The 60,948-nt window shown below is 38.1% G+C and overlaps 2 protein-coding genes across 4 annotated transcripts; one reads left to right on the top strand and one right to left on the bottom strand.

The window, feature by feature from the left end:
* Nucleotides 1-11,012: 11,012 nt before the first annotated feature.
* Rpp30 (ribonuclease P/MRP subunit p30) lies at nt 11,013-40,090 on the top strand. 3 transcript variants are annotated; one of them, XM_020184952.2, is made up of 11 exons: nt 11,013-11,151; nt 14,271-14,326; nt 15,564-15,620; nt 16,001-16,075; nt 18,058-18,129; nt 24,029-24,118; nt 34,252-34,368; nt 34,928-34,957; nt 36,196-36,233; nt 36,611-36,690; nt 39,903-40,090. In XM_020184952.2, the coding sequence occupies exons 1-11, from the start codon at nt 11,070-11,072 to the stop codon at nt 40,010-40,012; spliced, it is 807 nt and encodes a 268-aa protein (XP_020040541.1). In that variant the 5' UTR covers nt 11,013-11,069; the 3' UTR covers nt 40,013-40,090. The 3 variants fall into 3 exon arrangements, with proteins under 3 accessions (XP_020040541.1, XP_073934890.1, XP_073934891.1); XM_074078789.1 differs by lacking the exon at nt 24,029-24,118; XM_074078790.1 differs by lacking the exon at nt 36,196-36,233 and having other exon boundaries at nt 34,252-34,378.
* A 6,188-nt stretch (nt 40,091-46,278) lies between these two features.
* On the bottom strand, nt 46,279-55,282 carry Ankrd1 (ankyrin repeat domain 1). Its single transcript, XM_020184951.2, has 9 exons — nt 55,102-55,282; nt 54,268-54,447; nt 53,274-53,411; nt 53,034-53,141; nt 51,691-51,789; nt 50,373-50,471; nt 50,076-50,174; nt 49,842-49,940; nt 46,279-47,121 (listed from the first exon to the last, which is right to left on the bottom strand). The coding sequence occupies exons 1-9, from the start codon at nt 55,123-55,125 to the stop codon at nt 47,011-47,013; spliced, it is 957 nt and encodes a 318-aa protein (XP_020040540.1). The 5' UTR covers nt 55,126-55,282; the 3' UTR covers nt 46,279-47,010.
* Between the last annotated feature and the right edge of the window lie 5,666 nt (nt 55,283-60,948).

Genomic DNA, 60,948 nt, shown 5'->3' with positions numbered 1-60,948 from the left:
TTTCACATGACTTTCCTCTTCATTAGACTGTGAACTTCTCAAAGACAGGGATAGTTTCTTATTCCTGTAGCATATGAGATGTTCAATAAACATTTTTCAAATGAATTGAGTGTAGAATAATGCCTATAAACAAGAATCATTCATGTTTTAAAATAATGTCTCTGCCTGCATTGCAAGTTTGGATTTAATTTAGACATGTGAGAGTAGTCATGCTACTCATTTATTTACCTTACCCCTTAATACTAAAAATTGTACTTTTTTCTTTGTTTCCTTCCATTTAGAAATTTTTCATTCTCTTTACAAAATAAGCATAACCTTTAAAAATTTTCCTCCACATAAGATGAATAGAAAATCAGAGAACAGATACATTCCAGACAGTACTTATTTATTTTTACTAATTACTCAATTTATTTCTTACCAGGACTGTTTTTGATATATAAATGATGTGTTCACACCCTCTAGTGGAGAATCCATTCAGCAATGCAAATTTCTCAAAGAGAACTTCCATGGAAAGTCATGGAAGGACCACGTATCAAGAAATAAATTGAACGTTGTCAGGCTCCATAGTCCCAAACTCAGACTTGTAATGAAAAGAGAAATTAAGTTCTTCTACTTGTAGAAAAAGAGATAAAAGTTAAAATCACTCATTGATAGAGTCAGCATTAATTATTGAGTGTTAGATGAACACCTGGTATTGTTTTAGGAATTCTTTTTTTTAAAGGATGCATTCAATTTGACATCCTATTGAATCTCCAGATAGAGAAGTAACCTAGGCAGATACAAGTTCAAGAGAAGGTATTTCAAGAAAAGCAAGATAGAGAAGAGACCTGAGGATTTAACCCTATGATATTCAAATATCCTGAGGTCAGAGAGAGGGAAAAAACTGAGGGGAGCCCAATGAGTGAGGAAAACTAAGAGAAACTGAATGCCTAAAGTCAAAGGAAGAACTTGTTTTAGGGAGGAGAGAAAATGTCAAATAAGGCAAAAACTATTTTAGTGGGATGGCACGGATACAAGCAAATTGGAACAAATTCAAGAGATTGCAAGAAAGAAAATGGCAACTTGGAGGGCAAACAACTTTGGAGTCAATTTAGTCAAAAGGGTAGCCAGAAATCTGTGCAGAAGCTAAAAGAATGTGTGGTGAAGATAAAGTAGAAAGAAGAAAGACTTTCACTGAAGAATAAAGATGTATCTTTTTGTTGTTTTTTTTTTTTTCATTTGTTATTTAAGACAGCATCTCAATATTTAACCAAGGCTGGCCTGGAGCTCACTATGAAGCCCAGGCTGTCCTTGTCATCCTCCTACCTCAGCCTCTGGGGTAGTAGCTTTACCATACCAAGATGTCTTATTCAACTTTTTTGGATTTTGGATCTCCTTCTATATTCCTCAAAATCATATTTGAAATGAAATTGCTAGGCTGGGGGTGTAATTCAGTGGTAGAGCATGTGCTTAGCATGCACAAGTCCCTGGGTTCACTCTTTAGCACCAAAAAACAAACAAAAAAAACAGCTTGAATGCTTATGTTACCATTTCCAGAGAAAACTATGCCAAGTGCTAGGGGTGGACAAATAAGGCAGGTTCTTGGCTCTGCAGTTGTGAACTGCCTGGTGGATGAAGCAGAGAAGTAAATAATTACAGTGCAATATAAAAAGCTTCTTAATATAGGTATAAATAAACCGATATTCCAGCCCAGAGAGAAGAGACATTATCACTGCCTGTTGAGACCAAAGAATTCACAGAGCTAACATTTCAGCTCAAGCTGAAAGTTTTGTCAGAAGACTGGAGAAGAAGGGGAAATACAAACACATGGAAGATTTATCATACTTGTGTATTGAAAAATGGTAAGGGTAGAGTTGTTGAGGTAGATCATAAACCTGTGTGCCATGCAAGAAATGTCACATTATTTTCTAAAATCAAATTAAATAAGGCCCTAATTCCCCATCCTGTTTATCTGATAGCAAATTCACATGTAGTCATTAGTGTGGTTTCCTCTGCCCCTACTGCTCACCCCTAGGTTGCTGATGGACATAGAAGTAGAATATTCCAGAAAGCTCTTCTGTTCCTTCTTGTTGTCAAGCCTATGTAGTCTCACAGAGCAGCACTTTGGCTCCTCTGCCCTTCAGGAGCATAGGAACCTTGGCTGAGGCGGGACATTCAGTTTAAGGCCCTGTTTCCCTACATACCTGGAGTATCCTCTCTCCATTTAGTTTGCTCACTTCCCCAAAGGTCCCTCCTACCTGAAGAAAGCCAAACCAGACTTTTCCCATAGTCAGAAATTTCTCCTTTCCCTTCTTACCTGGCTTTCTGAAACATCTCTCAAAAAAGAGGGGGAAAAATCACCAGTACACTGCCCCTACAATTACCTCACATGAGCACTTTGATATTGCTGGCCTAGAAGTTTGCCCTCCAGGGCACATTTAGGGATGTCTAGAAACATCTTCAGTTACTACAGGGACACTACTGTCATCTAGGGGTTGCTATGTTGTCTAAGCTGGACTTGAGCTCACAATTCTCCCGCCTCAGCCTGCCAAGTGCTGGAATTAATGCTCTAGAATTAAGTTGGCACCACACCCAACTGGTCCTTGACTTTTGACAGTTTTACTATAATCTATTTCAGTATGATTTTCATTGAAACTATCCTGCTGGAGAGCTATTTACAATAACCAAGCTTTGGAGGTAGCTTATATGCCCCATAATTGATGGATGGATTAAAAAAATATGGTATGTATATACAATGGAGTTTTATTGCATCATAAACAAGAATGAAATTATGTTGTTTGCAGATAAATGGATGGAACTAGAGAACTTCAGGTTAAGTGAAGTAAGCCAGGCTCAAAAAGTCAAAAGTCACACATTTTATGTGAAAGCTAGACCTATAAGTTAAATAAGTACATAGATGCATGCATGATCATACACACATACACATACACACACACACACACACACACACATATATAGTGAAAGAGAGAACAAAATTGTATTAGTGAGTCTATCTGAGGGGACTGCAGGAGGCCAGAGAAGTAAATAAAGTGTTAGAGAATCAAAAATATTGAAACAACCCATCTGTATATGAATATAATATCATACACTATACTGCAAGTTGTTGAATATTTGGGGAGTATGGTGATAGATAATGAGTAATTGGGGGAGTTAATTTGATTAACCAAGGTGAAACCCCCATGTTCTATCAATATACACTTTAAAAAATTGAAGGGCAGGAAGGAAAAATAGGTCTTTTCCTGGGATGAGTACCAGTGGGAGGTGGGTGGGCACAGAGAAGGGGAGAATGAAGTGAATTTGGTGGATGTATTTTGTATTCACATATAAAAATAGAAGAATGAAACCTGTTGAAGTTGTTCTAAGTGGGGAGTGGAAAGAAAGAGAAGGTTGGAGGGGTGAATCTAACTAAGATATAGTGTAAACACATGTAAATGCCATGGTATATCCCCCTGTACAACTATTATATGCTAATAAAAAATGAAACTATCCTGCTTGAAGTTTTTGAGCTTCTTGAATGTATAGATTCATAACTGTCATCAAATCTGGGATTCTTTGGGCAATATTTTTTTCTTATTTTTCTAGTCCTTTTCTCTCTCTCTTCTCATTTTAGGACTGCCATTATGTACATGTTCATCCATTTGATGATATCCCACTGATCTCTTAAGCTATATTAATTTTCTTTTTTTTTCCTCAAACCAATTTATCTCAATTGACCTGTCTTCATCTTGACAGTCATTTGCCTGCTCATATCTGCAGTTGGGCCCTTCTAGTGATTTTTTTTCTCTTCAGTTATTATTGTTCTCAGCCCTAGAGTTTCTATTTGTTTCTTTTTTCTAATTTCTTTTTATTGATAGTCTCTCTTTAGCATAGCAGTGCCCTTGTGGTTTCCTAAATTCTTATGGAGTTGTATCATTTAGCTTTTTGAATACATTTAAAAGAACTCATTTAAAGTCTTTCTGTAGTAAGTCCAATGTCTGGATCTTCTCACAGACAGTTTCTATTAACTCCTCCATTTTTTGGCCATGCTTTCTTGTTTCCTTCCATACTACATAATTTTTGTTGAAAACTGAACATCTAAAATATTATAATGGGGCGATTCTGAAAACTGGAATCTCTCTGCTCAGTGGGATTTGTTGTTACTGTTACAGTGAGGTTCAAGTTGCTATTGCTTACTTAGTGACTCTTCTGAGCTAATTTTATTTATAAGTCTGTGTTCTTTGTTGTGTGTGGCCACTGAACTCTGTTCCATTAGGTTCTTGGTCAGCTAGTGAATTGACAGAGACTTTCTTAAATGCCTACATCCAAAAGATTTTACAGACTTAGATAAGTCTTTACATTTGGGTTCTATGTGTATGTTGACTCATGATTTAAAAAGTCATCCAGATTATTTACACGTCTGCATTAGCCTCTACTTCTTACTTTGCCTCAAGCCTGAATGGCAGTCAGAGGTGAGAGCTTAGGGACTTTTCAGGTCTTTCTTGAGCATGTACACAGCTCTGAGCATGTACATAACTTTTGTATTACCAAGAATATATTGGAGCTTTTCAAAGCTTTTATTTCCCAAAACATCTCATTTCCTCTCCTTCGCCTTTTTGTTAGTCTATTGTTTTCCAAGACTATTATCCCTTGTCCCAACAGTACTAATTCATTTACGGTAAATATTTTCCACATAGTGCCTCAACACTGGGGGTAAGTCAGGTGAGGCAAGCTCTTCCAAGGTAGCCATCTGATGGGTTGCAATCACAACTCTTTATGAATGAGGTCCATTCTGCTCCTGCTGGTACTAGTACCTGAACTGGGAATGTAGGTTGGGCTTTGTTTGTTTTTCCAGTGCCACTAGCAAGCTGAAGGCAGGATATGAGACCAGGGTAAATTAAAATGTTACAAAATTTCCTGTTCTTGCCAAGAGTCAGCTGGTTTTTCTTGATAAAACATTCTCCTGGGCTATGCACAATGACAAATGCCTGTAATCTGAGCACTCAAGAGGTTGAGGCAGGAGGATTCGCTCTAGCAAGAGACCCTGTCTTAAAAAATAATCTCTTGATTCCTATGGGCTTTGGGCTAGTTTCCAGAGTTCAGAAAAAATTGATTCTGATAATTTATGACAGATTATTCTTTGCCTTCCTTATTCCACCATTTTCACTGATGTTCAGTATATGATTTTCATTAAAAACATTTATAATTTGGAAAGCATTTATAGAATTCTATTAGATCCATTTTTTAGTTTTTACTCTTTGGGGTGATACTGGGGTTTGAACTCAGGACTTCACGATTGCAAGACAGGCACTCTACAGCTTGATCCACACCTCTGGTTATTTTGCTCTGGTTATTTTGGAGATAGGGTCATGGTTTTACCCAGGTCAGCCTGGACCCTGTTCCTCCTGTTTTAGGCTTCCCACTGAAGCTGGGATGACGGGTATGTACTACTACATCCAGCTTTCTTTTTTTTATTAAAATTGAGTCTCACAAACTTTTTTTGCCTGTGTTGTCCTGGAACTACAATCCTCCTGATCTTAGCCTCCCATGTAGCGGGGATGACAAGCACATGCCACCATGCCCAGCTATTGGTTGAGATGGGGTTTCCCAAACTTTTTGCCTGGGCAAAAGTTTACCTATGATTCTCCCAAACTCAGCCTCCTAAGCCTCCCAAATAGCTAGGAATATAGGTGTGTGAGCCACTGGTGCCCAGGTTCTCTCTCCCCTCCTCTTCCCTCCCCTCCTGTCCCCTCCCCTCCTCTCCTCTTCTCTCTTCTCTCTCTCTCTCTCTCTCTCTCTCTCTCTCTTGAACGCAGGGTCTTATGACTACTAGATAGGTGCTCTACAACTTGAGCCATGCTTCTAGCCCTAGACATTTCTCTTGATGTTTTCAATTTAACATGTCAATTGGCAACTAGCCACACCCAATATAATGTCAGGTAGAAATTTGGAAGTTTCTCAATTGTACAATTAAATGGATTATGAACAATGGAAATGTTCTTTGCATGTAGCTGAAACCCCACCTCCCAAAAACAGAAAACATTGCTGGAGCTTTTGCTTCAGCTAAGAAAATATAATATTTGCAAATCTTTGCAGGGATGAAAATTCTACTTCTTATTTTAACTTTAACAGCACAAGAAGTATACATTGATATTACTTGTGGTTCAAATCACTTGGTTGTCACTGAAATGATTTTATTGTAGTATAAGTTTAACAACTATGCATTATTTTTCCTTGTAATTTTTATGTTGCATGCATTATGCATAAAAGTTATTTCTAAAGTCATTTAGTGTTTGAGAATAATGGTTGAAGGTGGCTGTTCTCATTCTGAAAAAGTTCAATCTTCACTCTTAGCTCAAAAAAGCACAATGTAACTTTACTTCTGCTAAGCCACTGAACTTCTATGTGGTAGAGCAATCAGGATTTTTGTACTGCTCCTATTTCTGATAAAAATTTATGAGAGTGATAGTGGTTAAGACTATAAGAATGAATTAGTTCATGATTGACATTAATACATTGTTGAATTACAATGACATTGCTGAATAACACATTTAATTTTTTCAACCATTTAAAAATATAAGAATGATTATTGGCCTAAAGACTATAGAAAAACAAATGGTAAACTGGATTTTGTCCATAGGCCATAGCTGGCTAACCTCCAATTTAGAATAACTACATGCAAGATATTTGTAAAATTTTAGTGTGCAATATTATCACTTTTATACACTGCAGTTCAAAACTTCCCTTTGAAACTTTCATTTACACTAATAGTAGTAAATGACAAAGCAAAAATAAGCAATATGATCACAAAACTGAAAGGTATAAATCAGAGTATTTTTAGACCATAGTCTTCAACTGCAGAGTTTTGTGCTGCAATATGAAGTTAGTTCATAATTTTTATATCTGGAAACCAATTGCAGTACAGAAAATGGATAGGTTTTCCAAAGATACAATATTGCTACCTATGAAGAAATCGGTGCATACAGTTTTTTGAAAGGGAAGGTATTTGAAATATTTAAAAGGGTTATATGTCATCAACCAAAAGAACCAAGTCTTTGATGCAGTCTTTGGTGGAAAGCTGCGATGATGCTTCTATCCTGGATGACATTTGTAAGTAAATTTTCCTCAGCATCCACTACAGCTATTTGGAGCATGAACTGTGTGGGGGCCATGATTAATGCCTTCACTCTTATTTGTGTAGTTTTTAAATTTAGAGCTCAAAGTGGTTTCTGGTCAGTGGTAAAATAAATTGGCTTAAATTTTGTGTCTTGATAAAATCTTGTCACATAGTGCTTATGTTTCATAAATGCGATGTGAACACTGACCCCTGCAGGAATTCCATCTGTAGTCATGGTTACCAATTCTGAGGAGTCTACTTTTAAATTCTCAAAAATCCTTTCTCTACACAAAAATAAGCCATTTCTAATCTTGTGCTTTTTTGGAGCACCATTTCCAAATGATTTTGTAGTCATGTAAAAATTCTCAACAGCACACTTATCAGCTATAATTTTAAAATGCCAGAAATAAATTAGTTTTTTCATAATTAGCTTATCCTGCAGAGAGAGCCATATTACATTTTGAGCAATAGAACTTTCAGGTATTGCATTTTAAAATGCTAGTTTCTATTTAGAACCTGTTCTTTCTTTTGTCTTCAATAAACATTCTTTGTAAACTTGCTTGCAATGTGGAGTTTTGTTGGTGAGCATTATTTTCACTTTTTATGTGGCAGCATCACTTTGATGGTTGATTTTGTCAATTTGATTGGTCCATTTGGGACAGGCCATATATTTAGTCAAACGTTATTCTAGGTATGATGGAAAGTGCATTTCAGGATAAGATTAGCATTTATTTGTTTGTCTGGCAGTACTAGAGTTTAAACTCAGGGCCTTACACTTACTAGGCAGGTGCACTAACATTTGAGCCAAGCCCCCAGCCTGAGATTAGCATATTAATAAGTAGACTAAGTAAAGAAGATTGCCCTCCTCTAAAGTTTGTCAGGTTTATCCTATGAGTTGGAGGTGACTATAATGAAAAGGCTGACCTCTCTCAGGTAAGGAGAATTCCTCCTGCTTTACTGCCATCAAGCTGAGACATCAGCTTTTCTCTGCCTATAGATTCAAACTTGAAATGTTGGCTCTTGAGTCTGCCTGCTTTTGGGCTCTAATTGGAACTTGCACATCAACTCTCGTGGATCTCCAGCTTGCTGACTGCAAATCTTGGGACTTGTTAGCCTCTATAATCACTTAAGCCAATGCCTTGTAATAAACCTCTTTATAGATATAGATATACAGAGACATAGCCTATTGGTTATGCTTCTCTGGAGAACCCTAATACAATCTCAGTTTATTTGTATTAAGAAATCACCCTTGGGGCTGGAGGTATGACTCAAGAGGTAAAATACCTGCTTGGCAAGTACAAGGCCCTGAGTTCAAATCCCAGTACCTCCAAAAAGAAAAAAGAAGCCAACCCTCTTGAAATTTCAGACCTTTTCATTCCATTTATTATGTTTATCAACATGCCTCTTTTCCATATACCAATCAGTAACAGTTACTCTTGATTATTTTCATAGTGGCCTCTTAGGTTGTGTTTTTTTATCCACAAGAGGACAGGGGTCCGAGGAATGTTTCTTGGCTCACCTAGGAAAAATGAACCAAGTAAAAGAATGATGAAGCCAAAGACTAAGCACAAACCAACATGTATGGACTAGTCCAACAAAGTGAGAGGTCTTTGGGAAGATGGGAAGAGCTCCAAAAGTTGCTTTGGATGCAAAAGCCCACTTTCTAAGTTCCCTGTGGAAGAGGAAATGACCTAATAGCCATCTTTTCTGAGCACAGGACTCTTCCTTGACATCACAGGAATACCAACTTCTCTGGCATGTTATAAAGACTAAATCAGGTAATGGGTAAAAAATAGTTTAGTAGTCACACAATACTGTTATGTTCAATTCAGAAATTACCAGGGTCTTCTTCAAACTCCAGATCCTTGCTGCCTCAGCCAGAATTCTCCAAATTCTGATCCCTGTTCTCTGCTCAACTCTTCTATCACATCCTCTTCCCTGTTCCCACTGCCTCCCTCCCTTTTACCTCCTTCTTTTTCTTCCCTCTCCTTCCTTGCTTCCCTTTTTCTCTCTTCTTCTCTCTCCCCTAATTCTCTCCTCTTGTTCTTTTCCTCTTCTCTCTTTCACAGTTCTCCTCTCTGCTTGCTTTACTCAGGAGACAGTACACTGGGCAAGAACTGAACTAGACTTCTTTAATCCATATGTAGTCCCACCACTATTACCTAAGCTTTAGATTTCTCAGATGTAAAAAGTGGATGTTGATTTTTAAATGTAGTAATTAATGCCTAGCTTCTTTGAAAATTATTGAGATACATACATAAGTACTTAGCAGATTGGCTGGCCCTCAATATAGTGCTCCACGGTTCTTATCTATTCATTTTATTTCTGCCCTTTCTCTCCTCTTCATTGAAACTCAGGTTGTAAAGGAAAAAGAATTCTAAAAGTTATAGTCAGTTTGACTGTCAAATCAGCCCACTTTTAGTCTAACGCTAACATCAAATAATTGTCATCCTCATCACATTCACTACACGGTCATATTCTGACCAATCTGGATTTTGTGGTCATAGGTAAAGATGCTGCTCCTGAAAAAAACTGACACTAGATTTTCTGATTAAAAAAAAAAAAAAGGACTGGGTTTGTTTTGTATGTGGTTGTTTTATTTCCAAATGTATGTGCTTGTCCTGTTTCCAAATGTAAAATTTTTGTTTCTTTGTTTTTAATTAGGAAACATCAAATATTGGAAAAGGCCAAATATTTTTTCTTTACAAAAGTTAACCAAAGCCAGGTGTGGTAGTACAAGCCTGTAATCCCAGCACTTAGGAGGCTGAAACAAAAGGATCTCCAGTTTGAAGCCAGCCTGGACTACATGGCAAAACTCTGTCTCACTTCTGAAATCGAAAATCAAGACCAATTGACAGGAGACCATGTGCATTTCTGAGATCAGTAAATACAGAAATTGAAAACGCTTAGAAATGTTAGAGCACTTGGGATTTTCACCATATACAAGCTCCTGATCAGTGGAATCTTCTTATTGGGCCAGGTATGGGACAATTCACATGGTGGGTAGCATGGGGCTGAAGCTGCTTATTGGTAATGCATGAAGCACCACCTGCCGTCCAGCTAAGAAATGCTGGGGCTGGGGATGGAGGGTGAGGGGACTGGATCTTCTTAGCAGGTAGTTTGAGAAGCACTGACATTAATGACAGAGTAGTTCCACAATTTTGTGTTGTCAGATAATTGATCTAGCCATCTTCAAGAATAAAAGTGGGACATACATCACCCTGTACATTTCTCAGATGAACTGTAAAACATTTCAGTTTTTCACTTATCAAACCTCTTTGACTAAAGCAGTGTTGTAGCTAACCGCTAATCTTCGAGGGAGCCCTGCCATCTTGTGGTTCAAGGCGCCGGCTGTGGCAGACACTGCGCTGCACCGGCCTTGGCCAAAAGCCGAGGAGCTCTTGGCGGGAACAGAGAATGGCGGGCTTGCACAAGGCCAGTTCAAGATGGGCAAAAAGACCCTTTTTTTAGGGCAGTCCTCGGTTGAGGTATTAGGGTCGGCTACCCACACACACCCCATCCTATTTTAAACAACATCACGGACTTTGGAAAAAGAAAAAATAGCGCTTCCTGTCGTTAGAAACGTTCGGTTCATGATAGGCGCTTCGTAGATGCTCTTAGGCGTGCGTTTCGAATGAACCACTTTTACATTACTTTATAGGACGGATCCTAGGAGATTTGAACCCCTCCAGAGGCAACCAAACTGTCTCATTCAGGAGACAAAAGACTAAAATGAAAATGCAGATCTGAACACACTAATTTTGGCAGGCTCTTGAAGGCAAGCAAAAGTCCCAGCGTTTCGAGAAAGTCAACTGCAGTAAGGGGTAGAAATGGCAAGTAAACCACAACTCCCAGCATGCCGTGGGGGCGGCCTGCGGCTGTGCAGGTAAACTATAACTCCCAGCATGCCCAAGGGGCGGGGCTGCGGCTGCGCAGACCAGCGCGCGCGGGCGTTCCTGGGACTTGGGACTTCAGCATGGCGGTGTTTGCGGATCTGGACCTAAAAGCAGGTTCAGACCTAAAGGCCCTGCGCGGACTCGTGGAGACCGCTGCTCACCGTGAGTCTGTTTGGCTTTGTGGGTCACAGCGCTTGCCCCTCGCAACCCCCAAACCATGGGGCGTCGTTCGATAGTTCTGCCAGGTTTTTCTGTGTTCAGGTTTTTCCTGGGGTCTCCAAGATGTCCCTGGAGACTGATGACAGCCCTTGGTTACTGACGGGGAAAGATTCCGGAGAGCTGTTATTCCTGCATAGTTTTTCCTGCACGGTAGAGAACAGGCCCAACGAGAGGCAGGGATTCGCGTAGAATCCCGCAGCTGATGTACGGCAGAAGTCCGGCAGGACTGGACTCATTTAAGCCAGTGCTTTTAATCAGTCCTTCCCGATTCTCACGACAATATCTGAGCAAATGGGGCACAGGCAGGGAGAGATGTGGGGGCTTGGAGAATGCGGAGGACGTGGGGAATGTGAGTAGTGGGACAACAGTATTGTGGGGGCAGAGGACATAGGACCAGAGGGAGTGGGCAGCGTGTCCAGAATGTTGAGAGTTACTCATGCTGGAGTCATAGGGAAGTGAAGTGAAGGTTCTGAGAGATGAGATTGTGTTAATTATTAAAGTTAATCGTGGTTTTTGTCTTCCTTAGGCTGTAAAATGTGGGATAGAGGGGATAAAAGAATAAAGGGATTGGGTACAGCAACATCCATTTCTGAGAGACAGTCTCAACTCATGGTGAGAAAAAGACTAATGATAATTTTCAGAGGTGGTGCTAGAAACAACCACTTCCTGCAAAGTGAACTACCATTTCTTCTTGTCCCCTCTATGAAGGAATCTTCCCTCAGTACCCACGGGGATTGATTCCAGGACCTTCCCACCCCCTCCATACCCAAATCCACAGATGCTGAAGTCTCATATAAATGGGTAGTATTTGCACTTAACCTACAAGCTTACTCCATTATACTATCGTGCCTATAACACCTAGCAGAATGTAAATGCTATAAATCGGTGTTATATAATGCATGGCACATGTATTATTTAAATAATAAAGACAGGGAAAAAAAGTTTGCACATGTTTAGTACGGATACACTTGGCCTCTTCCCCCAATACTTTCTGCCCACGGTTAGTTAAATCCACATGTGCAGGACTGACTGTATGCACAGGAAAAAGACTATCTCTGATCATTTTAAACACTTACTAGCATGGTCTCTTTGAGATATGCTTTCCTTATCAGTAGAATGATCTGGTTCATTAAGCACTAATATTTTTTGACAGTTCCCATAAAAATTAATTTTCCTGGGTGTAACTCATTGCAAGTATTAACTTCCTCAGTAATACTTCCTGATGCCATCCCCTTATTGGATACATGAGCTTTGTAGAAAGGGTCTACATACTGTTCTGTTTCTTTGGGGGGGGTGGAGCGGGTGGGACTGGGGTTTGAAATCAAGCACTCTACCTCTTGAGCCACACCTCCAGTCCTCTGTTCCTTTATTATTCCCAGTACAGTTACTCAGCAAGCAGAGTTACTCAGTTAATGCTTATTGAATAAATAAAAGAATAACTTTTAAAAAAAACTTAAAAAGTTACAATTATTTATTTAGAGAATCGCCCCCAATTTAAGGACAGAGGAAAAAATAAATGCTTGAAAGAGATGTGGTAAAGTATGTACATTGTTAGCTAGTCTTTATTTCACTTAAAAATAAAATGAAATTCATGACATGACAAAAAGTCACTCAACTTACAAGACAAAAACCAAAAGACTGCCTTTTGACAAGTAGAAATTTTCAAAGAACAAAGGAGACTAATCCCTTTTTCTTATTTAGGATGCGGCATAAGGAACCAATGATAAGCTTCAAATAAATGCTATATATACTTAAAAAAAATGCACCAGAGACTGATTGGGGAAGTACTTCTAAGTGACAAGTGAGAAGTACTTCAGGGAAAAGTTTTGTAAAAGATGATTTACTTGGTCATTGTTCAGTAGACAAAATGGTATCTCAAATGGTTATAATAAAAATGCGTAGCCTTGCGAGTGATAAAGAAGAATAGAGAAGATATGTAGAGACTGTGTAAGAGGTGAAGCCCCAAATATGGGTGTTTTTCCCTTTTATCTTCTGTTTTGTTTTTACAAATCACTTTCTCTAAGAAGTCTTCTCTGACCCTGTACAACCAGATTTCATTCTTTGTGCTTCTGTAGAATCTTTCCTTATCAAAAAATTATTTATAAATAACAACTTGTTTAATTGCCCTACTTTTCTAATATATCATAAACTCCTTGAGGGTGAGAATTATTTTATTTACGTGTATGCTCTGCACCTGGCAATGGGCTGGTCAAGTATTGGATTCTCAATAAATACTTGAGGAAGGAATGAAGGAAGTTGTTGTTGGACAAACTGATGAGAGGGAGGACCACTGTTTTGGCATTGCCTTGCATTATCTTTTAAAATTAATACCCTGTTAACCCATTGTGTTTAGATAACTTAAGGATATGATTTAGATGTATTTTTGGTAGGTCATATGTCCAGAACGATGCTGTGATGATGATGATAAAATAATCCCTTGGCCTCAAAGAGTTCCCGGTCTGTTTATGGAGGGTAGCTCAAAAGAAATGGGCAGTGTTTTGGGGAGTCATCATCAATTTTTTATTAGGAAAGGGAGGAAATAAAAAGTGTAAAAGGCAAAGGAATGATAATAAAAGTAGCAGTAAAGAGGTACGAACCTGTTGGGATACAAATGGGCAAAGGGACATGATTGGAAAGCAGAAGCACAAAGTTAAGAGTCCTTAGCATCATGCTAATAATACATCACAGCCTGACTGTGTTCTTGGCATTGTTGTAAAACACCTTACATGTATTATTTAATTTTCATGTCTGAAAATTAATGTTCATGACTTAATCATCACCATTTGACAGAAAAAGAACCTAAAACCTAAATTTAAATAATTTTGTAAATGGTAATACTTAAGACTTGAAAACAGAGTTCCCACCTATAACTTCTCTGCTAAATTGCCTCCTAGTCTTTTATTTCCTTAACTAGGGATCAAACCCAGGACCTGTGTGTGCTAGGCAAGCACTCAACCACTGAGCTACACCCCCAGTCTCATATCTTAATCTTAACATCTAGACTCAGGATGGGCTGTCTGTATAGGAAGAAGAGAATAATTAACAAGAATTTTTTTTTTCAGTTGGATATTCAGTTGTTGCGATCAATCATGTTATTGACTTTAAGGAAAAGAAACAGGTAAAATAAAAATTTCTTAGTAAATATTAAGTATTTATAATTTTCTGTGTTTAAATACAAGCAATATTATGAAAAACAGGTTATGTTAAGGGGAGACCACTAATGGGAGAGGGAAGATAAAAGAAGGAAGTTACGGAGGTGAATATGGTTGATGTACTTTTTATATAAGAATGAATATAGAATTTTTAAACTTGTTGAAATCACCATAAGAGGGGGTTAAGGAAGAAAGGAGAAAAATAGAGGGGATGAACCAATTTGGGTATTATATATATATATATATAAATGTCCCAATGAAACACTTTGTCTAACTATCTTAAACAAACAAAATTGTCTTTTTTTTTTTTCAAAAACAGAACAGTAAGGCAAAACAAGTCCTGTTTGGGGAGGTTGGTTCCAGTGGAATGGGGGAGGATGTAAGGAAAGGGTGTAGGAGTGGAAATGTGGTGGAAATATTATGTGCTCGTGTATGTAAATGAAAAACAAATCTTTTGAAACTATTCCAGGACTGGGGGGAGGAGAGATAAAAGAGAACGATGGAAGAGGTGAATTCAACTATGATGTATTGTAAGAACTTTTGTAAATGTCACAGTGTATCCCCAGTACAACAGTAATATAATTAAAAAAAAAACAAGAAAATAATTATCTGTGTTTATATTGGGAATATGGAAGCTACAACAAGTGTATCTCTTAAATATACTCTCTTTGTGCCCTATTATTTTATGTTAAAAATTGAGCTGGTACACAATTATGCAAATGATTAAGGTTTTTGTGAAGTGTTCTGACAATAGTGTAAGGATTCCTTATGTTGAACTGGTGTTCAGTAAATTATTTTCAATAATGTTTAGAAGTACATTGTTACTAACTGAACTGTAACCACAATATTTTGTGGGGGGTGGGGGTGGGTGTTTTTTTGGTCATGGACTGTGATTTTTCTCTTAGGCTAGTAAATACATATATATCTCATGAGGCCAAAAACTGTATCATATACATTATTTCTTTATAAAAATTAGTTTTTATCCTTTTAATTCATTTACGTTCTTAGCTACTTCTCTGCTCTTCGGTTTCCTTAAAAAAAAAAAAAATCCAAGGAAAAGGAGAAGTTTACTTAGTCCTTTCAGTACCAGGAATTAGCTTTCTTTCTTTGAAAAATAACTTTTCCTGATCACCCCTTATTTTCTATTATGCTTCATGTCTTTAATATATATAGTCTATGATAACTGTTCATCATTTGTTGTAGGAAATTGAAAAACCAGTAGCTGTTTCTGAGCTCTTCACAACTTTGCCAGTTGTACAGGTAGGTGTTTTGTTGTTAGGAAGCATAATATCTATTTATTCAGTTCAAGCATTCCCAGTTTTGTGTGCTGTTCCCTAACCTGAACTGCACCTCCCACTACCTATCAGTCGTAGCTTTCCATCAAGGCTCAGCTCTTCATGAAATATTCTTTTAATACCAATTCAGTACTTGTTTGATTACAACTTTTAAGTGATCTCTTTATGTAGTTTAATATACATACATCATTTTTTCTCTAGCCATATTATAAATTCCTGAAGAACAAGAAGTAGCCTTCATTATCCCTTGTAGCTAGTACCTTTTAATGAGTGCTTTGCATGGCTAAAGAGAAAATTAATCAGTTGTGTTTTATGCTTTTTTGATGGCATTTTTTTTATTTACAGGGAAAATCAAAACCAATCAAGATTTTAACTAGATTGACAATTATAGTTACAGATCCATCTCACTGCAATGTTTTGGTAAGTTGTTTTTCTTCTTTCCTTTTGGCCTTGTAAGGTATATTGTTTAAAATTGTTGCATTTCATCTAACTCCATCCTAACAACTGGGACACCCTCATAATCTATGACACCCACCTGCTATTCCTATCTGTAGAAGTCACATTGTGTAACTATGTCTTTTCTGTTTGTGGCACATGTATAGTGATGCCATAATTAAAGAATCTCTTCTTAACTGTTTTTCATTGAAAACAGATTCCAATAGAGCCTATCAAATGGACAGTGGGAAATAAGGTGTTTAAAGATAGCTGTTTCGGTCACCTACAGAGAGTAATAAAAATCATGAGAATAGATGAGACTCCCTGCTGGGAGTGCCTTGTGGCAAGAGGAGATATAGGACAGTCCAGAGAAAGTTCACCATTTAATGGTAGACAGGATGAGCAAGGGTTGGAGACTAAGGAGGGATGGCCCTAGAAGGCCAATAAGAAAGAATATGGGAAAGAGGCAGGAAAAGTCAGCAGCATCAATATATCTGAGTGGTCAAGCATGAGAAGCATTCAGAAAAAAAAAAAAAAAAGAAGCGTTGGATTTATTGATGAGAAAATCATTAGCTGCCTGAGCAAAAGTCATTTCCACAGATATGATAGAAATGAGTGAAAACACAGATGGTGCATACTACTAACTTTGCTTGAGAAGTTTGACCCATAGGAGAACCGAAAGCACCAGGTATCAATATACCCCCATCCATTACAACAATTAAAAAAAAAATTTTTTTTTTTAAGGAAAGCACCAGTTAGTTGGTGGATGAAAGCTTGCTATGTGAAGAGATTTCATTTGTTAATTGAGAGCGATTTGAGTGTGGCTAATGATAGGAAAAATCAAGTGGGCTAGATAAAAAGTGAGATCCCTGATTTATCTTTATCTAAAATGAACATCTGTTGTGAAACAGGGGTGATCAAGGAAAGACTGGCCCACTTCATGATAATTAGCATTGATGAAGAGCTTGTGAAAAGTAAAAGTTTAGCCTTTTATATAGATACAAAACAACATTTTGATTATTTTGGTCCAGGTAAGCATAAATGGAGCTAAAAGAATTGCAAACTACTCTGTAACAGCACGGATGTGCACAATACACTCTTTTACTGCTTAAGCAAGGCAACTACTGCTTCTTTTAAACATGCCTTGTCTTTTAATGAAATAAGTCATAAAAATTTTGATGGTACCAACAAGCAAAGAAGAAATATCACATGTTATCTTAGCTTTCCGGGATTGAACATTTGAATATATATTTCCTGGTCTTCATATACAGACTCACGTATTAGAGGTTTGAGATTTACTTTCTTAAACACTAAATTTTTATCTTTTACCAGTGTGTTTTTCTCCTGCCCTAGGACTCTCAGGTATATTCCTGCATATCTGGCATTTTAATTTGTGTTTAACAGTATTCTCTTTGTGAATTTAATTGAATCACACTTAACCATTGCACAGAATACATGACATATAGTCTTGTAAATATTTTTATGCATAAAAAAAAACAAACAGCGAATTCCATTGAGGACAGATGCATGCCTTCGTGACATTGTATCCCCAATGCCCAGCATATAGCAAGTGCTGATAAGCTCTTCCACTAGTTTGTAATTAAAGGTCAGCCAGGCAGAGTAGTGCACACCTGTAATCTCAGTACTCAAGAGGCTCTAGCAGGGGAACGATTTTGAGTTCAAGGCCAGAGTGAACTATATAGGGAGACCCTGTCTCAAACAAACAAAAAGGTCAAGGACTGTCTTTGATTTTGACATCTCAAACACAATGTTTGGTACACACTTAAGAAGTGTAGAATGGAAGAAGGAGGAGATACTGTTATCTGAGTTTTCATGTTCTTTCTGCCGCATACAAAGTTAAACAGAAACACTAGAAGTGGCCTATGATTGAAGTGTTAAGTGTAGCTAGATTACTAGGCAGAATTTGAAGTTTTGTTACTATATAATAACATGTTTTTTGTTACTAGAGAGCAACTTCTTCAAGAGTACGGCTGTATGACATTGTTGCAGTTTTTCCAAAGACAGAAAAACTTTTTCATGTAAGTAACAGATAAGTTAAAGAGAAGAGTTACTCTTTTATGTAAGTCTGATATTGTGCTTTTGTGGGTGAGCTGTTTCATCCTGTCTGAAAACTTTTAGGACTTGCATTTACACCTAGAGTTCTGGAATTTCATAGGGTATATTTAAGTGGCATGTGGTTTTGGTTTTTTTATTCAAATGTTAAACATTTGATGAACTCAACTTGAAAGAGCCCATCAAGTTGTCTCCTGTTTCCTTATCTCTGCTTCATTCATTTGAAACTTCTCTTACGCAAATGCTGATCTGTCCCTTCTTACTCTAAAGTCACTTCAGTTTCTGGCCTTCTTATTTTCTACTGCTGCCTGCAATGGAAGAAAAATACAAGGTTCTACTATAGCTTAAAAGCTCCTCCCTCTGTTTTAGCTTCCTCCTTTGCATGCTCTTGAGGTGTAGCCCATAGCCTTTGGTCTTCCAGAAATTATTCATAATCACCCATCTACTAATGATTCCCTTTCTTATTCTGAGAGTCATTATGAATCAAATTTCTTTTGTCCTTTTAAAATTGCCATTTCAGTGCTTTTGTAGGAGAGAAAAGAGCTTAACATGTCCCCTCATTTTGTCAACTTGAGACAGAACTTGCTGGGTATTTTAAATGAATACAATAAAGTAAAGAAAAAACATCAGGGTTTTTGGTGTAGTTGAAGGCCCTGGGTTCAATCCCCAATACTGGGGGGAATAAAACCTGTAATTCAATTTTTTAGCAATAGGTTTTACTATAAAATGAGGTATAGCTACTTTTAGAAAGTGCTGAAAGTTATCCTTTATCTAGGCTCAAGAAAGGATCCATTTGCCAAAAGTGTATCTCAAAATGTGTTTAAGCAGTATGTTCTAAAACTGCAGAAGGAATTTTTCCTATTCACCAGTAGATGGAGGTAGTGACTAAGGAGGCTGGCATTTTGTGACTTTAGTTCTCTATATTAATAGAGGAAAACACCATGTATCCATGGTGGATGCCTAAACTATTTTTTTGGTGGCTTGTTTATAAAATGTAAAATTACAGTAATTCTCAGGACTTTCATTTCAGTTAAAGGGATGAGTAAAAGTGAGTAGTTCTTAGTCATCAAAGACCTCTGTGGAACTTTATAAATTGGGCACATTCAGTCTTCACCACTGGTAGGGTTGGAGGTGAATCTGTATATCTATTTTCTCAAGTTCCACAAGAAAGTTGGATTCAGTGCTGAAATCACTGAAGTATGCTACAGGTAGACCATGGGCATTTTCAAATATGTTAACCACAACTTAGTTTTGTTATTAAATAAACTCATACTAAAAGTTGGTGATGTACCAAGATTTTTATATTTGCTTTAGAATTGATTTTTAAGATCATATAACTTACATTTCTATAGCTCTTTACTGGTAATTAGGTAGCATTTTGGCTGCAAAACATACTTGCATAATCTTCCAAAGACTTGTTTCTTTGTTTGAGGTTCAAGTCCCTGAACCTCTACTACTGAGCTACGTTTCCAGGCCTTTTTAACTTTGTTTTGAGACAGGGACTCATAAGTTGCCCAGGCTGCCCTCAAACTTGGAATCCTCTTGCCTCAGCCTCCCAAGTAGCTGGCATCACAAGCTTGCACCACCCTGCCTGGCCAAAGACTTTTACATATTTATTTCCTTTAGCAATTCTGTAGGATGATCAGGATAGATTTATTACTACCTCTGTTTTATAGTGGAGAAAACTGAGGCTTAGGCTAAATGATTTTCTGTAAGTTTCCCAGTAAGTAGTAGAGATAGGACTTTTGGGTTTTTAAAACATATAATTTTATGTAGCAGTCTTATCTTGCTCATTTATTTAATTACCTGTTTTTCTCAGCTATTCAAGTTTGAATTTGATGAACACATGCTTGATGGTGGTGGGTGGAACCATTAGAAATACTTTGGGAGATGGAAGAAAGTTCTAAATAATTCACAAAGTGTTTGTTTGGAACTGACCAGTATTCAAAAAGTTGCATGAGAACACAGTTTTTAAAATTGGAATATCTTCCTCTTCTCTGTCCAAATCTTACTCATTCTTTAGGATTCATTTCAAATTAGAGCTCTCCCAGTGTCCTATTGAAAATCAATTTAAAAGGACATCTTTCTTGGGCTAGAGGCATGGCTCAAGTGGTAGAGCACTTGCATAGCAAGATCCAGGCTCTTGAGTTCAAATCCCAGTACCACCAAGAAAAGAAAAACCTTTCTTTTAATCATAAGCTTTTATAAATATATCATGGTTTGAAACCAGGTCAGATACAGGTAGTTGGTTGCAATCCATAAGTGATAGTATTTATTTTGTTTGTAAGTTGATTACCCAGAATTCTTTACATGTGATATTCTAAAGTTAAGTTAGATTTCTAACATGAGTCTTAAAAACATATACATATACATTAACAGTTAACGTAGGATCTAACCACATTAAATAGCATCATTTCTATGGAAAATAGCTTGCTATTTTTCACTGAGGGTATCTGGAAACTGCCTCATGCATAAGACATCCTCCCTTTCCATGGCTACCCCATGGCAAAGTTTAAAGATTGTGAGAAGGGCAGGTGTCTGCTGGCCAAGGGCTCCTTGAGATGGGGTTAACTATGCAACATTACACACTTGGAAGCTTTAGGAGCTTCCAAGTCAGTTTTTCCCCATTAGGAGGTAAAGTAAGTGAGCAGGCTAGAGGCGAGTCCAGGTAATTTAGTCCAGTGATCTCCAAACCACTTGATTGTGCACCCTACTATTTTAAATATATCGAGCCTACTTCTCAGTGTGTGTATGTTTCTTATAAATTATTTGCATGTTCCAGCATACTTTGTAAAATTATACATACACACAGAACAAAACTAATTTTAAGAAAGCGATTTTAGAAATATATAGAAATAGAAGTTCTATTTTTTTCCTGTTCTATTTTCTTCCATGCCTTGCCTTTGCAAGGCACTATTGTAGAGGATCTGAAAGAGGGGAGTTTTCAAGGCAGTGTTTCTCAGGAGGAGGCCTTAGTCTTCCAGCTTTAGATTTACCTGACATGTTTGTTAAAATGTAGATTATTAGGCCCTACTTACTAAAAGAATCACTGGAGTTGGGACCTGGCAATGTCTACTTTTACTTAGTTTTTCAGGGGAGTTTTGTATACACCTATGGCTGAAAGCCACTTTTTATGGGTAACTCTTTTCTCTTGGTAAGCCTGACTCTTCCTTGTATAATATTTAACCATTATATTAGCTGACACCTACCAAAGAAGTTTAGGTGATAGAAGGGACTCTGAACCCCTACCTTCCTGTTTTCTTTGTGCCGTAAAGGCAAAAGTGTTTGTGTGTATATGTGTGTGTGTGTGTGTGTGTGTGTGTGTGTGCGCATTTTTCTGAAAATATACTTTCCTTTAGTCATAGGTATCACTAGCTAAAAGCAAACAAAAAATAGTTCAAGACAACTAATACAAATTAATTTGTAGTCTACCAATTTTTTGAGACAGGATCTTACTATGCAGCTCAGTCTTGTCTCAACTTAAGATCCTCCTGCTTCAGCCTCCCAAGTGCTGGAATTATAGGCATGTGCCTACCACTGTGGCTAAAGATAATTTTGGCTCTTCCTCCCCTTCCCCGCCCCTCTTTTTGCAGTACAGGAACCTTGTGCATACTAGGCAAGCACTAAGCTACATCCCTACCTCTAGTTACAAGATTCTTAACCCCAAAACTATATAATGTGAACGTTAACTCATTTCGTTACTTTTTTTTAAAGATAGGGTCTCATTTATGCAGCCCAGGCTGGCCTCAAACTCAATATCTTCCTGCCTCAGCCCTTTGAGTGCTGGGATTACAGACTTGTGCTAGTATGCCTGAATTTTGTGGTTCTTTAAATGTACCAAAAAACAAACTTTGAGTTGATAAAAACCTAAATAACAGAAGAATTCAGTTTGGGACATTTTAAATTCCATGTGTCAGAGTAAGCCAAATGGAACTTAAATGAATACTGATACCTTATTTAATTGGCTACTCCTATGGGAGAGAGACAGAAAGGAGCAATACATAACTAAAAAGTAGACTAATATAGCTTTATTTGGGGGAGAACATTTAACAGGGTTTTAAAACTCTAATCAGCTTTTTATTAAAAAATAATTTATGTTCATGATAATAAATTCATATAGTACAGAGTGGCATACATGAAAAGTATGCCTTTTTCCCATCTCAAACTCCTTCCCTCTTTCTTCCAGAGGCAACCACTACTAACATTCTTTTCAGAATGTGTGCCTTTTCAGAAATTCTGTTTACCTAGCCCTTTATTCCTTCATTCTTTCCTCTTCCTTTCCTTCCTATCACCATGCTTTTTTCACCTTATAGTATTATCTTGGAGATTGTTCCATAATATGAACTAGAGATGCACCTCATTTCCTTTAAAGAGATCATAATTTGAGTAAAATTGAGAGATAGTTAAATCTGTCTACTCTCTTGTAATTGGTATTGCAATGACTGTCCTTGCCCTGTTGCACCTAGCCTATGTAGAGTTTATAGCTATAGAATACAGTTCTGGAGGCTCTGTAGAGTACATTCCTATAGGTAAAATTACTGGTGTGATCATTTAAAATTCAGATAGCTAAAGTGCTTTAAAGACCATTTAGATTTAGAAGCCAGCGAGTTGTCTCTTTATTATTCTCATGTCAGCAGTGTATCATTAAACGTTTTGATATTTGCCAGTTTGATAGTTTAAGATGAACAACAGAAGCTGAATTTATTTCAGTTACTATTCAGAGCTCTCATTCTTATCAAATTTTCAGTGACTTTTATGAATTAAGCAGCTGGAGCAGTTGGGATGGGCCAGATTTTTGATGTGCCAAGTGTCTGTGCCAAAACAACATTGCTTCCCAGGCTTACTAAGTTATTATGACTATCTTAAAGCCATACAACCTCTGATCACCACTTGCTTTGGAAAGCCCCATGGTGGGCATTCTGAAGAAAAAGAGTGAGATATGGTATCCCTGTTGATCTGAAGGTTGGCACCAATCCTATAGGGTGTTACTACCCTGCTTTCCCCATCTTCCTTACTCTACCCTTTCTCTTGTTTGTGCCACTGAAGCTGGTTTGCTAGCATAGCCACCAAGACAATTTAAAACTGTTCTCCAAGCCTATATACACCAGCATTGTTGGTACAGTACAAAACAGCCAATTCTTTTTACCTCTACAAGTCAAATAATGGTAGAGTTAGCTAGGCACTCTGTTCTTACAACCTTTTCCCAACTTTATTTTCCTTCCCTGATTTTCCATTTATTTTCATTGCTTTATCTGTTTTATTTTTCTGTGGCTTTTGTAAGCAGTTATAAATCTCTTTAAGAGAGATTTGATCAACAAAGAACAGCAAAAAATAAAGGAAAGGGAAATTAAAAGTTTAAAGATGTATTCATTTTCATTTGATTCGCAACAGCTGTGCTTTAACCATTTATTTTGTATTTGAATTATATATCATCAGTGGTGTCATGCTCAGTTTCTTTTTTGCCACTCAATAAACTGATTGAAACTACAGGCTTAGGACGATTGTAAATTGTAATGCACAGTTACAATCTGAAGTACCTTTCACATACTGAGCCTCACTCATCAGCCCATCCCTATGTATAAGACCATATGAATTAGAAGGTCTCCAGGTTCTTTCTTTTGAGACATGTCCATATGTCTGTGCACATAACACTCCATTTCAGCTAGATTATATTAATCCATCCACACCAAGTAGTGGGCTAAACAACTGGCCTTTTAACAGGTCAGATATATCTCAACACAGGGCGATCATAAAACCTATGGAATGCCCATTCATGTTTGTTCATATCAGATATGACCCTTTCCCTCATTCTTACTTGTGCCAATTTTCTCTTTAGCCTTATCTATTTTTTTTTCTTGTTGACAGGTTGCTTGCACACATTTAGATGTGGATTTAGTCTGTATAACTGTGACAGAAAAACTACCATTTTACTTCAAAAGACCCCCTATTAATGTGGTAAGTGTTACCCTTTCCGTTCTATACTTGAGTCTGTAGAAAGGAACATTAACGAATTGAAAAAGGTGAAGAAACCAGTGTTCTTAAAAAGAAAAACAAAGGATAGGAATAGGAGGCAGTATTAGAAAAGAAGATTTTATTTTTGTAAGGGAGAAAGAAAGCTTAAAATAAAAAATATTCAAGCTGGCCATAGTGGCGCACACCTTAGTCACAGGATCGTTTCATGCCAGCAACATAGTGAAACATTCTCAAAAAAAACAGTATACAATTAATTATCGAGATATTTTTGAAAGGCCTTAGAAATTAAATTTTATTAAGGATTGTTTTGTTTTGTTTGAGAAGGAGTCCTGTTATGTAGCTCATGCTGGCATCAAACTCATGATACTCCTGCCTCTGCTTCCTGAGTGCTAGGATTACAGACTTGGATCACCACACTAGACTTTATAAAGGATATTTCTTAAGACAGTAGCTAATAATGATGAGTACTTACATCCTGAATATTGAACATTAAGGGAACAGAGCTGTTAAAAAAAAAAAAGGGGGGGGTGCGGGGGGGAAGCAGCAAAAAAAGACATAAGAGTTTCATTGAACACCAGCAGACTAAGAGGAAACAGGGCATAAAATCACCTGGATCTGGTCTATGCAAAATTAATCTACATTAAAGCCTGCTAGCTCACACAAAAGGCCAAGGTTACTTTCATAATAATAAGTTATCAAAGGTAGCCATGTGTTTAGGGAACTTTCAGTTTCTTCTCTCTTGTTGTAGAACTTTTCTCATTACCGTACTACATAATTTTCTCATATTTTCCCATACCTCTCATCTTCCATCTTTCACACTACTTTCTAAGTCTCAATCTCTTCCATTTCCATTTTATTTTATTTATTTATTTTGGTGGGACTGAGGTTTAAACTCAGGACTTTGTGCTTATAAAGTAGGCACTTTACCACTTGAGCCATAACTCCAGTCCATTTTTGCTCTGTTTATTTTGGAGATGGGGGGTGGGGAGTGTCTCTCAAGCTGTTTGCTCAGGCTGGGCTCAAACCTCAATTTTCCCAATGTCAGCCTCCCAAGTACCTAGGATTGTAGGTGTGAACCAGGTGTCAGGGCTCCCATTTCCATTTTAGAAATAATACTATTTCACACCAGTAGCTATTTGTTTTGCCAGCCAGAAACTAGGAATGCTATTTTAGAATAGTGTCTTCCAAAACTCCAGGTGTGTGCTCAAAAACTACTATCCAAGAAAAAGTTCAGCAAACATAGTCTATATTATATAACCTATTTTGTCAGAATTAGGCCGTTAATTTTTTTCAAAGTGGGTAATTCCCCTATTCTTTTGTCTTTAGAATCATAACTTCCTCAATTTTTGTTTCACTCTTCTGCTAAAGAGTTGACTTGATCCTGCGTACTGGAAGAAAAGGGGTCTACTTGGTGTGGGAAAATTTAATTTGATTCTGTTCCACTCCTAAAAGTATGCTACTAAAATTATACTTGAAAAATACCAAAAATCTATACTCATATCTGAGGGGAAAACTGTAAAACATCTTCTCTGTGGTAAATATTGAGAGTACTACTGAACAATAGCAATATTGGCTACACTCAAATTCCTCGTTTCCCACGTTGGTGCCAGTATTTCTAAATAAAAAGTAAATATCTAAACCAACCCTGAATCATTACAATTTAGATTTGGAGATATTTGCTATGCAGTAACTCGCTTGTCACGTGTGGAGAAATAAAGACTAGCAAGAGCCATTCAGCTCTTCGATCACAGAGTTAGGACAGTTCTGATTGGTTACCTGTCAGATATGACCTCTGATGTGCCCCAGGTATATATATGATAAAAACCACAAGCTAATACAATACCCAAGCTTATGATAGTCTTGTTGCCTCACATACTGTTCTTCAGAAGTAGTAACCTTTGTCTGCCTCAGCTTTTTACTAACCTCAAACTGCCAACCCAGAGCCTTGATAAATAGGACCCACAGAGTTAGGCAGTACAGCCACTCTGCAGGTTATTATTAAACTTAAAGACTTTCTCACCTTTTTCTTCACCTTAATAAACTAGGAATACCATTTTCTAGGCACTTTTGCCTGAATAAGCTTATACATACTAGCGTGCCCTTGGTTGGGAGGAGATAGTCGCATGTGATGCTAAGGCCAAGTCCGTGGAAAGGATACCAGTGCACAGCACACAATTCCTCATGTCCCACAACAGTGGTAATATTCCCAGTGACAATTGTGCTGAAGGTTTTATAGTTTCTTGAGTATGCCTTAGTGTTAAATAAGATTGTTAGCTAGACTACACCAGCTGTGTCCTGGGCCTTTTTTAATTACCCTAGTGTCTTGCCTATGATGAGTCTTGTGTAGAATTTATTAATTGAATCAGAGCATGTCTAATTTAGTTTATGAGGGTGCAGCTTGGGGAACCTGGCCAAGGTACTTATCTTGAGTCATTGCATGGTTGTCAGTGTTGGGCAGGAAGCATATTCAAGAAGGGAAGTGGGGCACTGGGATGGAATGAGGAAGAAAGTGGCACTGAAAGCAGAGGTACCAGGACATCTTACCACCACCAATACCACCACCACCCTGATTCCATCTGGAAGTGCAAGAAAACTGCTGTTGTATGATGGGTATTTTGAGCATAATCCCCACATTTTTCAATTTGGAAATTATGAAAAGTAAAAAATTTGACAAGTGAGAGGGAGATGCAATATTTAACAGTGTCAGCTTTAAAAAAAAATCTGGTGTGAACATTTTACATATGTTGTTTAATAAAAACTAGATGAAGGCTGTACAAGATTATTTTTAGTCTTCATCTAGTATAGAAGTAAACTGCTGTGTGAATCAGTCAGGAAGCAGAAAAGTCCCTATTTGTTCACTTGTTTTTCATTTAAAAAAAAGCTCAAAACATACAGGTGTCCAGCTTTGTAGTTCAGGGCAAATAGCAGCTGTCATATAGATGTGCATGGCAAGGCAGTATATCATGGTAGAAGCATGTGGTACAGAAACTGCTTACCTCATGGTGGCTGGGAAGTGGGAGAGGGTCCCAAAATTCCCTTCAAGGGCTTGGGCCTAAATTCCTTCCTTCCTTCCAGTAGGCGCCACCCACAAAAGATTCTACCACCTTCCAAGAGGGCTACGGCTGGCAACCAAGCCTTTAACACATGGCCTTTAGTTTACATTTAAAATCCAAACCATAACAGTAGCAAAGTTTAATCTTGATAGGAAACTGTTCATCTACATCTAGATGTTCAAATAAATCTACAGTATGGAGATACCTTCTTTCTGATAACATAGAACATATAACGGGTGTAGGTAACAGTTCAGTGTTAAGTCTTGGTCCTTGCATGCTCCCCTGGTTTTGAAGATCTTTGGCCATGAGAAGTTGATAAAAATGATCCTTAAATCATTTTACTGGGTACATGAGAAACCAGCATAGATCTTAATTTGGTTAGGTTTTGTGCCCTTCTGTTGTAGTGAAAAGCTGGAGTATTAAGATAGATAATTTATAAGCCATTTTTCTATAGGCCAGAGGCCATGTGAAAATTGCTGAGGTTTGTCCTCCATAATGGAGGACCCAGGAGCTGGAACATGCAGTGTTTATAGCAAAACATTCCATTTGTGTCCTTGACCACAATCAGCCCTTTTGTCATCTTCACCACATGCTTGGGCACCATACTTTCAGTTATTCAGTTCCCTCTAAAATCTACATCACCCTTCTGGAGACTTAAGTAACTTGTATGAGAATCTGAATTCCATAATGTGATAGATCTGTTTCTAAAAAATTGACTTCAGTACCTCTTAGATTATCAGCTGTCTTATTATTTAGCATTTTATACTTTAAGCACTTTCACACCTGCTGTGGCCCAGTAGCGTTGGGGTGGAGTGGATGTTAATTATCTCCATATGCAGGTAATGGAATTGAGTCTCAGGATGTTTATGGCTGACAGTTAAATGTCTCAGAGTGTTGGCTAGGGATTTCTACTCAAGCTTTGATTCCAAATCTACTGTCATTCCCTACTGGGAAATGCTATTTAAAGTTACTTTACTGAAGAATTCTTTGTTAAGCACAGAGTAATTTCATTTTTATTTATTTATTTATTTATTTTTTCTTTTATTATTCATTTGTGCATACAAGGCTTGGGTCATTTCTCCCCCCTACCCCCACCCCCTCCCTTACCATCCACTCTGCCCCCTCCTTCTCCTCCCCACCCCCTCAATACCCAGCAGAAACTATTTTGCCCTTATTATTAATTTTGTTGTAGAGAGAGTATAAGCAATAATAGGAAGGAACAAGGGTTTTTGCTGGTTGAGATAAGGATAGCTATACAGGGAGTTGACTCACATTAATTTCCTGTGCGTGTGTGTTACCTTCTAGGTTAATTCTTTTTGATCTCACCTTTTCTCTAGTTCCTGGTCCCCTTTTCCTATTGGCCTCAGTTGCTTTTAAGGTATCTGCTTTAGTTTCTCTGCATTAAGGGCAACAAATGCTAGCTAATTTTTTAGGTGTCTTACCTATCCTCACCCCTCCCTTGTGTGCTCCCACTTTTATCATGTGCTCAAAGTCTAATCCCCTTGTTGTGTTTGCCCTTGATCTAATGTCCACATATGAGGGAGAACATACGATTTTTGGTCTTTTGGGCCAGGCTAACCTCACTCAGAATGATGTTCTCCAATTCCATCCATTTACCAGCGAATGATAACATTTCGTTCTTCATGGCTGCATAAAATTCCATTGTGTATAGATACCATATTTTCTTAATCCATTCATCAGTGGTGGGGCATCTTGGCTGATAATTGCATATTTTTAAATGAGCTTTATAAATTCATGTTTAGAGAAGAATTTTTTAAAGCAGCACATATCTTTACCTTTCCTTTGAATTTTTTCAATATTCCACTCAACAATGACTTCAAGTTTATGAGTCATTTTTAGTGATAATATGTTTTGCACTTTTTCTGATGTTTTCTCCTTAGACTTCATTTAACCATGATCCATTTCTATTTTTATGATCCAATTAGTCTTCATTGAGCAATGCTTAGTAAATAGTGTCACAAGCAGGGGGTAGTTCCAGAAATCATGCCATATATACTTAATTTGGGTATGAGTGCTCTATACACTTCAATTTTCATCACAAATACCGTAAACCTAAATGTGCTTAGTGTCAAGCACTTGCATCAGCATCAGCCAGCTTGGCAGTATCAAAATTTTTGACAGACTGGTGGAAATGTGTTCCCTCCAGTCATAGACAAAATACTAATCTTTCTTAAGATATTAAGAGCTCCTGTAAATTGATAAGTTGAAAAATGGAATAAGAGTATGGAAAAGACATAGAGATTCACAAGAAAGGAAATGCAAATTATGCACAAAGATATGAAAAGATGTTTTAATTCACTGAAACAAGAAATTGGAGTTAAACCACCTATCCAGTTGGCCATACACTGTTGTAAGGCTGTGGGAAAGCAGGCATTCTCATGCTTTGCTTATAACAGTGTAAATAGGAATAATCTCTGTAGGAGGTGGGAAATTTGTCAACAACTATTTAAATTACAAAGACATTTACCCTCTAGCCAAGTATTTTAGTTTCCTCAGTCTGCCATAACAAAGTGACACAACCTAAGTGGTTTAAAACAACAGAAATTTGTGCTTAGCCTTTCTGAAACCCCTCCCATACAGGGGCTTTTCTTATTCCTCTCTGCTTAATAAACCTCTGCTCTTTTGCTTAAAAAAAAAAAAAAGAAAAGAAAAGAAAAGAAAGGGAGGGAGGGAAGAAGGAAGGAAGGAAAGAAAGAAATTTGTTGTCTTACACTTCTGAAGACTAGATGTCTGAAATCAGCTTATCAGCAGGGTCATACTCAAGCCTGCAAGAGAACCTTTCCTTACCTCTTCTAATGCCTGGTGAACTGCCAGCAACCTTTAGCAATCCTTAGCTTGCAGCCACATTAACTCTGGCCTCAGCCTTTGTCCTCACAGTGTGTTCTCCCTGTATGTATCTGTCTTCACATGGTCATCTTATAAGGACACCAGTCATTAGATTAGGAGCCTGCCCTATTCTAGTATGACCTCCTCATCGTAATTACTTCTACAATGACCCTGTTTCCAAAAAAGGTTGCATTCTGAGAACCAGTGGGTTAGGAATACGACATCTTCTTTTGTGGATAGGGACACAATTCAACTCATAATACCCAGCAATCCTACTTTACTGTTTATTCTACGATATGTTGAAACAATCCAAGCCTTATCAGTAGAGGCTTATTAAGTATTGTACATGCTGTACCTCTTCCATATAGTGTTATATAGCTATAAAAGAGAACGAGGAAATTATGAGCTGACATGGAAAAGCTTTCAAGTTAGGCAGGACAAGATAGAGCAGGCTCCCTTCTGAGTAAGATAAAGGAAAAATACTATATATTCATAATTGCTTATATTTATATGAAAAGGCTGAAAGAACACACAAATTAATGAAAGTGATTGTGGAAGGTGAGGATGGGGCAGGTGAGAGCTGAGAAGCAACTAAGACTTTCTGTTGTGCTTTGTGCTGCTTTGACTTTTAAGTCATGAAATTACCTATCTTAAAGAATGATACACTGAAGGGTTTTCGTGCTTTTAAATTCATTTGAGGAATTTTTGTTTATGAAATTAACAGGAAATCAAAACATTGTCCTAGTAATCAACTCTTTGTTTTCTTCTCTTCTTTCTCTAAAGGTTTCCTTAAGTTTTTAGCACTTGGAATTTTATTGCCAATCTCTTAATTCAAATGTCATATACCTACCCTTGGTAGCATCTTTATAACTATTATTTCTCATTAGTAAAGAAATCTGGTCACTGCCTATTCTAGAACCTTTTTTTGGTCAGACATGCAAAACAAAAGCCAATCAGGCAGGTACTGTCATTCTTTATGAAAAGGCTATCATAGGCAATCATTTGATGAGCTAACAGCAATTTACATTAAGATGGTCTTAGAAAAAGGAGCCCAGGTAATGAGTATGTGTTTTATCCATCTAAAAGTTTAAAATAAGGTGTTATGAAAGAAATATTCGCAGCATTCAATAGTACATTATCTTTAATTTCTTTCTCAAGAGTTTTCTTAGCAATTTAAAAATGAACCTGATTAATGTAACAAGATCAAAATCAGGTTTTTTAAAAGAAATTAAGCTGATGTGTATCTTTTTTTCTCCTCCTCCTCAAAAAGAGTTTTTATTTTGCTCTCATCATAAGGGTTTAGAAGTTTAGATTCAGTCAATTAGGACTATTTGGGGATTTGGTTATCCAACTATATCATTCATACCTTTTAATTCTCCTCTTTATTTGACTGCCTGTTTTAATTCTGCAACTAGAAGAATTAAGAAATGTCAGCTTCCTTTGTCTAATTAAGTTTTGGCAAAAAAAAAATCTCGAAGAGGTAATTGAAAATATGGCTAAAGGGGATGTTTTTTATATTTGTGGATTTCAGTTAGCCAAGATCATCCTGTTTCCTCATAGTGGACAGCATTAACATATGACCTCTCCTCCATAAGCTACCTTTAAATTCACTCAAAATATAAACATAATACTTTTTGTGTGAAAGGCAATTTTGTGTTACAAAGAGGTGTCATTATATCAGCTCTAAGAAGTGTATAAGCTAGGCAGGGGGATTGAGATAGACATTTAACTATGGCACCAAGAAAATTACAATGAATGTCATTCCTAGAAATAATCAACACAAGCCAAAGAATAGGAGATGGGAAAGTTACCAAAGAAGGGAGAAGAAGAAGGTTCAGTGTAGAAAATAATATTTAATTTCCAACTAAATTTCTATCAGATATGTAGGAAAATCTAAAATAAAATCCAAGAGCCTTAAGAAAAGGGAAGATTGAAGGATTGAAAAAAGGAAATCTATGTTCAGGAGAGGAAAATAGAAGGGGCCTTCAGTGTATACCTGAATTAAATCAAGGTGACTGTGAGTTCTGAAAGAGGGTAGGTTTCTCCATTCCCTGTGAACACTCAGGAGTGGACTTCCAGCAGTCACTGCTGGGACAGACTTGCCTAGACTTTGCCTACCATCCTTTCTTTTGTTCATTCAAAAGGTCACTATAACTGAGTGACTTGCAGTTTCAAAACTGTTTATCACCTCTATGCTAAAAGCCCTTCAGAAGTTTCCCCTTGCTGTTAGGATTAATCCTTGATCTCAGCGATTATGTTCTACACATTTGGTCCTTCCCATCCTCTTTAGTCCCAACTCCTACCACGGGGAGTTCTTTCTTCTCCAGCCTCTGACTTCTACATACTACCATTTTCCATCCCCAGAGCCTTTCCCCACTGTGCTCTTACTTTCTTCTGAAAATGCTCCTTCCTCTACTATTTAGCTACTTGATTTTTCCTTACCTACTCCCAAACTTCTCCTTGACAGCATATATCACAGCTGGTATTTTGTACTTTCACATATTTGAAGGTCTCCCCTGCTGAACTATAAGCTCTTAGAAGGGAGGAACCACCGTCTCAGATTTTACACATAGTGGGCTTAAAACATACCAAGTCACTAATTAAGGAAGCTGAATTGCGTAGTGGTTGATTTCAGTCTCATTTCTATCCTTTCCAAGCTTTCTAATCTATGGACCTCTATGCATTAAGAGTAGTTAAGGCTGGTGGAGTGGCTCAAGCAGTAAACGCCTACCTAGCAAGCGTGAGGTCCTGAGTTCAAACCTGAGTGCCACCCAAAAAAGAAAAGTGAGGACCTCACTCCCAGAGTGAAGAAAAAAAAAAGAGTTACTTTAAATGAAAAAGAACTTTTTTTTCCCTCATGAAAAAGGCCAGGTTTGTATGGTGAGTGCTACAAAATCCTCAAGGGCCCAGCCTTCTTCCATCTTTCTTGCTGGGCAACAATAAGGCTAGCTAAAAATCAGGTTCTCTATTACTAAAGAAAAAGTGGAAAACGTATATCTTAACAATTAGCAATCTCTACCACAGGTTTTATTTTAAAGAAAAAAAAGGTTCTGTCAGGGTTAAATATAGACATAAGACTCTTGGTACAGTTCTTGACACATAGTCAGCACTCAACCATGACTATTATTATTCTGCCATTCAACTTATGTATAGAAAACTACTTACCTAAGAGGCCTTCCTACCCCTGCCCCTTGGGCTGTTTTGAAATCTTCACTTCTCTTTCTTCATTCTTGGGTCAAATTGACAAGTCCTGAGTCTTACCAAAGGGAGAATTGAGAGGTAGACACACAGAGGAGTCATAACAGAGCAGATTTATTTAAGCAAAAGCTAGGTTTTACTAAAACAGAAGTGACCATAAAGCAATAATATACCCCCAAAGAAGCTGAGATAGGCAGCTGGACCCAGCAGTCAAGTACCCTGAGCCCTCAGCCTTAGGCACTTTTATAGATAGGGTTTAGTGATTATGCTAAGGATATGTGCACAATTGTGGAGTTTTCCAAGAAATGGGAGGGCATTTCTAAGAACTAGGAAATGGAGTGGTCTACCTAATAAAGTGTCCTCAGAACCAAGATGGCAATTTGAGCGGAGGCTCATGAAATTGCAACTGTAATGAGATGTAAAGGAGGCCTCTAGCTAACCTCTAGAGTTGAAAAAGTCCCAGTTGGGATCATACTGGGATCCACTGGCTGCTGTACCATGAAGTAGCCTCAACAACCATCACTTAAGGACAATGGTGGAGCAGAATGTTTAGCAAAGTATACCCAGATACGGTGATGCAACCTGTTCCCCTGGCTCCTTTATGTTATTATTATTCCCGTTCTGCCTGTCCACCCTATATCAAAATTACTTGGTTTACTGGTTGCACAATTTACCCTAAGTGTAGGAAGCACATCTTTGTTTTTATGTTTTGATAGTTCATGAAGTAGTATCCCCTCTGTACCCCATTGTGACTTTGTGGTCCTTAGACTCATTATAATTGCTTATTTTAAAAAGTCAGCTTCCCCACAGCTAACATAAGCTTTGGCATCATGTAGAGCCACAAGTCTGTTTTTCTGTCCTTGCGGATGGTCGCATTTGGGCATGAATCTGCCTTTGTGTAAGGCAGTTCTTGGCATGTAGGAGGTGTGTGGTAGAGGGTGAGAAGGAAGAAGAGGGGAAACTTCAGTAAAATTAAGTTTCATCTTTGACATTTTATTTCATTTGTTTCCTATAAAGGCAATCGAACGAGGCCTGGGCTTTGAACTTGTCTATAGCCCTGCTATCAAAGACTCCACAATGAGAAGATACACAATTTCTAATGCCCTCAATTTGATGCAGATCTGCAAAGGGAAGGTATGGGAAGGTATGGTTCCAGGAGTTAGGGATGTTTTTCACATATGGCAGTTTATTATTGATACACTGGAATTATCAAATTGATTCTTTTTCCTTAAAGCAGGTAATTCTCAAGACACTTGTATAAATCCCCCCATTTTAATAAGCTCTATAAATTTTAGTAAAAGAAATCTCAAGGAAGAATAAGGGAAGGGAAAGATGTATTGAAAGTCTTTATCTTTTGGTAAGGAATTTGCAGTTTACAACCTTGAAGAGTCTAGGTAACAGTTTATCAGTGAGTTGAATTAAAGTCATATGACCTTTTCAACTAGTTTTTGAAAGTTAATTCATCTTTACTAAGATGGTTTGGAAAGCCTATTCTGTTTCTTTTTTATAGGCTACCTTTAGTTTGACATGAGGTCCTTCAGGCTTTTCACTTTAATCATTTACCTTATCTTTAAAAGAAGTTGGTATCTGAGCCTTAGTGTTACAGTGGCAATACTGATTATTTGCATTATGAGAGTCTTCAGTTTTCCTTACATTCATCCAAGCTTAATATTGACCACTTTCTCTTTTATAGAACGTAATTATATCCAGTTCTGCAGAAAGGGTAAGTCCATCTTGGAGTACTTTAGTTTTGCTTTTAGAGTTATAAACTTTGCTAAGTTTCTAGGAGAGAAATTAAGATTGTAATGTGATGAATTGCCACTTTCCTATTTTAACTGTTGATTTGTGCGTAGAAATTGCAAGAGTAAAATTTATCCCCATTCATTCTGGGCTCCATGTTTTATCTATATGATTTTTCCTTTGTATTTTTTGCAGTTTTGGTGGGGGGAGATGGTTGGGGTTTTTTGTTTGTTTTTGTGTATGTGTGTGTGTTGGGGGGGCCAGTAGTGGGATTTGAAATCAGGGCCTCACCTCCTACTTGCTAAGCAGGTGCTCTTCCACTTGAGCCATGCCCCCAGCCCTTTTTTCTTTTTTTAATCTTTTTGTTTTAGTTATTTTTCAGATAAGGTCTCCAGTTTTTGCCCAAGATCTCAATACTTATACCTATGCCTTATAGCTGATACTATATATATCGACACAGGCTTGTTTGTTGGCATGGCAGTCTTGCTTACTTTTTACCTGGGTTGGCCTCAAACCATGATTCTTCCGATCTCCACCTCCAGAGTAGCTGGGATTATAGGTACAAACCATCATGCCTGACCCTAAAAAAAAAAGTGCTTTTCAGGGTTCATTTATATTTTTTAAAATCTCAGAAACCCATCAAAATTATGTGGCCCTAAATTTATGCAATTGATTTTTTTAATACTTAGGTGTGTCCCATTAATTTACTGCAAATAAAGCCAATTGAAATGTTATGAATAACTTACCTACTTATTTATTTATTTTTATTATTGTTGTACTGGAGGTACATTGTGACTTTTACCAATGTTCTTACAATATATCATAGTTTAATTCACCTCCTCCAGCATTCTCCTTTATCTCCCCCCCATTCCTGGAATAGTTTTAACAGGTCTCATTTTTTCCATTTTCATACATGAATGTATAATATTTCCACTACATTCACCCTGTTACACCCTTTCTTTATATCCTTTCCCCTCCCACTAGTACCAACCCCAGACAGACTTGTTTTACCTTCTTGTCTCCATTTTCTTGGGGGGGAAAAAAGACATTTTTAATTGTATAAGATAGCTTATACAGGGAGTTTCATTGTGACATGTCCATGTATATATATATTATAACCTGATTGGTCATCCCTTTATTTTCCCCTTTCTACCTTAGCCCCCTTCTTACGGTGATTTCAACAGGTTTAAACTTACCTATTTTTTGTTTGCTTTATTTTAGCCTTTGGAAATAAGAGGCCCATATGATGTGGCAAACTTGTATCCTTTTCTTAGTAAGAGTTTGAAATTGTCTTTTAGGAAATTTGGAATTTGAAGTAGTATTAGAAGTTAACATTTTTCTCAGCCTTTAATTATAAGTTTACCAATTAATCACTTCAAAATCAGATACATCAAGTTGTAAAGAACTCTTTTCAGATTAACTGTTGAGGGAGAAAAGTGAGAAGAGGGATTATATATGGCAAAAGCTTAGAGTTAAATGAATCTCGTCTCAGATTCAGGTTCCAATTGGGTTAAAAAGTGCTATAGAATTAATTAGGTGCTTTCTCAATGGCCAGGTGAGCTGGCGTTTTCAGTTATGTTTGTATTAGTCTCATGTCCTTGGCTGCTCAGGTTGAAATCTTTAATTGCCCCATCAGAGGGTTGCTGTTTGGACTATCTGAGAATGATGCCAAGGCTGCAGTGTCCACAAATTGTCGAGCAGCACTTCTCCATGGAGGTGAGCAAGTTCTTCCAGTAAAAATCAAATGGTAATGTTATCAAATGATTGGGACATAACTGTTTTGCAGAGTTCCTTTAAAGCCATCTTTTTGTAACTGTTCTAACCATATCCATCAGTGCTTTCTCATTGTCACTTCACATTCCATCCCAAGCAGGTACATTTTTAGAAACCCAACTGACAAAACTTAGGTTGTAACTTTTGCATTTATTACAAGTCAAGATGTTTCTTTTCTCATTTTTGTTTACATGGTTAAGTATGTGTAGACTGTATACTTTTTACTCAGCATACATGCCTCTTCACCCTAATTCCAGTACTGGAATCAACTGAATCTCCTAACTATTATGTGATAAAAATTGTATTAGAAGTATTTGGTGCGCCAAAACCTTGAAAAATGAAAACGCAGTTTTATTAACACAACTTACACTTTGGAGCTGAGGTTTTGTGTTCACTTTATTTTTTAGTTTTAGGACTAGTTGCAGTGGTTCAGAAGCAGTCTAGCTGACAGCATCCAGATAAATTTTAAACTTTAGAATTGATTATTACGTGTAGATTAAGTTGTTTGTCGTGTGAATCGCTAGGTTAATGAAGCTCATGTGTTGTGTCTGGATTTTAATGCTTTGCCTTCCATTTGAGAGAATTGCTCATTGTATTGGCTTACCACAAATGTGATGATTTTGCTTTTACTTTGAACATTTTCATTTTGAGACTGTTATATAGCATCACATAAACTCTGGCACTGATCACATTAATTGGGATTTTTATCAAGACGTCCTTGAAATTGGGAAACAATTGGTTCACACTTTGGTAATACATCATTATTTTTGTCTATTTTAAATGAATGTAAGGAATCATCAAGATTTTGGGTAACAACTGGTGTTCTAAAATAGACTAAGAAGAGGAAACAAAATAGGAATTAGGAGAAAATGTGAAGTTCTGCATTTGACTTCACAAGACTTAACTATTTAACATAGGATATTTAAAATCAGGCTTTTCTAGAATCTAAACTAAAAGATAACTCTAGTACTTTAGGTGGCATTACCTTTCACAACAGTGTGCCCAGAACAGTCTTAGTTAACGTCTGTTTCTGTGAAACTATTAACATTCCTCTCCACCAGATAAATTACCGTTACCTGGTTACCATTGGGGGTTTACCCAGTGATTGACATTGGGATCTGTATGAGACAGTGTGGTTTGTCCTAAGATTGCTAATTCAGCTTAGGGCACATTAAAAGAGATAAAGTTTTCTGAAGCAAAGGGATTCAAAGTCTCTGTTAGGCTGTCACCGATGAAGTCTCAGATAGCATCTGTATCATTCTGAGTGCCACTTTTAAGAGGTACAAACACTTCACTGGGGCACTACCAGCAACTGGCTAACAGATTCCTTTTTTTGCTGTATCTTATTTTTTTGAGACCGCTGTGTAGCCATGCTAGCCCAATTTTTGTGATCCTCCTGTCACAGACTCCAAAGTGCTGGGATTACAAGCATGTGCTACCATGCCCAATGGCTAAAAGGTTCTTAAAGTATCTTAAAATCTTGTGATGAGAGGAATCATTGCAAACAGTGTAGGAGTGGTTATGGCGAACAATACTTTAGCTGTATCATGGCTGGCTTTCAACACAACATTAGATGGCTTGCCACTGATAATCGAGTTAGACAGGTTCTGTGGGTTTCCAGAAACCAGTAAATAGCAATTCTGAGAGGGTTGTGAGGAAAGGTTCAAGGCCAAAGTCTGCAGAATATGATTGACAAGTTTGGTGTCATCAGTTAGCCATTAGACCAACATAGACAGTTGGGATCATCTGCTTAAATTCCTTGTGAACAAAATTGCACACTGGTAAATAATTCCTTTAAAGCTACTTGTAGACTTTTCCTTGGCAAGATGATTAAAGAAAATACTGTATGTGAAATCAAATTGTAAACAGTAGTGCCATAGAAATTAACTTCTTGCTGTTACAAAAAAAATAAATTTATCTTCAAAAGACACTAGAAGAACTACTTTAGACTGGTGGAGTGGCTCAAGTGGTACAGTGCTTGCCTAGCAAGCATGAGGCCCGGAGTTTAAATCTCACTACTGCCCTCCACCAAAATAAATAAATAAATAAAAAACAGAATAGGAAAAATAAAATAACTGCTTTAACTGATATAAAAGTCTTATTGTTCATTGTTTATAATCTGTCAAAAATTTCTGTTCATTGGTTCTTTCGATTTTTACCTCCTTTAAAACTAATGGGCATCTCCATTTTCTAAGGACAAGGTTAGTGTCTCTTTTCATGGTATAAGACCTTTCCTAAGCTACCCTTCCAGCCTCAATTTCTCCTTTTTCATACTCTTCCTTCACACCAGCCATAGTATCTCTAAATATTCTTGCCAGGCATTCTCTTCTTCCCTTTGTTTTTTCTTATTCCTAGTACTGTCACTTTATATTCATTCATCCATGCAGTTGATTCTTGTGAGTGCCTCCATTCCTATTATGTTTGTTCTTAATTTATCCAGTGTATTGTAGGAAAAAACACTGTTTGACATTTTAATGCCCTCTGTGTATGACACAGTGTCTGCCTGTTAGTTTTTATCAGAGATTGGCCAACCTGATTAGCAGCCAGAGTTGCCAACCTAATCTGAGCATGTAAAATAACCTCCGTTTTTCTTTGCCCATTGTCACCAATATATAAAAATAGATCAATAAATATGAGTTAGATTTCATTCATTCACTCAGCAGCATTTATTCGATACCTGTTATGTATCCAGACCATTCTTGGGTATAGGCAATCCAGTACTATTGATTGTTCAGAGGTACACTGATGATTTAGTGAGAAAGATATGGTACATAGTACAAATGAGGTGAGCACACCCCTCACTATAGGGGCAGTATGATTGCTGTGTTTACTCTTGTGATTTGACCATCTTTTCATCATGCATAAAGCTCTCCCTAGACAGTGCCTGTGCCTTGGGTTCTGACTGCATACGATGCCATGGACAAACCATTAAAGATAGTCCTTCCCTGTGGTTTTATCCGTGAGGTAATCCTTAGTACTGAATTAGATCTTAATCATAAAAAGATTTAACCATACATGGCATCAGCACCCATCACAGTTCACCATGGTTTTGTCATTTACTAGTGCTGTAAGCCATAGAAATCTGATGATGCTTATTAAACTGTCTTTCTTTAAGTTGTGTCTTACCTTCCTCACTGTGACTTCTTGGTTTTCAGAAACTAGAAAAACTGCTTTTGGAATTATTTCTACAGTGAAGAAACCTCGGCCACCAGAAGGGGATGATGATTCTCTTCCAGCTTGCAAGAAGGCTAAATGTGAGAGCTGAAAAGAATGCCCAGTCTTCAGCTCTGCCTGTTCCCTTTTATACTTCATCAGCCACAACAAAAATAAAACTTTTGCAAGATTTGCTGTTTTCATTTGAAGATAGAAACCAGTAGTCTATACAAACAGTTTTAAGCTGTGCTTTAAAAAAAAAAAAAAGCTCATGCCTATAATCCTAGGTGCTCAGAAGGCAGAGATCAGGAGGCAGGAGGATCACAGTTTGCCAGGCTGGCAAATAGTTCATGAGACCCTATCTTGAAAAAAACCCTTCACAAAAAAGGGCTGGAGGAATGCCTTAAGGTGTAGGCCCTGAATTCAAACCTCAGTACTACAAAAAAGAAAAAATAAAAGTTTTATACCCAAGCCATTAAAATAGCAAACAAAATCTAGTAAAGCACTTTAAAAAAAAAAAGAAGAAGAAGGAAAAAAAAGCCAACTGGGCATGGCAGCACTTACATCCTGTAATCCCAGCCACTCAGGATGCTGAGGCAAGAGTATTGCTAGCCCATGGCAAACCTAGGCAACTTAGTTCATCCCTGTTTCAAAAATTTAAAAAAATGATTAAAGAGCTGGTGGCACAGCACTTGCCAAGCATGTTTGAGGCCCCAGGACTACAATCAATCAATAAGTAAGAAAAATAAATAAATAAATAAATGAGAAAGCCTTATACCAATCTCACTTATGAATGTAGATGTCAAAATAAAATATTAGCAAATAGAAACCATTAAAACAGGTGAGATTTATTACATGAATATAAGGATATTTCAATTTTTAATATTAAGATATTTCAATTCTGTCTAGTACAGTATACTTTATCATATTAATAGGTCAAATGAGAAAAGTCAGAATATTCTAATAGATGCCAAAAAAGATGGTTGATAAAATTTAATATCCACTCCTTATTTTATAAATATCAGTAAAACCTTTGAAAAGTGCCAGGCATGGTGACACACAGTAGCACATTGGAGGTTGAGCCAGGAGGATATTGAGTTCAAAGCCAACCTGGGCTACATAGTAAGACCCTATCTCAAAAGAACAAAAGCAAAACAAAATCCTTGGCAGTAGTGCCAGTAGAGGAATATTGCATAAGTACATATATATGTTCATACACACACATTAATACAGTGGTTCTAAAAATAAAACATCTTTGACACACCCTTGGCCAATTTGATGGATTAGCCTACCATTGCCTCTGTAACAGTGATGGTAGCAGCAGCTGTTTCTGCTGCTGCATCCAAACACTGAGTCTGCTACTTCTTGGTTAGCTGTTTACTTCTACCTTCATCTCTCTTGAATTCACCAAAAGTCATCTGTATTTGTTCACAAGTCTGTTTATGTCAGTTGCATTTAATACTACAAATTTCGCAAGTTAATTTAAAAACTATGAAAATCAACGCACTATGTTGATTTTTATTAGATGGGTCGAAGAATTCCCATCTAATTTATGCTTTGGAAAGGCTTAGAAAAGTTAAAAAGACTCAGCTATCTATTCCTCCCTATTCAACAAACTTCTCAGGCAGTGCCAGCCACGTCCCTGAGATGATGGGTGAAGATCAGAATTTACAAATATGGCCAGTTGTTTGACAATATGGCTGCTTTTAACTCCGGCAAAGTGGATATTGTTGCCACTTTATTGGCCTCAGCTGTATTTGAATGGTGTACATGTTTTAGTATGAGTCCACCCATAGTAAGTTTAGTGGCACTGTCAAGGCTGAAAATAGGAAGCATGTCATCAATGAGAAGCCCATTTCCCTCTTCAGATGAGAGATCCTGCCAACATCAAATGGGGTGGCACTGGTGCTGGATATGAAATGGAGTCCTCCAGTGTCTTATCACAGGGACAGCTGTGGCTGGAAGAACGGAGCCAGAAGGGTCATCATTTCTGCCCCTTTTGATGACACCATGTTTGTTAGTGAATTTTACTTATTCTTTGGTGGGACTGGGGTTTGAACTCAGGGCTTCACTCTTGCTAGGCAGGTGCTTTACGGCTTGAGCCACCCTCCAGTCAATGATGCCTCTGCGTTTTTTATGAATGTGAATTAGGAGGAGTATAACAACTCCTCAATATTATCAATGCCTCCTGCACTACAATCTACTAAGCCTCCCTGGCCAAGGTTGTCCACAACAACTTTGGCGTCATGGAGGGACTCGTGACCACAGTCCATGCCATCACTGCCACCCAGAAGCTGGCATGAACATCCCTTCATTACTGGTGCTGGTGAGGCCATGGGCAAGGTCCTCTCGGCTGAATGGTAAGCTCACTGGCATGTCCTATGTGTCCACCTCTGACTTGTCGGCCGTTAATCTGGCTCACATCTAGAGAAAGCTGCCAAACATGATATCAGGAAGGTGATGAAGCCAGCACAGTGGTGAAACAGGAAAATCATCAGTTTGAGGTCAGCCTGGACTACACAGCAAGACCTTGTTTTAAAATAAAAGTGGTGAGGCAGGCATCAGAGGGTCCCCTAACGCATCCTGAACTACACTGAGGAGCAGGTTTGTTAACTGTAAAACGGTAACACCCACTCTTCCACCTTCGTTGACCTCAATGACCACTTTGTCAAGTGCATTTCCTAGTTGTGACATTGAATTTGGCTATAGCAACAGAATGGTGGATCTTACGGTCCACATGATTCTGTGGTGGTCCTCCTTGGTCCCACTGTCACACAGAATCTCCCCTTCTTGACACAGTTTCTATCTCAGACCTCGTGAAGAAGGGAAGGGCTTAGGGAGCCCTATTTGATAATATGCCATCAATAGAGGCTGCTGTATCCAGTCACCCCGCAAACAACTTCTATCAAATTAATTGTGAGCAGGACAACTGAGACTTGAGAATTATCCAGGAAAAATTCTGTACTCAAACTGCTTCATTGGAGCAATTAAAGAAACTAAAACATAAGGACAACTTTAGATCCTCCATCAGAGCACCCATAGGCTTTGATCTTTCTTTAAAAACCTGGGGGCTGGGATGCAACTCAGAGGTAGAGCACCTATCTAGTATGTGCAAGGCCCTGGATTCAATCCCCAGCACATGCACACACACAAATGGCATACAAGTGTACATTTAAATACTTAGCTTCAAAATAATGCAACAGACCATTTTAATATACTTTATGCATTAACTGTACTAGCTGAATCAGGTATACTACTGAGGATTTTCATGATGAGGTAAAATTTGCAGGTGAGACTATCTTGCAAAACTTAAGCAAACGGAAATCAATTAGAAATATAGGTGCTTTGTAGCTTATGGGAATTTGTGTAGTGTTTGCAGTCAGTTGTACCTGCTTTCTGTTTATTATAAGTAAATATCCCATTATTCACAATAGGACATGATGACTGGTCACCAGTAAATAGTAGCAATATTATCAGTTAAAGATAATACTTTCAATAAAAGTTCAGCAAGGTATCCATTTATAAAATAAATACACAAAAGCCTATAGTTTAGATAAAAAAAAAACCTGTTACATAATTTTACAAGACCACTATATTCACAAAGATACAAATTCCCGCATTCCCTTTCACAGCATCACTTGCACAAGAATCTTCATTTCAAGTGGACCCAACTTAGTAGAATAAAGTTAGCAAGCTAACAGTTTAGCACAAACTAAAGTTATCAAAATAAAGATCCCAAAAAAGCATTCAGTAAACATACAAATACTGAACTCTATTAGTCCTTAAGGAAAACTTTAAAGATATAACTCTTTTAAGCTGGTCAGGTTGTAAGCATTTTAAACTTTCTAAAATGAGTATTTTCAAGGTCAGGAAAGGTAGTGGCATTGTCAAATTATACCTTGAGGGTATAATTTGATACCAACTTTATAGATACTTCTGCAAATTTGTTCTTTAGAAGTAACTGGTTATGTATAAAGGGTACATGAGTGAGGGTATTCATTGCTACAATGTCTAAAATAGAAAACTGAAATAACCTAAGTGCCCAATAACAGCAGGATTAGCTAAATGCTCCATTGTACAATGAAAAAAAAATACCATCTAGAATAAGTTGTTCAATTGAAAAAGCTATAAAACTAAATGGACAGTACCTATACATAAGGTACACAGAAATAATCAGAAAGAATGTCATGAAATTAGGATTATTGGTGATGTTGACTTTCTTATTCATTTCTGTATTAGTTAAATAATATGGTATTACTTGTTCAAGACAAGAGTGGAATTTTTTTCCATTGGAAGAAGAGGTAAAAGCAATATGAAAGATGGAGCATAGGGGGGAAATAAAGTACAGCAAGAATACACTTGAAGGGACTAAAAAAATCTAAGGGTTCAAGAATGGCTTCCTGGCAGAAATACAGCAACACCAAAGGAAAGGGATGAGGACATGTTATGTAATGGGTTGGGTGGGAAGTAAAGCCTTCCAGGAGCTGGCACAGTATGTGAAAACAGTAAAGCAAGTGTCTGGATTCTTTAAGGAACTGAAAATTCAGTAGAGTTGAAATTTAGAGTTTGGCTAGGAAAGTAATGAGAGATAAGAATAGAATTAGCAGCAGCCAGATTTTAAAGATTTCTAAAGACATGTTAAGGAGTTTTCATTTCATACTAAGGGAAATGGGAAGCTGTAAAAGGGTTTGAAAGAAGAGAGTAACTTGATCAGAATTGCATTTGAGAAAAATCCCTCTGGCTGCAGCTTGAAAAACAGTGATAAGTAAGCCTGGAGGTAAATTAGTAAATCAGGCCAGGAGCCCAGGAAGAGCTGTTTGTTTAATTTAGAGAAGTAATGTTGATCTGAATTAAGGGTGTTCACCTGGTATTGAAAGCCTGGCCTGGAATTGAAGGATATGGACAGATTACATACAGAGCCAATTATGCAGTATACTTGGTAAGACTTGGTGGTTGGTTAAAAGGTGATGGTAAAGAGAAAGGTCAAGAACAACATCCAGGATTCTCCATTACCCAATGGGATGTGCCCTTCTCTAAGATAGGGAACACAAGATAAAAGATGGTGGACAAAGAGTTGGTGCAGTGGGAAGAGCTTATAAAAATTAACTAATTGGGTGATAGAAACTTGGAATATGGGCACCCTCTCTTGGGATCCCTCACAACTCTGCAATTGTACTCTTTGCTACTTTTTCTATCTTAATAAATTCTCCTTTGCTCACAAAAAAATAATAAACTTGGAATATTTCTCTAACATGTTTATCTTTCCTATTAGCAGAGATTAACCACAGTTGGCTTTAGTCTGATGAGATTTGTTCCATGTTGTCTCTTATGCTGCCTACCTCTTTAATAGTGTAAATAATTGTATGTGGCAACCTAAAGCTTTTTAACTCTTCACTCTCTCTCTTTTGCCCTCCCAGCTCTTTTTGGGAGAGAGGCTTGAGGGAGACATTTTGGTCACATAGTAACACCTCCAAGTTATGCCATGGGAGATACCAATACTAGCAAAAGAAATGTCTGTGTTGAAGGTGCTTACATGGAAGAAGTTGAAGGACCGTGAGCCTAAATGACAAACTAGTTAGGACCATGTGGGGAGGCTGAGGAGTGGGTGGCAAAAAGGGATCAGGAAGGAGAGGGCATGGAGAATAAAGCTGCCTAATAACTCTGGGAAGCGAGCTCTATAGGTTGGTAAGAGACTACATAGAAAATGTACTAAAATATTTCAAACCATCCTTAACATTTCCATTTGTGTCCATGACCAGCTAACCAGAAGACTTCGTGATTATGGATTGAGCACTTCTACACTCTTCTAAAATAGTGGGGGAGGGCAGAGCAGACAATCTGTTTTTCCACCAGAAATCTTAGCAGCTGGCAACAAAACAGCTCCCATTGGGGGTCTAAACTCACTGATCCGGAGTGTCCTCTTCTAGGAGGCCTTTAAGCCTGCCAGCCCCTGTCCACAATACAGTGATTGTTAAACCTGCACTAATGAGTTAAGCCCCAGTGGAAACTTAAGCACTTGTTGAACTTGCAATAATCATTCAGATCACCAGGGGTCTCGTTCTCCACACTGCTGGAGGAGAACTCCAGTTCCTTTGGTGATGGTCCTGGGCCTTGCCGCTCAGTGTGGCTGTGGCATTCCACTGCCTTGGCATCACCTGGGAGCTTGTTAGAAATGCAGAATCCCAGGCCCACCTGAGACAAGTTTAATCCAAATCCGCATTTTAACAAGATCCCCAGATGATCTGTATACATATTACGTGCTGAGAGTGCTATTTATACAGGACAGTTCTAGTCTGAAAAACTGAAAACAAAACCTTCCCAAAGGGCTTTTATCACATAGGACATTTCCACCATACTTAGAAAAGACTTAGAAGTAGGTTTAGGGTTTGTTTGCTTTTATTATGAATATAAAATATACATACAACACAATATACATTTATACATTTACATTTTGCATTTCCTTTCATCATTTTTCATCAAACTCACTTCTGCATGGCCCCACTGACCACCCTTCCACTGCCCTGCACTCACACTCATGACATTCTCTTCACTTGGTACATGCTGTGTCTTGGTAAAACAACACTAGACCCAGGGGCAAAATAGCTGGCTTTACTGTCCTTTTCACAGAATTGTTTTCATTCTATTGTTTCTTTCCCCATCACATGCTTTCCATTGCTTCATTCAAATATCAGCATTAAAAATTCAGAAGAAGAGAGGGCTGTAATAATCACCCTTGTCCTTTAAAAATCTTCGAAATGCCTTATGTGAGTGAAAACACATAAGAAGACACTTACAGCATTGCTCATTCCATGGTTTAAGAGCTCTCTATGGGAAGACTCTGAAAGTGTTACATACAAATTAAGTTTTGCTCACCAAATGGATGCTCATGAAATTCTGAATGTCAGTGTCATTGAATAAATAGAAATAAATAAAAGTAGAGTGAGTTCCACTAAAGGAAATTTAAATACCTATAACCCTGTGTTTCTGGGAACTTCATTAGTCACATCTTCATAGCAGGTTGATAAATAGAAGCTCAATTTTATGTCTAGTTGCTTTTGGACCATGCTTTCAAAATGCCAGTGAACAGCTCCTGATAAGAGTCTGTTTCCCTTAGAATGTCGCTATGCCAGAGGTTTTATAGGAGTTCTCCTTGAGGCTATCAAATATTGCTTTGGTTCCATTTTGCCAGTGTAGCACCAGATCCATTGGGGTCTTCCCAGCCTAGTCAAAAGAGAAGAAATTTGACTTGCAGGTGGAAAACATCTATCAGTTCACATCCTGTGTGTGTGTGTGTGTGTGTGTGTGTGTGTACGTGTGTGTGTGTCAAGGTATTTCATGGTTTCCATTATGTGTAACCTGTAGTTTATTCAAGCCAGTCCTCATTGTTTTTCATGGAGATGCTTTTGGAATTTTACTTTGGCTTTTCCCTCTTGGAACTACCCCAGGTATTGGTAAAATGTAAAATCCCTCATCTCTAGACACTATGTGGCAAGAGCACTCCCAGTCATTATGACATTCAAAACTGCCCTTAAATGGCTTCAGTTTCCTGCAGAATGGGCTCTGGGATGTGGCAATATCCCTCTTGGTCCTATTGATTTAGAAAACAGTTCTTGAGTTGATAAGAACTTGCAGTGAATGAGCTGCTTCAGCACCTTGGCTTAAGCACTGAGGTGCTGCTCTGATGCTGGCTATTCCTAAAGCAGATTTTTCACAACTGCTCAGAATTTTCATTAGACCTTCCCAGGAAATAAATTTTTCTTGAAGTAAATGTCACATCAATAATGTGTGAATAAATAATTTTGAGACCAAAATTTGATTTCCTTTCTACACATGTCTCAAGATGCTTACAAATATTAAAACCATGTTGCTTCTCAATTTCTGTCTTAGATATGAGAAATTCTAAATATTTCCATCTCCATTCAGAAGCACCCTAACCCAAAGGTTGCAAACGGGCAGTTTTGAGATGCAAATTAGTCTACAAACCTATTGTGTTTTGTCCAGATTAGAGGTTTTTTAAGGTTAGAACTAATTGGCAACTCTTAGATATCAAGTTATTCCCTACCTAGACCTCTATGAAAAAAAAAATCAGAAGAGGTAGAACATGGTACCTGTGATTCCACAGTATCAGTGAGAAAGAGCCACTAAGTCACATGCATGGACCCCAGAAGCTGCAAATTTAAATCACTGATATAATCTATGGGGTTCCTGTGAGTATTTGAGTTAGTGATTCTGTAACCTTTATTTTAGAAGTTCCCCATCTCTGTAGTATCTTCCTTGAGAAATGTCTACTAATGGGTTGACATTCCTGACTAGAGAATTTTGGACAATCATAGAATATTGTATGCTGTTTCTAGTCTGCTTCAAGATAGTACCCAATAGCCTACTGTCATTTTTAGGAGAACATCAATCTATTGGGTCAATGACATTAATAGGTGCACAACTTTTATGCTAAGGGATAACTGATAATTCAGAAACATGAGTCTTATTTGCATTTTGGGGGCTGTTCTTTCACAAATCCTTTGTATTCCTCTCTATTAAAATTTATCTCCTGATTTTCTGGCTACTTATATAATCTCCTGAATCTGTATGCCATTTATCTATGCTGGTAGTCCCCCACTGCCTGAAAAAATATCTTCATATTTTCTGCAGCTTTGGAAATTTCCTTGAATCTACTCTTTTTCTAACGATTTCAAAAAATTATTAGATAAGACCAATCCCATTGCTAGTATGAAGAAGCCTTACTGTTAACCCTTTCTCATCCATTTATCACCATTCATTGTTTCTTCAAGTCAGATTTTTTTTCTTTTTGTTACTTATTTATATTATTCTTTTTCTTTTGAGACAGGATCTTGCTATGTAGCCCAAACTAGCCTCCTGCCTCCAGGTACTAAGTGCTAGTATTACAGGTATGTACCACCATGTCCCACTGATTCTTCTTTTTTAAATGATAAAATATTCTGCCAGTTTCACAGTCCCACAGACAAGAGGAGGAAATTATTTGCATTTATAAGATACTTTTTCTTTTTTTTTGTAAAGTGATTCTCCAAAAATCTTCAAAATTATTTTCTTAGCAATTTATACCCATTCCTCTTGCTGATATTTTTAAAGCTTATAGTAGATAATAGTTGTCTAGGAATTAGAAACATGAAGAAAAATTGCTTACAGTCCCTGCTTACAGATGAAGTTAAATTAATATATACTTCTACAAGAATTCTCAGAATCTAAATATAAGAAATTATTTTGAGACATGTATAAGCCAAAGTGGAGAATGGATGGAAGTTATCTGAAAAGTATCAGCAAAAGCCTGGCTACTCCTGGGGGAAAATGGTGACATTTTACATTACTATAAGGAAAGAAGTACTATTCTGAATTACCCAGATTAGATACTGATTAATTTTAGCTCATTGACACCACTGATCACTGTAATCTTAGGCCATTTCAGAGATGGTGTTAATCTAAATCCCTATCAACTCCAGGCTCTGCTCAGCCAGGAATGACCAAGGCAAATTGGACTTCTCCAAACATACATGTTTGTGAAGATAAGCAATTTTAGGAGTCTTTGCTTCCATTTCCTGCATAAAGGCAAGAAATGTTTCTCTCTCTCTCCAGCCACCCCCCCATCCCAGTCTATCTCATTATACTAAAATTGATCCTTGCTAAAACTTTTTTTTTTAAAAGCAATTTTGACTGTCTTTTATTTTCAATACCAAATTTTCAAAGAATTATTAGGCACTGACTAATGCAGTGACTTTGGCTTCTTGGTCTCTAATCATGGGACCTGAGTCCTGGTAAAGATTGACAGTGCCCTTATGGAAATGGACAGGGGCATTTAAGTCATCAGTAGATCCTCCAAATCAACTATCATCATGGGAATATTAAGTATTTAAGAAATTCTGAAAATTAAAGAGACCACAAGTAGTACCCTTGTTTTAATTACTTACACAGTTCTTGATGTTAAGGTCTGCACCATACATAATCAAAAGTCTGATCATCTTATAACGATTCAGTCTCACAGCATCATGCAGGGGGGTGTCTCCTTCCTAGAGAAGCAGAGCAAACAGGATAGGGAAGGGTCTGAAGTGAGGAAGTGGGATCCACAGGGGCATCCCAGCTTACTTAAGTGATTCCCAGTAGGTGATACAGCTGTAGGAGACCCAGCTTTGCTGGCTACTCACTCTGTCCTTGGCATTGAGGTCTGCCTCACAGGCAATGAGGTGCTCTGCACAGTCGTAGTGGCTGGTCCTCACAGCCACATGCAGTGCTGTGCTGAGCAGCTGGAAAATTAGAAAACAATGCTGACTCACTGGGAGTGATCACAGAAACTGTCCCAGACCCCAGGGGAGGTAAGGGCAGAGATGTGGCTAGGGTGCCCACCCATCATGAACTTCCAAAGGACTTCAGTGCACAAGTGGGCTTAGGGAGTGCAGAGGACGGAGGCAAAAAGGAAAGGAGGGGGCCAGGAGGGGAAATACCTTATCTCGGGCACTAATTTTTGCTCCTTTGTTCAGCAACAATTTTAAGACATCCAGGTTTCCTCCACGGCATGCCCAGTGGATGGCTGTGGATTCGAGCTGTATGGGAAGGTAAAAGGACGGGACAATATAAATGGGAAGCAGGTAGGGGATTCATACTTAGCTTCTAAGGCCCAAGATAATACGGATTTGCTAGGGCAACTGTCATAGAAGGGGATAGTCCTCATCTGGATGGATGCTTCTAACTGTTGTAGTTGAAGGCTCTTAGCAAATGTTTTAGCTAACCTGTGTGTGAGTTTATGTGTGCACTTGTGTGTATCATTAAGAGGTTCTTAATAAATAACATTCCAGAATATTTTAATCTGGATCTGACACCTCATCTGGGGCCCCATTGGCTCTTTGCCCATTTCTTGCTGGTGCTCTGCTGTCATTTATGCTAAGAGCCTCCCTCTGTGTCTCAGCTGTCACCACTTGTGGTCACTGCACACTGCACTTATGCTTGGGACCTCACCTCCTCTCTGCTGTATTTGGTATATCTCTGGTCGTCCAAATTCTATGCTTATGATTTTTTTTCTTTTTCTTTTTTTTTTTGGTGCTTCCCCATGCAGACTTTATTATCATTATTTTTCATTATTGTTTTGTCTTTGAATTCAGTTTGGCCAAGTCCTTTGGATTTTTTTTTCTGTTCCTTTTCCATCTTGCCATAACAGTCAAATTGAGTTGCATTTAAATAAATGAAGTATTGTCCTAGCTCAATCTTAAGTTCATAAAATATGCTGCCTATATACTGATTTTTGTAGAAATCAGTGTTTGAATTATTATGGTCTGAATAGTAGCTACTTTCCTTAGAGGCAATTATTTAGTATGCTGTCTAGCTCCAAATCTCATTGGTGGCAAATAGCATCTATCATATTAAGTGTGCAGCTAGAAAATTCTTATACTGTGGGCAGCCAAAGAGCCAAGAGCAGGCTGCCATTTGTAATGGAAGGAGAGGAGTGTTGAAAGGCAAGTGTCAACTGTATCACTTCTCAGTAATGCCACTGTCTTGATAATAACCCAACTCTCTGGTGAGGTTATTGAATTCTGTTCAAGTTTTCACTTCCTCCTCTTCCCTGAAACACTTCTCTCCTTTTCAGTATGTATGGAAAATATTTTCCACATGACCTAGTCACATCTCTCAACTTTCCTTTGTGTGGTGAAATGAGCTTTTGCCTAGTTCTCTCAGATCAATTTTCAATCCAATCAGGCCAGTTTTTCATTGTAGGCTTTCTGGAGTCTACTTATTTTGGCTCATTTCCAAGCAAAGAAATATATTTACCATATCACGGAATTCGATCTGGGCTCCAGCTTCCATTAACTTCTCCACAATTGCCAAATGTCCTTCCAAGCATGCTCTATGAAGAGCCGTCCGTTTATACTGTCAGAGATTTTAAAAAGAGATAGCAGTGCATATATAAATGTGCATAATCCTTTAAAGAGGCATGAAGCTGGGGACTCTGATGACCTAACTGATAGAAACTTCAGTGCTTCTTTATGACTCAGAGACGTCAAAGTTAACTAGAATTTCAGAATTAGAACAATTATCTTGCAACTGGAATTTGAGCCTCCTGCCATAGATTTCTAAGTGATCAAATGCCTACATTGAGAGATAAGGACTTAAAACCTCAAAACCACCTAAACGCTAACATTTCCATTCCTTGTATTTTGTACCATCCTTGTTCCTGTAGCATTTGTCATGCACAACAGACACTTTTCTTCTATACAGAGTTGTTGCTAGGTTGACTATCAAAAACTAGTTCATTTTTTAAGAGAATGGGAGATTCAGTTTTTAGTGTGATTACCCATTTTAGTTCATGGGGGAAAAATACAAAAAAACTTAATGATTTCTGTCAAATTGCATCCTATGAATGAGTTAATAGACTAGTATACCTAGAACAACTTTGAGCATTATTTCACTCTAGTGAGCTATGTTTATATTTAAACAAACTGAGACAAAAAGCCGGGAGTTGGTGGCTCATGCCTGTAATCCTAGCTACTCAGGAGGATTGCAGTTCAAAGCCAGGCAAATAGTTCTGTGAGACCCTATCTTGAAAAACCCTTCACAAAAAAGGGCTGTTGGAGTAGCTCAAGGTATAGGCCCCGAGTTCAAGCTCCAGAACCACAAAAATAAATAAATATATAAAAAGAAAGAAATTGAGGCAAAGAGAAAGCAAATGAGCTGCTCAAAATCAAATAGCCAATCAGTGGTAGAACTCCTGAATTCCACTCTCCAGATTCCCTGTCTAATGGTGATGCATTTGGGTCCAAAGATGATGCTAGTATATTTCACCAAAAGTCATTTTTGACCCTGTCTTATTAAAAGTCTTCTCCAAGGTTCTTAGAAATTAGAGACAAACTGTACTCATATAAATCAACCAGAATTTTATGAGTACAAAAGGCAATGCAATCCATTGCATTAATTTAGAATTTTGGTGTGTTTTTGAAGGGAGGGGAATGAATGCTCCCTTCTGTTATGCTTCTGGCAGATAGATGTGTGTGACAACAGCTAGGAAACCTGTTACAGATGGAAAAACTTTGGCAACACATTCACAAGGCTGAGGTGAAGCATAAGAAACAGAAAAATAATGAGCTATACTTTTGCAATGCTTTGTATCAGCCTACCTCATCACAGACATCTGGACTGTTCTTGTCTGACAAGAATTTTTCTATTACTGGTAGTTTATTCTCCAGTGCAGCCTTCAGAAACCTAGGCACATCCACAGGTTCTGTCTAAAGCAAAAAAAAAAAAAAAACAAAAACAGCATGAAAGTTCCTGTGATCTTTCCAACATTCAATCAACCTCCACCATTCCCTGTAGCACAACACTGGATGTGTCACGTGACAAAACCAAGTAGTCCTTACGATGATTTCGGGTTCCTGTTCCTTCACAACTGGAACTTTAGTTTTCCTGTATTTTTTCCTTTTCTTCAGTTGAATGATGATTTCAAGGTCTTCTAAATTTTCAAGTTTTGATCTTTGCTCCAGTTTTTTCTTTTTCAGCTAAAAAAAGAAATTCACATTGTAAAAATACGATGAGTTCTACTGACAGGATTTCTGGTAGTATCTAAAAATATCTACAAGGTCTGAGATCAGGATGTGGACAGTTTGAGCAAAAAAATAAAACATCTTAAATAAATCTTTGACTTAAATTGAGTGGTTTCTTGTTCAAGTATCTGAGGGTCTAATTTTTAATTAATTAGTCTTCATATTTAATTTCTTTGCTATTAAATCAGCTCTTGACTAGTTGGAGACACAATATTGCCTCTAAACAATTTTGTAATTAGTACCAGATTTCTACAGAATTTTTATCATGTTCAAAAAGTAACATTTTTAACCCAAAAGAATCTAATAATATATATTAAGTTCTAAAATATCAGTGCCATTTTCTTTTAGATGGTCCCTCAATCAGGACCTCAGAAAAAGACTACCCAGAGACCACAGCTAACTAGTGTACTTTTTATCTCTGTTAGAGATTGTTACAGTCTAACAATTATGCAGACTGCAAATCATGTTATTGCAAAAAAGAGGTCTCCTTTGCTTGGGGTTAAGAAAATGGTTTATGGCATCAGAAACTCACTGGACATGATTGCCTTTCCAAATCTATCTTTCAATCCAAACATGATCGTAGCATATTGAATCAGTGATTCAGAATCCAGAAACCATGGTCTTGTCTAAGAATTATTTCCCAAAACCTGTTCTATATACATTGTCTCATTATAGGTTGGAATTTGCTAAAGAGACATCTTTAGATGTCATGGTTTTATTTTCTTTCTCTCTTCTCTTGTTCCTTCCAGACCCCTCCATCCCCCACCCCAGTCCCTATCTCCCACTAGTGGATTTCAAGGAAGAGTCTCACCTCTGCCTCTCGTTGTTTTTCACTTTTCCACTGTTGCTCCCCCAGGCTCACGTGGTAGGCTGGAAGTGTCTTCAGATCCTCTTGTTTCTCCAAAGTAACAGCGGCTTCATATTCTCCATGTCTGAAATCTTCAGGAAGAAATTCTCCTGCCTCCCCATTGCTGTTCTTCTTCCCTGTCACCTACAAGGGAAGAAGATGGCAGGGTCAGAAGCAGACGTGCAGATCTTAGGGTCATTCTCCAGAGAAGATGCTACAGGAGGCCCTCGGTCCTTCCTCCCTGGTGAGGGCCACCTCTGTGACATGCGGACTCAGATAATAGGCTGCAATGAATAGCTGCAGATATCCCTGGATTATCTTCAGGCACTTGTCCCAGTCTCCTTGTTAAATCAAGGTTTAGGTTAGGCTGATTTAAATCTACTTTTAATCCACATAACCACATTTCTCCTAGTAAATTAACAACCCCAACCCTGCTTATTTAACATTACTTCATTTTAGGTAATTTGGTAACTCTTGGACTTGAGTTGTAAAGTTTCCTGGTATATATTCTTGCAAACAAAACTTCTACCCTAAGGCATTTTTCATAAGTACATGTGATTCCACAGCATAGTAATAAATCCAAAGATGATAATAAATAGGACATATGCAGAGAATTCATTACTGCCAGCTCCATTTTGTCCAGTTTCACTTGTTTCATCACATAAACCAAACTTTTTTCCTTACAGGACATTTTCAGACTTCCCTTGCACAATACCTGAAAGGAAAGGGCATTTCAATTTTCAAATAAAACCCAAATGAACCAATTTTCACTGTGAAAAAATAATATGTCTTACATACCAGCTCCTCTACTTTCAACACCATCGTGTTGGTAGTAGTGTGTCTGTGTGTTTTATCCTGTGGAATGAACCCTGAAGTTGGCCTGCTGAGCCTCTCCACACCAGTCAGCTTATATAGCTTGGGCTGGATGAGATAATCTTCCAACCTGGGAACCCAAGTAACACCCCTGCCCACACCAGTGGCCAACTCAGAGGCAGGTGAATTTTCATTCCAGACTCAGTGTCTGGGAAGCCCAAGTGGGAGGGGGTGACAAGCTTGCCACACTGAATATGTGAATCAGGAAGAAATGTGAGAGGGCCATTCCTTTGGCAGTGACCACACCGCTCAGCAATGCAAGTCATCCTATTTATCAAGAAGCCAGGGGACAGCTGTCTGTAGATATTGCACCACATCACTGCTCTTTTTCCTTCTTTGTCAGCTTTCATATGACTAACCTATCAAGAAAATGTGAATGTCCTGCCTATCACACTCCCACTAATATCTTTCTGATAACCAGACTTATCAACACTTCACTTGTGGGAAGTGTTGCTTCAGGACATCCTATTCCTAGGGGTAAATAGCCCAAGAGGAAAGGATCCGGGTCTCCATGGCACTTGTCTATCTGTTTGGAATTCTCTGGAGTGATGTCTGGGGCTAAAATGGCCCCATGACATGCAACCTTACCATCATTATGAGAAATTAAAAGCATTCAGTAATGCACTTTTATTTTATGGAGTCATTGGCCACAATTAGCACATGACATGCCTACTGTGTTCTAAAACAGTATACTAACTGGAGCATTTTTCTTCCAAAATGGATTGGAGTGGTCCAGAGATAGATTCTGTGGGACCATGGTAATTAGCAATAGCATGATCTTGATCAATCGAGAGAGCTCTCGAATGCTATGTTGAAGGGAATCCCCTGGGGAAGCTTGTCACCCAGCATGTGTAAGGTTCTGGACTGGATCCCCAGCAGCAACAACGAAAACAGCCAGATTCCCAGGCCCCACTCCAAGCAATACCGGGGTGATTTATGGTAACTCCCCGGGAGCTATCTTTTTCAAAGCAGCCAAACGATACATAAGCTTTGAGACACATGACCAGAGAGCTTTGCTTGGGATCTTTGCTTCTGGTTTCTCATGTCTGCAGTATTAAATTATGAAAAATATTCAGGTCTTTTTGTAGTTAAAGAGAAACTGAGGTTACTATTGTCAAACCATTTAAAAATCTTATTTTTTTCAATAAAAAGGGAGAAGAATGATAAAATGAGAGCATTAGTAGAAGAAATATTAATTAGGATATTAGGTTGACCTTCCTGGACTAGGTCTTCTCAAACTCACCATTTTCTTTGGTCTCTTGAAGTGAGAAGTAACCATATGTGTTAGTTACTTTTCATCACTGTGACAAAAATGCCTGACATGAACAACTTAAGGGAGGAAAGATTTATTTTGGTTCATGGTTTCAGAGAGTTTAGTCCGTGTTTGTTTGGCCCCATTCATTTGGGAAGAACATAATGGTGGTAGGAGGAGGTGGGGAGAAGATTCTCACCTCATAGTTGACACAAAGTAGAGAAAAAGAGGCATATAGGATTTAGTGTTTGCCCTGCTGGGTTTTGGTCTTGTTTTTGTCTGATCCTTCCTTGCTAGTCACTTATTCCTCCCTTTTGGAATGGGAATGTCTACTCTGTGCCAATGTATATTAGAAGTATATAAGGTGATTTTGATTTTTATAGGGAATCCTAACTAAGAGTAGCCTGGAATCTCAGAGTAGACTTTGAATTTGGGACTTAAATTTTTGAACTATGAAACTGTTAAAACTATGTGGACTCTTAGAGATTTGCTTTTGGCATTTTACATTATGAGATGTACATGGGCCTTTGGGGGCCAAGGGAGGAATATTATGGATTAAACACAAAGTGTCTTCCACAGGCTCATGTGTTGGGAGTAAGGTTGCCAGCTGATAGGCTTTTGGGAAGTGATGGGATCCTGAGGGTTCTGATCTAATCAATGAGTTAATACCTTGATGGATTCATATTATGATAGCATAACTGGGAGGATAATCTAAGAGGTGGGGCTTGGTTGGAGGAAATAGATTAGGAGGTATGGGGGTGGGGAATGTCTTTGAAGGGCATATCTTGCCCTGGCCCCTTCCTGGCTGCACATTCCTTACAGCATCCTAGGCTTTTTCTGGCTCACTTCTTTAAGCTCTTCCAACTCATCCCATAAACCAGTTCCAAAGGCTTAAAAACCACCTGGTCAGGTTTAGTCACAGCTACCCTACTTCTCTGGTACCAGTTTTCTCTGTTAGTCAGACTTTGTGGCACTGTGGCAAAATACCTGACATAAACAACTTAAGGGAGGAACACTTTATTTTAGTTCATGGTTTCAGAGGTTTTGTCCATGTGGTAAGGAGGGTATGACTGAACACAGCTGTTCAAGTCATGGCAGCCAGGAAACAGAGGAGAGCCATAAAGGGGCCAGGGCAAGATGTACCTTTCAAAGACACACTGTCAGTGACCTACATCCTCCAGCCTGGCCCTTCCTCCTACACTATCCTCCTAATTATGCCACCACACTATGAATCTATCAGTAGTAATCCATTGATTGGTTAGAGCCCTTAGAATCCAATAACTTCCTAAAAACCTATTAACTGGCAACCAAGCCCCCAATACATGAGCCTATGGGGGCATTTCATATTAAAACCATTATTCCGTGAAAGCTTTTCTACCATTCATTCCTTATGCCTTTTGTTCCAGGTTTGACTCAAACTGAGGGGAGTATGAGCAGATTTCTTTGAGAATGGGCTATGGGTTTAACTGTCTCCAATGTAGAATCCCAGAGCCATTTGTGCCCTCATAGTTTAAGTAAGATCAGCACTCTCACTTTACAGAGAGGACACTGAAACACAATGTTAGGTAACTTGCTGCAGATACAAACCTAGGTGGTAGAAGTTAGGCTGAGTTTTGGTTCCACCCACCAGAAACAGAAAATTGCTGAACACCCCCCAACCCCTTCCCCCCCCATTCTTCCCCCCCCCCCCACCCGCCCCACGCCTGCCCCATCAGATTTCTACCTGACCCATTCAGGACCCAAACAAAACTGAATCACTTCATAAAATGCAAAATGGATAGGAGGATAACCAAAGCCTTTCCTCCCTCCAGTCATTCAATTATCCCCTCAAACCTGGCTGATTCTGTGCAAGATGCTCCAGGATTTGCTGAGGAAAACTTGGCAGAGGCTAGCACTGAAAGAAAGAGTAATGGGCTGACCTTGAAAGGAGTGGACTATGATAGGTTCAGGGCCACCAAAATCACTGCTGAACCAACCAAGGGAAGTTTTCTTTTTTGCATAAAATATGAAGTATTTACTATTCACTTCTCTTATTTTTAATTATATAAATAATCAAAATGTAAATGTTAAAGATTAAAACAACACAGAGAGAATGTTGCTTAGTTGAGATTTTACTGAGTGTTGATTTGATACTTGATTTTTTTCCCCCCACTTCATAAAATGTTTTGGAGATTGTCTTCTATCAGCACAAATAAATCTATCCCATTATTTTGGAGAATTTGATGATTTTTAACATACAGACATAGCATTTTTCTTATTTGACTACTCTCTTATTCATGAACATATGGGTTGTTTTTCACAGTGGTCATGTTTTTGTTGTTGGTGTTTTTTGAGACAGAGTCTCATTATGTAACACAGGCCAACCTTGAACTCAATCCTCTTGTCTCAACCTCCCAAGTCCTGAGATAACAGATGTGCACTACCATGCCCAGCCTCAGAATAATTACTTTTATTTCCTATAATTGAAAGCATTTTATAACACTAGGATTTTATTATTTTTTATTATTTGATTATCATTGATTATTGTCCTTAGAACACCTAACTCCACACTAAAAGGAAAAGCTCCAAGGACCATAGCCAGATTCTGACTTGGATGATACCTTGTTCCACTGTTGTACTTATAATCACTCATTTGCCATTCCTCTTAATAGCCTTCCCAGTCCCAGCTGTTGCATTGCTCACCTTCCTTGGCTCAGAGAAGTGGCTGACTTAGACTGCCCAGGAATCCAAGTGTCCTCACAGCCAAGCATGGCTCAGTTTAACACTCGAAAATGCCAAAGGAAGGTCATAAAAGTGAAGCAAGCAGGGTTTAAGGTCGTTTGCCCTCACCTGCCAACCAGGAATTGAATCACCTGTATTTGAAAAGTACTGGGAACATTTTAAGCAGAACTGTGGCATCTGCCTTCATCTCTTGTTCAAGGGACAGAGAGTAAAGACTAAAATAATTCTACCCAGGGCTTTGGATTGGAAGTGCACACAACCTACCCTGAGCCAATTCAATTGCCCACACTGGAGAGTTCCTTTCCACAATACTGAAGGCCTCCTGACACTAGAGGTGGGTAAAGGCTATAGGTCTCGCCCCCAGAACGTCCATTACGTATACATGTCTTAGTATAAATTGTGCTGGGTGAATAAACTCATGTTAACCAACAGGTACACACACCGCCACAATTGTTCTATAAACCAGTAAAGTCTGGCCCTCTGTCCATGCAGACAAGGGACAATGTCCAACTTAAAAGGTCTGTTCACAGCAAATGCAACTGATTTCAGCTACTTTCATGTGTGGCTTCACAGAAGATCCCCCTGACTCCTAGCACTCACTAAAGACCTAGGACTCCGTTGGGCTACATAAGTATTCATCTGAGACTCAGCAGGAATCTCACATTCTGTTCTAGCCAATCCACTTGTCTTGAATTTTCCTTTTAGTGAGCAGTAATATCTACCTGTCTAATGTCAATTAGCAAATAGTCCTCTAGTTCTAATCAAAGATAAAGATAAAGTGCTCGTGGATTGTGTCTTTCAAATGCTAACTACCCCTAACAAGGTCAGCCTCTGGTTAGAGCTCTGAGACCCAAATCAACATTTCCCATGGGAGTGGTTCTAAAGCTTGGCTGTGTTTTTACAATAGTCTGTGAAGCTTTTTTAAAGTATCCATGCTCAGACTCTCTCCCCATCTCCAGGTATGTGAAATTCAAACCTCTGCACTACAGGCCAGGTATGAACATACAAAATTTTTTCCAACTGGTTCTAATTTCCACTCAGCAGTATTCTCAATGAATACCACCACTCCAGGACATCGATTTAAGTGAGAATGTATGTAAATACATATATAGTTGTATAGTTTTGAAGTAGGAGATAAAGATGGCCAAACTATCCTTATCCTGGTCTCTTAATTTGGATTGTTAAAGACTTCATCTTTGCTGAGACTATGAGAAATAAATAAATGCATAATAATTATTGATTCAGGACAAGGATGTAGCTCAGTGATACAGTGCCCGCCTAGAACATTCCAAGACCTAGGTTCAAACTCCAGCACTGGAAAAAAATATTATTCAATATTTATTTAGCTCTTCTATGTGTCATACATTTTTCTGAGATATAGCACTGCTCACAAGAGAGCACTGGTATTTACCCCTGTCCTCAAGGAGTTTATACTTTTTAACTGAAATATTTTTGGAAAAATGCAGACAATGTAACATGCTTCTGCCACACACCAAGGAGTGGGAGGGAAGGCAGAGATTGTGTGTGTCTGCACGTGTTAGATGAGGAATCATGGAACACAGCCTCTTCATCAAAGCTTTGCCTCAAGTCCACTTGAGCACCGTTTACAATTTCCAATTTCAACGTTATAAAAAAAGAGCTTTGAACACAATGATTTCTAGAGTCCTACAGTTTTATCGAGGCCTCTGCATCAAAAGGTGGAAATAACCATTCATAACTGCAGTATCAAGTGCAGATAGAGAAGTGACTCTCCAAATGTCTAAAATAAGAAATAGTCCACAATGCTTTTACTAGCCTGA

This window comes from Castor canadensis, chromosome 7, assembly GCF_047511655.1.
Source record: "Castor canadensis chromosome 7, mCasCan1.hap1v2, whole genome shotgun sequence".
Lineage (NCBI taxonomy): Eukaryota > Metazoa > Chordata > Mammalia > Rodentia > Castoridae > Castor > Castor canadensis.
This window is presented reverse-complemented; position numbering and strand designations above follow the sequence as displayed.

What these genes read in the sequence shown, in the direction of transcription:
- Rpp30 (XM_020184952.2), top strand. Translation starts at nt 11,070, where the DNA reads ATGGCGGTGTTTGCGGATCTGGACCTAAAAGCAGGTTCAGACCTAAAG. An exon ending in CAACTTTGCCAGTTGTACAG is followed by an intron (nt 15,621 to 16,000) that starts GTAGGTGTTTTG and finishes TTTTATTTACAG; the next exon opens with GGAAAATCAAAACCAATCAA. An exon ending in CATCTCACTGCAATGTTTTG is followed by an intron (nt 16,076 to 18,057) that starts GTAAGTTGTTTT and finishes TTTTGTTACTAG; the next exon opens with AGAGCAACTTCTTCAAGAGT.
- Ankrd1 (XM_020184951.2), bottom strand. Translation starts at nt 55,125, where the DNA reads ATGGTGTTGAAAGTAGAGGAGCTG. An exon ending in GTCCAGATGTCTGTGATGAG is followed by an intron (nt 51,790 to 53,033) that starts GTAGGCTGATAC and finishes AATCTCTGACAG; the next exon opens with TATAAACGGACGGCTCTTCA. An exon ending in ACCTTAACATCAAGAACTGT is followed by an intron (nt 47,122 to 49,841) that starts GTAAGTAATTAA and finishes TCTTTTGACTAG; the next exon opens with GCTGGGAAGACCCCAATGGA.